The sequence below is a fragment of the Polychytrium aggregatum genome, assembly GCF_025602895.1.
Source record: "Polychytrium aggregatum strain JEL109 chromosome Unknown BJ171scaffold_147, whole genome shotgun sequence".
Classification (NCBI taxonomy): Eukaryota; Fungi; Chytridiomycota; class Chytridiomycetes; order Polychytriales; genus Polychytrium; species Polychytrium aggregatum.
This window is the reverse complement of record NW_026516349.1, coordinates 25719-95810: the sequence shown is the minus strand read 5'-3', so window position 1 is coordinate 95810 and position 70092 is coordinate 25719. Positions and strand designations below refer to the sequence as shown.

At 56.0% G+C, this 70092-nt stretch overlaps 2 protein-coding genes across 2 annotated transcripts; both read right to left on the bottom strand.

Annotated features, from left to right (window-relative positions):
- Window positions 1–36266: 36266 nt before the first annotated feature.
- Window positions 36267–37858, bottom strand: BJ171DRAFT_574719 (kinase-like domain-containing protein; the record flags this gene model as incomplete). Its single annotated transcript, XM_053113723.1, has 3 exons — window positions 36267–36596; window positions 36705–36762; window positions 37201–37858. 3 exons carry the CDS (start codon window positions 37856–37858, stop codon window positions 36452–36454), a joined length of 861 nt encoding a protein of 286 aa, XP_052961646.1. The 3' UTR covers window positions 36267–36451.
- Window positions 37859–38378: 520 nt separating this feature from the next.
- BJ171DRAFT_68891 (uncharacterized protein) lies at window positions 38379–39391 on the bottom strand. Its single transcript, XM_053115819.1, has 2 exons — window positions 39207–39391; window positions 38379–38690 (listed from the first exon to the last, which is right to left on the bottom strand). The coding sequence occupies exons 1-2, from the start codon at window positions 39358–39360 to the stop codon at window positions 38593–38595; spliced, it is 252 nt and encodes an 83-aa protein (XP_052961645.1). The 5' UTR covers window positions 39361–39391; the 3' UTR covers window positions 38379–38592.
- Between the last annotated feature and the right edge of the window lie 30701 nt (window positions 39392–70092).

Sequence of the window (70092 nt, the reverse complement as noted above, 5' to 3'; positions counted from 1 at the left end):
CTCGACTCCAAGACCCTCAACAAGCGCCAACAGCGAGCCATCGACACGATGCTGGACTTTGACCTCAAGATCCAGTGGATCCCCGGCTCGTGGAACAAGGTCGCCGACGTGCTCTCGCGCACACCGACAGCCATCTCCAAGGCCGTCCAAGTCTCGATCATCAACGCGATTGTCAACCTCGGACCCTCGCCCGACGATCTCTTGGACACCATCCGCACTCAGTACAGCTCCGACCCGATCCTGTCAGCACTGATCTCGGCCCTCCGCGACAACTCGACCGACGGACTCAAGCCGTGGATGAAGGCACAGCTGCACCGCTTCTCACTTCGACACGGGATTCTCTACTTCGACTCGACCCGCATCTGCATCCCCGGCAAGGACCTCCGCATCTCGATCATCAAGGACCACCACGACTCTGTCTGTGTGTTAGGGATAGCTCCTGCTTGTTCTCCACTTTGACTGCCCACTTGGCTGTTCTTTTGCCTTTCTGTTTGTTTGTGTGTAGCTTTGCAGTTCCCCTCCGATTTTGCGCCCTTTGCCTGTCTTTTCCGCTCCTTCCGCACTTCCGTTGTCCCGCGCTGCTCCGCTTCCTTTGTCTTCTTCGCACGCGCCGGTTTGTTTGTGCACGCGCCTTGCTGCGATTGGTTGCAATTCGGCTGCCGGTCATGTTTCCCCCACCGGTGACTCATGACCTGCCTGACCGCCCCGATCTCTTGTTCATCTCGCATGCATTTGCCCCCAACCTTATACTTGACCAATCCGCTTCTTGGACGTTGAGTCACATTGCTTCGCCCTTGCACGTTTCTCCTGCCAGGTGCTTCGCTTTTGCTTGCGCCTCCCTCGCTTTGGTTCTCTGCCTCGTCTCGGTGGTCCTTCTCGGCCCTCGTTCGTGCATCGCCCCCTTCGCCCTGCTCGATCGCCCACTTTTCCCTCCCTTGGCCGCCCTTCGCTGCCAAGTCCGGACTTGTCTATAAATAGCCTGACCCCCGCGATGTGTAGTCGAACCTCAGCGTTCAAAATAGGACTAAATAAAGTGCCTTCTACTTTATTCTCTGAGTGTTCCTCACGTCTCATTTCGAGACAAGTCTTATCTTGAACGGATCTTTGCTTCCCTCGCTCCCTCTCCGAGTCCACTTCGGACTTTACCCTTGCTTTCCCTGAGCTCACTTCGAGCTCGCTTTCTCTTTTGCCGTTGAGTCCCCTTCGGACTCTAACATCATTTTGAACGCTCCCTCTTGGCTTTCCGGCCTTTCTTCTTCTTTCGCCTCTCTTTCCCTCGTCGATCCGATGGCTGAGCCTGCTACACCCCCTGCAGATCTCAATGCGTATCTGGCGCGCATGGAGGAGCGTATGAACGCCCTCATGACCCAGAACGCTGCTCTCCATCGTCAGATCCAGGACCTGCAAGCTCCCGCCGCCGCTCCCCGCCAGGTCTACCAGGTCAACAAGCCCAAGGAGTTCCTAGGTTCCCGCGACGAGACGACGGCATTCCTGGCCCAATGCCACCTCGTCTTCCTCGCCGATCCCGCCTTCTTCGCGCCCGAGCGCCAGAAGGTCCTCTACGCCACCTCCTTCCTCCGCGGCGAGGCCTTCAAGTGGTACGAGGCCGCATTCTACATGGCCAACCGCTTTCCCTGCCTCCTTCGCCGATTTCGAAGTTGCCCTCAAGTCGACCTTCGGTGAGGACACGGCCTCCTCGCAAGATAAGGCCCTCAACGACCTCAAGCGCCTGGTCCAGCTCAAGTCCTGCCAAGCCTTCGCCACCCGCTTCGTCCAGCTTGCCGCCCGAGTCCAGACCGATGAACCCACGAAGATGCACTTCTTCAAGGAGGGTTTGAAGTCTGAGGTCAAGTTCCACCTCATCGGTCTCCGCCCCGCTCCCGCTTCCTTGCCTGAGTTGATCAAGGCAGCGGTCGAGTACGACGATGCCCTCCATCGTCTCAAGGTCTCCTCCCGTTCCCAACCTCCTCCTCCTTCTTCTCGCTCTGCTCCCCATCACCACCATTCTCCCGCGCATGTTTCTTCTTCCTCCTCTTCTGCACCCACTCCCATGGACCTTGACTCTGTCTCGGTCCGCCCTGCTAAGCTCTCCGACGTCGAGAAAAAGCGACGTCGTGAGCAGGGTCTCTGTTTGTACTGCGGGGAAAAGTCTTGTCCCGGCAGTCGCGATGTTCAGCAGTGCCCGGTTCTGGTCAAACGGAACTCGGGAAATGCCCACAGCCGAGCAGCACCTCGCAAGTAAGCGAGGTGGTCTGTTCGGCGATACGAACATCTTCCCCCCTTGACTCGTCACTTATCGGACGATAAGCTTCTTCTTCCGGCCACTCTTATCGTCATGAGTCTTTCTGGCCCGGTCTCCATCTCCCTTTCTGTTTTCATTGATGATGGATGTTCCGCTCTTGCCCTCATTGATCCTGCCTTTGCGGATCTCATAAACTCTCTCTTATCCCTCTTTCTACTCCTTACTCCGTTTCCCTTGCTGATGGTTCTTCGGCCGGTTTCATTCGTTTCCAAACCGTGCCTTTGACTCTGACCATTGGTTCCCACACCGAGTCGATTTCTTTTCTTGTGACTCGACTCTCCACCACTCCCATCACTCTTGGTCTTCCCTGGATGCGCTTGCACAATCCAGTTGTCAATTGGAAGTCCCTCTCCCTTTCGTTCTCCGATCCCTCTTGCCTTGCTGATGGACACATCCTCGCGGATGTCTCTGCTTCTTCCTTGGACACTTCGTCCACTTCCGGCTCTTCGCCTCCCCCTTCGGGCACTTCGCCTTTGACTCTTCCTCCCTCCGGTCCTTCCCTTACACCGGTTCCCTCCTTTGGCACTTCGCCTTCCCTTTCTTCCCGCCTTGACTCTGCTTCGCTTTCTGAAGAGCCAACGGCTTTATCTTCGCCCGACATTGAGCTCGTTAATGCGGCGAGTCTTCTCCGTCTTGCACGGGAAGACAAGCTCGACATTTTCGCTGCCCAAATGGATATCCGTCCTCCTTCGCCGGAGACGTATCCTACGGTGTCGATAAGGTCCGTGCTCACGACGAAGGTGTATGCCGAGTCTGGCACCCCCTGTTGACTCTCGAGGTGTCCCACTCAAATACAATGAGTTTGGCGACGTTTTCAGCCTCAAGTCTGACCCTCCTTCTTCCTTGCCTCCTCATCGTCCGTATGACTTGTCTATTGAGTTTGTACGGACCGAGGATGGAAAGGAACCTCGTTTGCCAAAGCCGGGGAAAGTCTATCCTTTGTCCCCGGCCGAGGAATCTGCTCTTTCGGAGTATCTGACCAACGCCCTCGCACGTGGTTGGATCTCCAAATCCTCTTCTCCCGTTGGTGCTCCCTGCTTCTTCGTGAAGAAGCCCAATGGTGGTCTTCGCCTTTGCGTCGACTACCGGGGCCTCAATGCCATCACGAAGAAGAACCGCTACCCTCTTCCCCTCTTCCAGGATCTTCTGGATAAACTTTCTTCTGCCCGCGTCTTCTCACACCTTGACCTTCCTGATGCTTACCACTTGGTTCGTGTCAAGAAGGGCGATGAGTGGAAGACTGCTTTTGTTTGCAAATCTGGCTCATTTGAGTACAATGTTATCCCCTTTGGTCTTTCGAATGCCCCCGCTGCTTTCCAGTTTTTTATGAACGACATCTTCTCGGACCTCCTTGGTGTCTGTGTTGTCATTTATCTTGACGACATCCTGATCTTCTCAAAAGATCCCCAGGAGCATGAGGAGCATGTTAAGCTTGTTCTTTCTCGCCTTCGTGAACACTCCCTTAAGGTCAATCCGGCCAAGTGTTCTTTTGACCTCTCTGAAGTTGATTTTCTCGGCATGATCATTTCTGCCGATGGCATCAAAATGGACCCTGCCAAGGTCGAGGCCGTTTCTCTTTGGCCTGTTCCCTCTTCTGCTCGCGATATCCAAGTCTTTATTGGGTTCGCAAACTTTTATCGCCGCTTCGTCAAGGACTTTTCTGCACTTGCTCGTCCTTTGACTTCACTCACCACCAAATCCTCCACCTTCTCTTGGTCTCCCGAGGCCCAAGAGGCTTTTGCATTCTCTCAAACGTTCTTTCACTTCTGCCCCGATTCTTCGCTACTTCGACTTTCTCCAAACCCGCTGTCATCGAGCCCGATGCTTCTGACTTTGCTTTGGGTGCCGTCCTTTCCCAGTTTGACCCTGACGGCGCTCTTCACCCCGTTGCTTTTCACTCTCGGCAATTCCGTCCCGCCGAGGTGAATTATGACACTCACGACAAAGAGCTCCTTGCCATTGTCGATTCCTTTACTGCCTGGCGTCATTACTTGATGGCTGCCGACCCCGATCATCCCACTCTTGTCTTCTCTGATCACCAGAACCTTACCCGGTTCACTTCCGCTTCCCAACTTTCTCGCCGCCAGTTCCGGTGGGCCCAATTCCTTTCTGACTTTGCTTTTCGCATTTACCACCGCCCTGGTCGCCTCAACACCAAAGCCGATGCTCTCAGTCGCCGTTCTGACTTTGAGATAAAGCCTGGTGACTCCCTCCACTCCACCAACTTCCTTCAGCTGTTCGAGTCTATTTCTCTCGACAGCATCACCGTCATCGGCTCGAATCCCGACTTTCTTTCCGAGATTCGAGCTGCCACCCTTTCTTGTTCCCTCCTTTCTGATTTTAACGCCAAACGTCTTGATGGCGATTACTCCTTCCCGTGACGGTCTTCCTTTACTTTAAAGACCTGATCGTTGTCCCTTCCCCCGAGCTCCAGCTCAAAGTGTTTGAGCAACGTCACTGCTCCGCTGCCGCTGGTCACTTTGGTCTTGCCAAGACCGTTGAGCTCATCTCCCGGGACTTTTCACTGGCCCCGGCTTCGTAAGTCTGTGCGTCGCTTCATTGCTAATTGTGAAGCGTGCCAGCGAGCCAAGCCGTCCCGTCACTCCCCTTATGGTTTACTTCACCCTCTCCCCGTTCCTTCCGAACGTTGGTGGGACCTGTCGATGGACTTCATCACGGATCTCCCACCTTCGAACGGCTTTGACTCCATCTTCGTGGTTAAGGACCGCCTGTCCAAACAAGCACACTTTGTGCCCACCACGAAGACGGTTACAGGCGAGCAAACCGCCGAACTCTTCCTCTCCCACATCTTCCGCTTGCATGGTTGTCCCCGGTCTATTGTTTCGGACCGAGGAACTCAGTTTACTTCGGCCTTCTGGAGGCGCTTCAATGAGCTTCTGAAGACGAAGATTTCCCTTTCTTCTGCCTTCCACCCCGAGACCGACGGTTCGACCGAGGTTCTCAACCAGGTCATCGAGCAGTATTTGCGTATCCATTGCAATTACCTGCAAGACGACTGGACCCTTCACCTTCCCCTTGCCGAGTTCACTTACAACAACTCGGAAAACACTTCCACTGGCATGACTCCCCTCTTTGCAGTCCATGGCCATCACCCCATTTTTGATCCCTCCATCATCCGTGATCCCTCTGTTGTGCCCTCTGCCGAAGAACGTGTCGACCGACTTCAGACCGTTCTCGAGGATCTCAAGGCCAACCTCCGGGTTGCCCAAGAGTCCTACACTTTGCAGGCCAACAAATCCCGTCTCCCCACTCCCGACATCTCCGTTGGCGACCTCGTTTTTCTTGATCGTCGCCACATCCGCACCCTTCGTCCCTCCAACAAGCTTGACCAGAAAAAGCTTGGCCCCTTTAAAGTTCTTCGCCGCATCAACCCCGTTGCCTTTGAACTTAAACTCCCTTCCACACTTAAAGTCCACCCCGTCTTTCATGTATCCCTCCTTGAACCCCGAACGAAGGACATTGTTCCCGAGTTCACCCAACCCGAACCTCCACCCATTCTTGTTGACTCCCAGGAAGAGTTTGAGGTCGAGACTGTTCTCGATTCTCGGCTCTTCCGTGGTCGCTTACAGTACTTGGTTCAGTGGAAGGGCTATTCCGAGACTGACCGGTCTTGGGAGCCCGCTGCCAATGTTTCCCACGCCACTGATCTTGTTGCTGACTTCCACCTTCGCTATCCCTCAAAGCCGAAGGCGACGCCCGGAGTTCGTCGCTAAGGAAGGGGATGATGTTAGGGATAGCTCCTGCCTGTTCTCCACTTTGACTGCACACTTGGCTGTTCTTTTGCCTTTCTGTTTGTTTGTGTGTAGCTTTGTAGTTCCCTCCAATTTTCCGCCTTTTGCCTGCCATTTCCGCCCATTCCGCACTTCCGTTTCCCCGCGCTGCTTCGCTTCCTTTGTCTTCTTCGCACGCGCCGGTTTGTTTGTGCACGCGCCTTGCTGCGATTGGTTGCAATTCGGCTGCCGGTCATGTGTCCCCCCACCGGTGACTCATGACCTGCCTGACCGCCCCGATCTCTTGTTCATCTCGCACGCATTTGCCCCAACCTTATACTTGACCAATCCGCTTCTTGGATGTTGAGTCACATTGCTTCGCCTTTGCACGTTTCTCCTGCCAGGTGCTTCGCTTTTGCTTGCGCCTCTCTCGCTTTGGTTCTCTGCCCGTCTCGGTGGTCCTTCTCGGCCCTCGTTCGTGCATCGCCCCCTTCGCCCTGCTCGATCGCCCACTTTTCCCTCCCTTGGCCGCCCTTCGCTGCCAAGTCCGGACTTGTCTATAAATAGCCTGACCCCCGCGATGTGTAGTCGAACCTCAGCGTTCAAAATAGGACTAAATAAAGTGCCTTCTACTTTATTCTCTGAGTGTTCCTCACGTCTCATTTCGAGACAAGTCTTATCTTGAACGGATCTTTGCTTCCCTCGCTCCCTCTCCGAGTCCACTTCGGACTTTACCCTTGCTTTCCCTGAGCTCACTTCGAGCTCACTTCTTCTTTTGCCGTTGAGTCCCCTTCGGACTCTAACAGGAAGTCCTGCTGCGTCTGCGAACCCATGGCCTGTTCGCGAAGCCTGAAAAGTGCATGTTCGACCAACAAGAGGTCGAGTTCCTGGGATTCGTGGTCACCACCGGCCATGTGAAGATGGACCCGTCGAAAGTCAAGGCCGTTGTCGAGTGGAACCCCCCGCACACTGTCAAGGGTGTACAGCGCTTCCTGGGCTTTGCCAACTTCTACCGTCAATTTATCAAGGACTACTCGTCGCTGGCAATTCCCTTGAACGCGTTCACGGGGAAGGACGTGCCGTTCAGCTGGACCCCTCAAGCACAAGCCGCGTTTGACAAGCTCAAGAGTCGATTCACCTCCGCCCCTGTCCTGGCCCATCCCAGTCTGGATGTGCCGTTCGTCGTAGAAACGGACGCATCCGACTATGCCATCGGAGCGGTCCTCTCGCAGCCTGACGACAGTGGTGTGCTACATCCAGTGGCATTCCACTCTCGGAAGCTGCAACAAGCAGAGAGCCGCTACGATGTGCACTACAAGGAGTTACTGGCGATCGTGGACGCTCTCAAGCGCTGGAGGCACTTCCTCATTGGGTCACCGCACAAGATCACAGTGTTCTCGGACCACCGCAACCTCCAGTATTTCATGGAGTCACGTGCCCTCAACGGGCGACAGGCCCGCTGGTCGATGCTCCTCTCGGACTTTGACTTTCTGGTCTCCTATCGGCCGGGTAAGACACATGCCAAGGCAGACGCACTGTCTCGCCGTGCCGAGCACGGATTTGAGGAGGGAGGGGGTCATGCACGGATCGAAGCTCCCCTCCTGCGACCTGAGCAGATCCTCGCAGCCATGACGCGTCGCGACAACTCCGACACGAACCGCGACAACTCCGACAACCCCGACAACTCCGACAAGCACCGCGACGACTCCGACGCAAACCCAGACGACATCGTGGAACCAACAACCACCGTGTCGGACCGCCACATCCCCGCCAATACCGGCACCACGCCCAAGGCAACGGTCACCAACAATGGGGAACAGCTCCGCCTGCTCCAGGAGTACCACGACAACCCCCTGGCCGGCCACTTTGGAATCAACAAGACGTTCAAGCTACTCTCCCGCGATTTCACCTGGCCAGGTATGAGGCAGATGGTCGCCGACTATGTTCGGTCGTGCGACACCTGCGCTCGAGCCAAGACCCCACGACATGCTCCAAGCGGTCTGCTGATGCCCCTCCCGATCCCGGAACGACCGTGGGGTCCATCTCCATGGACTTTGTGACGGACCTCCCACCGGTCCAAGGATTCGACTCGATTCTGGTGGTTGTGTGCCGTCTGACAAAGATGGCACACTTCATCGCGTGTGCCAAGACGATCACCGCCCAGCACACAGCCACGTTGGTGCTCCGCGAGGTTGTGCGACTGCACGGGTTGCCCGACTCAGTCGTATCTGATCGCGGCCCCCAGTTTGCCTCTCGTTTCTGGGACAGGTTCCTTGAACTGCTCGGAACAACAACCAACCTCTCGTCTGGGTTCCACCCCCCGTCCAACGGTCAAACGGAGCGTGTGAACCAGGTCCTTGAACAATACCTCCGATGCTACACCTCCTACCGACAGGATAATTGGGTGGACCTCCTTCCACTGGCCGAATTTGCATACAACAACGCAGTTCACGAGTCGACCGGGGTCGCACCATTCTACGCTAACTACGGTCTTCATCCTAGATTCTCTGTGCACCAGCCTTTCGGGTCAATCAATCCGGCTGCCGAGTCACACGCCATACTCATTGGCAATATCAGGGAGTACTTGACTGCGAATCTCCGCGACTCCCAGGAGCATTACAAGTACTACGCGGACCTGCGGCGAGCGGAGGAACCCGAGTACTCCCCTGGTGACCAAGTCTGGTTGCGCCGCCTCAACATCAAGACCACTCGCCCTTCTGACAAGTTGGACTACAAGCGCATTGGTCCGTATAAGATCAAGAGGAAGATCAACGACGTTGCCTACGAATTGGAACTCCCACCACGTTTCCGGATTCATCCGGTATTTCATGTGTCACTGCTCGACCCCCACGTGACCTCACTCATCCCCAATCGCTTCACCCCACCTCCGCCACCAGTCGAAGTTGAAGGCAATATCGAATATGAAGTCGAAGAGATACTGGATTCAAAGAAGCAAGGTCGTGGGATGCTGTACTTGGTATATTGGAAAGGATACCCAATGTCGGAATCCACCTGGGAACCGCCCGCAAATGTGAAGAACGCCCCGGAGCTGGTGGAGGAGTTCCACCGGCGATACCCGGACAAGCCAAAGCCGGTATCCAGGTCCCGCAATCGGTGAAGGGGGGAGTAATGTGACGATTTGGTCCAATCGCCACATGTCGAGAGGGCTGGGTCGTGCACGCGAGCGAGGAGACTCCCCACCACCACCACCCCCACTGCGACTTGCTGGGTTCCCACGGTATATAAAGGGCGATGCCCCAGCACCGGCAGGGCCCAGCAAGACGAGTCTTCTGTTCATCTCGCCTCCCTGCCTACTCTGCTGACCAGCCTGTCTGAATACACCTCCGTTCCCACGCTGCCTTGCCCGCTCCGCTCGCCCGTACTCGCCGTTGCCCAGTACTCGCCCGTCCCGTTTTCCGCTAGCCCTCCGTTCCTGTCACAGATCTCTCTGCCCGTCAGGCTGCATCGTCGCACTTGTGTCACTGTTTGCGTTGCACACTTTCTTTTTCCTTTGTCCTGCGACGCCTTTCCTTTCTCCTTGCTCTCATGTTGCACACGCCGCTCTGTGTTCCCTGCATTTGTCATCGACCATGCATTAGTCAGACGCCGTGTCACCCGCATTTGTCTGCCACCGAGCATTTGTCAGATTTTCACGTTTCTCCGGTTAGCCGCTGCTGCCTGGCTGCTGTCCCGCCGCCTCCGCTGCTTCGCCCCCGCTGCGGCAGGCTTCGCCTCCGGGACCGCCAGACAGATAAATAGCCCGCCTTCGCCCGCTCATGTTTCTGGTCATCACCTTCGACCCCAGACACACTTGACTCTAGATCATAGCCTCGCTAAGATCAATAAAACCCTTCTCTATCTTCTTCTTTTGACTTCCTCTTGATCCCGTGATCTGACATTGTAGCATCGGACGATCCCGCCGTCAATGCCTGCCTCCAGGCCCTTGAACAACTCTCGCTCGAGGACCGCGCCCTGGTCCTCTCCGCCCTGACCGCCCAGCCGAATCTCCCCACCGTCCCTCCCGGTTTCAAGCGTCCCAAGATCCCGCTCCCCGACGCCTTCACTGGCGAGCGTAAGGCTGCTGTCGTTGACGAGTTTGTCTTCTCAATGACCGAGTACATTGCCTTCCACAGTCTCGATGACGCCACCGCTGTCGCCACCGTCGCCATGAACCTCAAGGGCAAGGCCAAGACCTGGTGGCGCCTCTGGTCCCAGGGCAAGCAACTCGACAACCTGACCCCGGCCGCCGTCCTGTCCCTCGTCCGCGACACCTTCCTTCCGGCCACCTCGCTGCGCAGCACCGTGGATGAGTTCGAAGCACTGCACCACACCGGCTCCGTCGAGCAGTTCAACTCTCGCTTCCGCGATCTCCTCCTCGAGCTGCCCCACTTCAGCAACAACCGCCAGAACCTGCAGCGCTACCTCACCAAGCTCAAGCAAAGGGTGCGCATCGAAGTCGAATGGAAGCTTGACTCCAACACAGCCACCCTCGAAGATGCCATGGCCCTCGCCGAGCGATACGAGTCCATCATGGGTCAATCGCAATTCCTGATGCAGCAGCCCGCTCGCACTCCGTTCCGTGACCAACCCTTCCGCGAGCTCCCGTTCCAGCGTCCTCCTCTCTTCCGCGCTCCGCCTGGCCAGCCGCAGTTCCGCCCCATGGTCCGTCCTCCTCGTCCCGCCTTCCAGCCAACCCAGCCTCCCGCACGTGACCCCAACGCCATGGACCTCGACAACGTCGACATGCGCCCGATCAAGAAGCTCACCGACCGCGAGAAGGAGTACCTCCGCCGTAACGGAGGCTGCTTCCGCTGCCGCAAGTTCGGCCACATCGCCTCGCAGTGTCCCTTGAACCAGCCCCGCATCAACGCCATCGTCGAGACCGCCGACCAGGCCACCTTCTACGAAGATCAGGGAAACGACGAGGCGGCAACCCCTGGATCCTACGACCTCTGAAGGACCCGGCGAGTTGCCGCCATCCGACTCCAACCCCCGACGCTGACATATTGACTCTCGCCACCGGACCCCACCTGATCAACTCTCTCATCGACGAACCCCACCGCATTGCCGCCAACCACGGCAAGGGACTGCTTGTGATCGACGCCACCCTCAACGGCTCCCCGATCACTGTAACAGGACTGGGGACTGGACGAGAGCGGACGGACTGGAGGGAGCGGGTAACGACTGGTTTACTAGGCGAAGGACGGTGTTGTCGTCTCGCCGGTTTATTTTCGGCGGGCGACGCCTTGCATTTACATCCCTGGGGGGTAGCGGACCGGCTTGCCTGCGCTCCTTGGCGCGGGCTAAGCCCCCTCGGGATGCCTTCCGGGTCGTCCCGGAGCTCCCTGTCCGCGTGCCCATTACATCACCCTCTTCCTAAGCCCCCTTCCTATGTCTGGGGTGTCTTGCGGACTTGGTCTTGGTCGGCGTTCGAGGCTTCAAGGGGTACCGTTGATGGAATTCTTGGACTACTTGAGGTGCGCTCCTGCAATTCTCTTCGGATTCCCACGAGTCTTCGTCTGGTCCGTAGCCCCTCCATCGGATCAGGTATTCCAACTTATTACCCCTTACCCTCGAGTCCAGTATCTCCTGCACCTCATATTCTTCGTGGCCGTCAATTTCGATCGGCGGTGGAGGAGGTGCCTGTCGTCCTGGGAGCTCATTGGGCTTGACCGGTTCCAGCAGAGACGCATGGAACACCGGATGGATCCGGGCCATCGACTTCGGCAGCTTGAGTTCGAAGGCCACCTCGTTGATCGCCCTAACGACTTCGAAGGGTCCAAGGCGCTTCCAATCCAGCTTGTCGCTTGGGCGCTGCGTCCTTATGTTGCGACGAGACAACCAGACCTTGGATCCGACGGCAATGTCAAAAGACTTACGGTGCCTGTCGGCGTTGGCCTTCTGTCTGGACTGTGCGTCCGCGAGGTGAGTCTTGAGTTGTTCGAGGTGCTGCTTGATTTTTTCGATGCGCTCCTCGGCTGCAGGCACCTCGGACTGGGTCGACAGCTTGAAGTCACAGGCAGGGTGGAATCCGTAGTTCGCATAGAACGGTGTGCTCTTGGTGCTCGAGTGGGCCGAGTTATTGTATGCGAACTCAGCTAACGGCAAAAGCGAGACCCAATCGTCCTGTTGGTAATCGCAGTAACATCGGATGAAGGTTTCGAGGACGCTGTTGACTCTTTCCGACTGCCCATCCGACTCGGGGTGGTAGGCGCTGGACAGGTCAGTCGAAGTGCCCAGAAGCTCATGGAATCGTCGCCAGAAGGTGGACTTGAACTGCGGACCCCTGTCCGTCACGATGGACTTGGGAGCCCCGTGGATCCTGAAGATGCTGTCCATGAACAGCGTTGCCGTTTCTTCGGCCGTGATGGAGGTACTGCAAGCCCGGAAGTGGGCCATCTTCGTGAGCCTGTCGACGAACACGGCAATTGCGTCGAAGCCTTCGGACTTGGGAAGTTCGACCACAAAGTCCATGGATACGGCCGACCAGGGTGACTCCGGGATCGGGAGTGGCTTAAGCAGTCCGTATGGTGCGTGGCGTGCTGGCTTGGCTCTGCAGCACGTCTCGCAGGACTGCACGTACTTGCGCACCGTGGCGGCCATCTTGGGAAACCAGTAGTTCCTGCTCAGGAGCTCCAGTGTTTTCTCCCTCCCAAAATGGCCCGCCGTCCTCGAGTCGTGGCTGTCCCACAGCACTTCAAGCTGCAGCTCGGTGGTCGGGACATACAGCAACCCGTCTCGGAAGAGGAGTCCATCTCGGAGGCGGAAGGCATGGAATCGCGGGTTGGTCAGGTTTGCGATTACTTCCTGGGCATAGGGGTCAGTCTGTTGAACTGCCTTGACCTTCTCCTCGAATGCCGACAGTGCTATCACCTGAAGGGCAGCGATTCTGAGGCGACTTGCATCCAGCAGCACTTGGTGCTGCTGTGTGTAAGCCGGCTCGTCCGGCTTGATCTCCAGCTGGGGCTTCCTGGAGAGGGCGTCGGGCACGACCATCTCCCTTCCAGGCTTGTACACGATCTCGTAGTCAAACTCGGACAGGAACATCGCCCATCGCGCTTGGCGACGGTTGAGCATGCGACTGGTGGTGAAGTACACCAGGTTCTTGTGGTCACTGTGGACCACCACCTTGTGCTTGGATCCGGAGAGGAAGTGCCTCCACTCCTTGAGTGCCGTGACAATGGCAAGCATCTCCTTGTCGTACACTTCGTACTTGATCTCTGGTGCCGTCAGCTTGCGTGACATGTACGAGATCGGATGCATCGACTCGTCGGGTCCAAGCTGGCAGAGCACGGCTCCCAAAGCATAGTCGCTGGCGTCTGTCTCAACAACGAATGGCTTATCCGGGTCTGGGTGTGCGAGCACAGGTGCCGTCGTGAAGGCTTGCTTCAGCAGATCGAATGCTTCCTGAGCCGTGGGAGACCACTCGAAACTCCCCGAGTTGCCCGTCAGGGCGTGCAGTGGGGTAGCTATCTTGCTGAAGTCGTGGATGAATGTCCTGTAGTAATTGGCAAGACCCAGGAACATCTGCAATTGCTTCACAGACTGGGGCGGGACCCAGTCGAGGACACCTTGCACCTTGCGGGGATCCATCTTGATGCCCTCGGTGTTGACAATGTGTCCCAGGAACTCGACTTCGTCCGTGTCGAAATGGCACTTCTCGAGCTTGCAGTACAGTCCATTGCGGCGGAGCTGTTCCAGGACAGCACGCACATGGTCTTCGTGTTGCTCGGGGTCCTCGGAGTAAATGAGAATGTCATCCAAGTACACAGCCACACAGTGTCCCAGATCCTTCATGACATGATCCATGAACGCCTGGAATGTGGCCGGCGCACCTTGCAGCCCGAATGGCATCACCAAGTATTCGAACTGCCCCAAAGGGCAAGTGAAACTGGTGAGCCACTCGTGGCCCTCGGCGATCCTCACGAGGTTGTACGCCCCTCGGAGGTCCAGCTTGGTGAAGACTCGGGCGCTTCGGATCTTCCTGAACAGGTCTCGAATGTTTGGGAGTGGGTAGAACTGCTTCTTGCATGCTTGGTTCAAACGGCGGTAGTCGACGCACAGCCGTAGCTCGCCGGATTTCTTCTTCACGAACAGAATTGGAGCGGCAACCGGGGAGGTGCTCCGGCGAATGAATTCCTTGTCAAGGTTCTCCTTGACATAGTCTTGCAGTGCCTGCATCTCCAACTCTGTGAGGGGGTACACCGGGCCACGGACCGGGTGCTTGTCCGGGTCGACCAGCTCGACGCGGTGGTCCCACGGTCGGTGGTCGGGCAAGTGGTCAGCCTGTTGCTTGCTGAACACATCGTTGTAGTCTTCGTATTTGTCTGGGAGCGGGAGGTCTGTTTCCGGAGTTGCGGTGCTCAAGGCTCCAATCAGGACTGGCTGGCCCCGCTTGAGCATTCTCTTGAGGCCCGCGGCGCTGACGAACGACACATGAGGCAAGGTGGGCACGCTCGGAGCGTCTTGTGCGCTCTCGGTATCTGGCTCGGAGGGTGCAGAGTCCGGAGGCAACGACTGACTTGGCTCCGTTGGGAGCGATACGGTTTCGGACCGACACACCTCTTGGCAATGACTGGATGTGAATCGGATGATCTTCTTGCCCCAACGTATCCAAGGCTCGTGGGATTGCAGCCACGGGTAGCCCAGGATAACTTGGTGGTATGGGGACTTGATGATCTTGAAGGTGATGACTTCCTTGTGGCTATCGATGTCCATCACAAGGGGCAAGGTCTCGTGCGAGATGCCCCCGGATGTGAGTGGTTGGCCATCGATGGCCCGTCCATCAATGGGGCTGTCCAAGCATCGGAGTGGAACTTGGTGGCGTTGGGCAAAGTCAGCATCCATGCAGTTCAGCTGGGCCCCAGAGTCGATGAAGGCCTTGGCGGTAAACTGGGACTCTTGGGATTGGCAAGATACGGGAATCTCAAAGCACATTGGTGAAGTACCACTCGAGAGGCTGCTGATGAGTGCACGCTCTGCATGGGTAGGGTCAGGAGGTTTGTTGTTGGAGTCCGGCGGGGCTCCTGATGCAGCCGCCGGACTCAGCGAAAACCCTGCTGTTGCTTCTCAGGGCAGTGCTTTGCGATATGGCCTTTGCCTCCACAATAGAGGCAGAGGCCCAAGCGACGACGTCGGTCGCGCTCGTCGATGGCCAGCTTACCCTTCGCTGCGGGCTGCGGGCCAAGAGGTGCCTTTAAGGCGTCCACTTCCATTGGAGTGGGTTCGGCCGAGGCGTAGGCGTTGGTCGGGAATCTTGAGCTTGCGCGGGGGGCGGGCTGGTAGCGGCGCTCTGCACGTTGTTCTTGACGGCGCTCGTACAGGCGGTTGTCGATCGATATTATGTGTTCGACAAAATCGTCGAGGTCGAACGGCTCTCGGGATTTGGCGAGCTCGTCCTTGACCTCTGGGTGGAGGCCACGGCGGAGGGCAAAGCGGAGGGCCGCGTCGTTCCAGTCCGTGTCGACTGCGAGGCGACGGAACTCGGCGATGTAGCTGGCGGCCGATCGGGTTCCTTGGGTGAGCGTGTCTAGGGCTCTCTCGGCTGACTTGGTTCGATCGGGGTCACCGAACGAGGCGTCGAGGCGGCGGACAAACTCCTCGAAGTTGTCCAGCACCATGGCGTCGTTGCGCTCCAGCACCGGAGCGAACCATGCTGCTGCAGTTTCGCGAAGGAAACTGGCAGCGAACATGACCTTGAGGCGCTCGGTGCTGTAGCGGCGAGGTTGGACCGAGTAAATCAAGCGCAGGTGGTTCAAGAACGAACGAGTCTCCGAACGGCGACCCGAGAACATGGGTGGGTCAGCCATCCGTGGCTCGTTGGGAGCCTGGGGAAGTTGGGCGAGGAAGTTGCCCAGCGCGGCGTGCTGCTGGGCATTGGGAACTTGGGCTTGCTGGAGGGCAGCGTATGCGTGCTGCAACTGACCGAACTGCTCGTGCAGTTGCTGATAGGCAGCGAACAGTTGGTTGGCATCGGGGGGAGGAGGAGCTTCAGCCTCCATCGGCGGGACGTCGGGATTGTACATGGTTAACAGAGAGACAGGGCACAGGGCACAGGGCAAGGCAAGGCAAGGCAAGGCAAGGCAAGGCAAGGCAAGGCAAGGCAAGGCAAGGCAAGGCAAGGCAAGGCAAGGCAAAAGGAGGGGAGACGACAAACTGTAACAGGACTGGGGACTGGACGAGAGCGGACGGACTGGAGTGAGCGGGTAACGACTGGTTTACTAGGCGAAGGACGGTGTTGTCGTCTCGCCGGTTTATTTTCGGCGGGCGACGCCTTGCATTTACATCCCTGGGGGGTAGCGGACCGGCTTGCCTGCGCTCCTTGGCGCGGGCTAAGCCCCCTCGGGATGCCTTCCGGGTCGTCCCGGAGCTCCCTGTCCGCGTGCCCATTACAATCACCGTCCTCATCGACTTTCAGATCACGGGATCAAGAGGAAGTCAAAAGAAGAAGATAGAGAAGGGTTTTATTGATCTTAGCGAGGCTAGGATCTAGAGTCAAGTGTGTCTGGGGTCGATGGTGATGACCAGAAACATGAGCGGGCGAAGGCGGGCTATTTATCTGTCTGGCGGTCTCGGAGGCGAAGCCTGCCGCAGCGGGGGCGAAGCAGCGGAGGCGGCGGGACAGCAGCCAGGCAGCAGCGGCTAACCGGAGAAACGTGAAAATCTGACAAATGCTCGGTGGCAGACAAATGCGGGTGACACGGCGTCTGACTAATGCATGGTCGATGACAAATGCAGGGAACACAGAGCGGCGTGTGCAACATGAGAGCAAGGAAAAAGGAAAGGCGTCACAGGACAAAGGAAAAAGAAAGTGTGCAACGCAAACAGTGACACAAGTGCGACGGTGCAGCCAAGCGGGCAGAGGGATCTGTGACACAAGGTGTTCATCGAGGTATTCGCGGAGTGCCTTGAGTTCGGGGTCTGAGAGGGAGTAGAGCGGACCGAACTTAGGGGACTTCCCGGGCTCCAAGTCGATAGGGCAGTCGTAAGGCCGGTGTGGAGGAAGTGCATCGGCCTCCTGCTTGGAGAAGACAGGGAGGATGTCCGCATTGGCGGCGGGCAACTCGACTGACGCAGAAGAAGGGTCGTCGGCGATCAAGGCATGGACTTGGAACAAAAGGGTGGGTTCCAAGTCCGGCTGGGCCAAAGACTTTTGGATCGAGCGGGCCGTGATGCTCTGGATCCGGATAGCCGCAGCTGGGGTCGGTGCAGGAGTGGGAACAGCATCAGAATGAAGTGGAACGGTTACTTTATTCTGAATACTGCCGGGGTGTACATCCAAAGAAGAAGGAAAAGAAGAAGGAGGTACAACAGAGGGGACACTCGCAGGAGGCGAGGAAGGAGCAAGGGGCACCGAGGGCAAAGACGAAGAAGACTGCGAAGAAGGTGCGGGGTCAACGGGAGCGGGAGAACAAGAGAGATGAAGAATCCCGCGAGACCAAATGATCTTGGGCTCGGTATCCCGGAGCCAGGGATAGCCGAGTGTTAGGAACCGTGTCAGGAACGAGGCGTGGGAAACAGGTGTCAGCAGACCGAGTGGGTTCTTGACGGTGCAGACAAGGCGTGGGAATCGGAACGAGGGCAAGAACGAGGAGCAGGGCAGGGAGCAAGGGCAAGGTACGAGAGAGTGATGATCTTATATTCAGAAAGGTGATAAGATAATTCACTGGGTGTGATTTCCTTCTGGCCCCTGAGCTCCTCTATTTATACCTCGACCATCTAATCTATCATGTCATCGAGCTCAGCCACAGGATAAGCCACTCTGTGATCAAATAAAGTAAATGAATGAACTAATCTAATGCATGGTGCAGGAAGGTTCTAGACCGTCGCCAGTCCCGGATGCTCATGAGTGCCATGACAATGCGCTGCGCCACAACGCCAATCATGGTACGCGTTCATAACATCATCTCCCCCTTCTAGGTCTGCCCTGAACCTTCTGGGGGTACTTCAGTCTAAACTCATGAAGCAAGTCCGGACTATTCTGCAAGTTCGCCTCCGGCTCCCACGAATTCTCAACGTCCGAATACCCCTTCCACTTGACTAAGTACTTTAAGGTACGCCCAAACCATTTTGCATCAAGAATGCCTTCTACCTCGTACTCCTCCTCACCATCTATCTCTACAGGAGGGGGAGGTGGCGCAGTCTGTCCCGCAATGGTGCTCGCATGGTACGCGTCCAACATGCTAACATGAAACACAGGGTGGATGGACATCGAGTCTGGGAGTTCGAGTCGGTAGGTGACCGGATTGATCTGCTCGATGACTTTGAAGGGTCCAAGCTTCACGTGGTCGAGCTTGCTGCTGGGGCGTTGTGATGATCATGCACGTTGGGAACACGTGTGGACTGCTGCGCGTGATGCACCATGAGTCATGCTTGTTTGTCTTGGCGTGTATTCCCTGATTGGCTGGCGCCGATGACTCTGACTTCGCCTCCGACTGCGCTGTGCTTCGCCCCTCTCGCTGGATGCTCCGCCTCCCTCGCACCCCCATCTCGTCCCTCGTTTGTCGCTCCACCCTTCTCGCCCACTTTCGCCCTTCGGTTTCCCTCTTGGCTATAAAGCCCCTCCTTTCTTGCACCCATTTTGTATCTTCAGTTCGAACAACACTTGTTGTTATCTGATAAGTCGTAATATAGCTTATCGTTGTTCGCCAAGCACCTGGTCGTCCAGTGTCGTTGCTTGTCGTGGTCCTCACATATTGTTCGAACTCCCTCTCTCTGTCTGACCACCTGCTTGGCTGAGGCTTCGTTGCTGCCCTCATCCTTCTATTCTCTGTTGTCTTCTCTGCACTCTCCCCCCCGCCCCCATATCCCACATGGACCAACTCCAGGCCCAAATTGTTGCCCTCCAGGAGGAACTGGTCCTCCTCCGGACCACACACTCTTCCGCCGCCCCGCAGCTCCCCCACATGCCGACCCCGGACAAGTTCGACGGCACCAGGTCAAAGTTCCGCCCCTTCGTCAACCAGTGCCGCCTGCTCATGATGCTTCAGGCATCCAGGTTCCCGTCCGAGCAAGTCAAGGTGGGTTACGTCTTGAGTTTGCTCACTGGTCCGGCCCTCCAGTGGGCGACTCCCTTGATCGAGTCGAACGATCAAATCCTGCACTCGTTCGACTCGTTCATGGAACGGTTCCGCCAAGCGTTTGACGATCCCGACCGCACCCATACTGCCGAGCTGCTCCTTTCCTCCATGGCACAGGACAACCGCTCGTGCATGGATTATGCCTCAGAGTTCCTCCGCGTTGCCGCCGACCTTCCCTGGAACGACGAAGCCAAGATATCCGCCTTCCGCCGTGGCCTGTCGAGGGAGATCAAGCAGCGTCTCTCCTTCATCGACCCTCTCCCTCTCCGCTTGGTCCCGTTCGTCGAGCGTTGCCTCAAGATCGACGCACGCATCATCGAGCTCAACAACGAGCTCCGAAACACCGGCCCTGTTTCCTTCGGCACCCAGGCCTTCCACTCCCGCACCCCGTCCTTCCAGCCGCCCGCCCAGGAGCCTCCGGTCCTCTACTCCGAGCCGATGCAGATCGACGCCGCCGTCGTCAGCCGCCTGACCCCCGAGGAGAAGAATCGCCGCTTCCAGGAGCGCCTCTGCTTCCGTTGTGGCAAGCCCGGCCACGTCGCCAAGTCCTGCCCCCTCAAGTCCGGCTCCCGTGCTCCCGCCTCTGGTTCCCGCTTCCCCGGCTCCCGTCCTCAGGCTCCCGGCTCCCGTCCCCGTTCGAAGGTTGTCCGAACCATCGTCTACGATGATGGTGAGGAGGAACACTTCGAGTCGGGAAACGACCAGGCCCAGATCTAAGTGGAGGCTTAGATCTGGAGCCGTCCCCCCTTCCTCCAGAAGCAAGCGTCGATGGTAAGGAGCATGAGGTAAGTGTCGAGCGCATGGCTATGTGTGGAATGATCAATGTAGTCGGTGGTGGATCGCACTCTGTCAAACCCGCCTCTTCTAAGGGCACATCTGGCTCCCAGATGTCTTTGACAGAGCTCCCGATCTCCACACCACCTGCGAACTTGGTCATCTGCTCGAACCATGCTGCCGACACTGATCTCTGCTCCGAGCCTTCTTCGTGCGTCTCGTCGATTTCTTCGTCTTCTCCCGTTTTCTCCGCTTCTCTTGTTCTCCCTTCTGGTCGCTCCCTCTCTTGCCAACTTCTCGTCGATTCTGGTGCCTCCGGCAACTTCATCGACGAGAGCTTTGTTGACCGCTTCTCGGTCCCCCTCGTTTCCAAATCCACTCCCCTCCCTGTCCAAGGTGTCGATGGCCAGCCACTTTCTTCCGGCCCCATCACTTTTGAGACGGAACCCCTCAAGATTGTTCTTGGGGACTACACTCAACACCTTTCCTTTGATGTCATTAAGTCTCCCCACCAACCTGTTATCCTTGGCTATCCCTGGCTGCAGTCCATCGAACCCAGGTTCCACTGGGCTCGTGGACTCCTTTGCCTTCCCCGTCCTGCAAACCACATCCTCAAGGTTGTGGATGCCTCTTCCCTCCCTTCCGTTTCTTCCGTTTCTCCTTCTCCCCTTCCTCTTGTTGGCGACACACCCAATGTTTTCCCTCGTGCCTCTACCGACACCACTGTGGTGCTCGCTTCTTCGCCTCGCACCGTTTGTACTCGCGAAGATGATCAGAATAAAGTGATCGCTCAACGTTATTCTGATTGTGTTCCGAGTGAGGTGCCCTGTTCCTGTGCTGCTCGTCCTGGTCCCTCCGGTCTCGTCTCCGTCCGTCCTGGTCTCCCCGGTCCCGTTGCTCCCAGCCCCGCTCCTGTCCGTGTCCAAGCGATCAGGTACAAGTCGTTGGAGCAGTCCGTCCTCGACAGACAGTCTAGCCCCGAACCCCTGACTGTGTTCCAAGTCCTCGTCCTTCCTGCCACCGATCCGGATCCGACGCCCCTCTCGACGTCGATCCCCGAGGAGTACAAGTCGTTTGGCTCAGTCTTCTCGAAGCAGGAAGCCGACTCGTTGCCCCCGCACCGGACGTACGACTGCCCGATCGACCTGGAGCCCGGCAAGACCCCCAAGTTCGGACCACTCTACTCCCTGTCAGAGCCCGAACTCAAGGCCCTTCGTGAATACCTCGACGACAACCTCGTCAAAGGGTTCATCCGTCCTTCGTCCTCTCCCGCCGGTTCCCCGATCCTTTTCGTCAAGAAGAAGGACGGCTCTCTGCGTCTCTGCGTGGACTATCGCGCATTGAACACGATCACGGTCAAGAATCGTTATCCCTTACCGTTGATCAACGAGATGCTGGACCGAGTTCGGGACGCGAAGGTGTTCACGAAGCTGGACCTCCGCGGGGCCTACAACCTGCTGCGTATCCGCGCAGGCGACGAGTGGAAGACGGCCTTTCGCACTCGTTACGGCCAGTTCGAGTACTTGGTGATGCCCTTTGGACTCACCAATGCTCCGGCCACCTTCCAGCACTTCATCAACGATGTCCTTCGTGAGGAGCTGGACAACTTTGCGATTGCCTACCTTGACGACATTTTGATTTACAGCGCTGACCCCACTCAGCATGCAAATCACGTCAAGCAGGTCCTGGCCAAGCTCCAGGCTGCAAAGTTGTACTGCAAGCTGGAGAAGTGCGAGTTCTCCAAGGACAAGGTCTCGTTCCTCGGCTACGTCATCTCGCCCAAGGGTATCGAGATGGAACGAGCAAAGCTCTCCGCCATTGTCGACTGGCCCGTCCCCCGCAATGTCTCCGACCTTCGCTCCTTCATTGGGTTCTCGAACTTTTACCGTCGCTTCATCGACGGATATGCCAAGATCGCCGGTCCGCTCACGCTCCTGTTCAAGAAGTCCCAGGTCTTCCGCTGGTCCCCCGACGCCCACAAGGCCTTCCAGTCCCTCAAGGAAGCCTTCGTCTCCGAGCCCGTCCTTGCGCACCCCGACCCATCCAAGCCCTTTGTCGTGGAGTCTGATGCCTCAGACTTTGCGATCGGATGCGTCCTGTCCCAGCGCGGCTCCGATGGCCACTTGCACCCTTGCTCCTTCCACTCCCGCACGCTCATGGATGCTGAACGCAACTACAGCATCTATGAGAAGGAGCTCTTGGCCATCAAGGAGGCATTCGAGGTCTGGCGACACTACCTCGAAGGTGCCCAACACCCAGTCCAAGTCCTTACCGACCACAAGAACTTGGAATACCTGGCGTCGGCCCGCATCCTCAACCAGCGACACGCCCGGTGGTCGCAGTTCCTGTCTCGGTTCGACCTCCGGATTCAATACCTCCCCGGTCCAAAGAACGGCAAGGCCGACGCTCTCTCCCGCCGCCCGGACTATGTCCCTCCGTCCGCACCTGTGTCCAAGGAGCCTCCCCCGTTGCTGCCACCTTCGTCGTTCGCCTGTGCCGTCCGTCGCTCCTCGGATGCAAGTTCCACTCGCCCTGTGGACTTGCTCAAGCTCATTGCCGAGGAGCAACCAAAGGACCCGTCCCTGGACCAGCTCCGCAACGATCCCAAGTATGTCCTGAAGGATGGTCTCCTCACCTTCATGGACAAGATCGTTGTGCCCGAGTCGTGTCGAGTCCCCGTCCTCAAGTCATGCCACGATCCTGTCGCTGTTGGACACCCTGGCATTCGGCGGACTCGGGCACTGATCTCGAGGCAGTTCTGGTGGCCCTCGATCCGCAAGGATGTCCAGGCTTATGTCTCGACGTGCGACACTTGTGCACGCTCGAAAGTCCCTCGACATAAGCCGTTCGGATACTTGCAACCGCTCCCGACGGCATCGCGACCCTGGTCTCTGGTGACGATGGACTTTATCACCGACCTCCCCGAGTCCAACGGCAAGACTTGCATCTTTGTCGTCGTCGATAGCCTGACCAAGATGGCCCACTTCCTTCCCTGTCGGTCCCTCCCAAGTGCCGAGGAAACAGCGTCGCTGTTCCTCGACAACATCTTCCGTCTCCACGGTCTCCCGGACAACATCGTCTCGGACCGAGGAAGCCAGTTCACCTCGCGGTTCTGGCAGGCCCTGTGCTCGGAACTCGGCATCAAGACCAGTCTGTCCACGGCGTTCCATCCCCAAACCGATGGACAGACTGAGCGGGTCAACCAAGTCATCAACCAGCATCTCCGCTGCTACACCTCGTACCAGCAGGATGACTGGGCGATGCTGCTCCCGCTCGCCGAGTTCTCATACAACAACCTCGAGCACACCTCGACCAAGGCCTCCCCGTTCCTGGCGACTTACGGCTTCAACCCTCGATTCGAGTCTCCGGTCCTTCCTTCCAGCCTCGATGTCCCCTCCGCGACCGACCGAGTCGAACACCTTCAGCACAACTTGGCGTTGCTGAAGGAGAACCTCGAGAAGGCCAAGGCGGACTACAAGCGCTTTGCGGATGCCCACAAGTCCGACGCTCCCAAGTTCGCTCCTGGCGATCAAGTCTGGGTCCTAACACGCAACATCAAGACCACCCGTCCAAGCAAGAAGTTGGACTACCAGCGCATCGGACCCTACAAGATCGTCGAAGCCATCGGTTCCCTCGCCTTCCGCCTCGACCTTCCCAAGGATCTCAAGATCCATCCGGTGTTCCATGTCTCCCTCCTCGAGCCCCACAAGTCGAACACCCTCCCCGGCCGCATCCAAGACCCTCCTCCGCCAGTCCGCGTCGACGACCACTTGGAGTATGAAGTTCAGGAGATCCTCGACTCCAAGCTGGTCCGCGGTAAGTTGAGCTATTTCGTTGATTGGAAGGGCTACTCGACTGATCATCGCAGCTGGGAGCCCGCCAACTACGTTAACGCTCCCGACAAGATAGCCGACTTCCACCGCCGGTACCCCGACAAGCCTGGACTTATTGTTCGCAGGAGTGGCCGTAGTTTGGGGAGGGGATGATGTGATGATCATGCACGTTGGGAACACGTGTGGACTGCTGCGCGTGATGCACCGTGAGTCATGCTTGTTTGTCTTGGCGTGTATTCCCTGATTGGCTGGCGCCGATGACTCTGACTTCGCCTCCGACTGCGCTGTGCTTCGCCCCTCTCGCTGGATGCTCCGCCTCCCTCGCACCCCCATCTCGTCCCTCGTTTGTCGCTCCACCCTTCTCGCCCACTTTCGCCCTTCGGTTTCCCTCTTGGCTATAAAGCCCCTCCTTTCTTGCACCCATTTTGTATCTTCAGTTCGAACAACACTTGTTGTTATCTGATAAGTCGTAATATAGCTTATCGTTGTTCGCCAAGCACCTGGTCGTCCAGTGTCGTTGCTTGTCGTGGTCCTCACAGGCGTCGTGTCTTGATGTTTCTTCGCAACAGCCACACCTTCTGGCCAACCTTGAAGGAGTGGTCCTGTCGGTGCTTGTTGGCGAACCGGCGCGCATCTTCCTGCGCTTGCTTCAGGGTTCGGTCGAGGAAGGTGTTGACATCTTGTAGTCGATCCAGGTGCGTCTTGACCGAGGGGAGGTTACTGTCGTCCCGGACGGGTAGCTCGAAGTCTCCTCTTGGGTTGAAACCGTAGTTGCTGAAAAAGGGGCTCAACTGGGTACTACTGTTAGTAGCATTGTTGTGTGCAAACTCGGCGAGCGGCAGCAACTCAAACCAGTTGTCTTGCTGATAGGAAACGAAACACCGCAAGTACTGTTCGAGCGTTTGATTGGTCCGCTCGGTTTGCCCATCCGTTTGCGGATGGTACGCGGTCGACAATTTGAGCTTGATTCCCAGGGAAGTAGTAACCGCCTTCCAGAACGAGGAACGGAATTGCGGACCTCGATCCGACACGATGTCGGTTGGGAGACCATGGAGTCGGAACACATGATGCAGGAAGAGGTTAGCAGTACCTTGTGCGTCGATAGTTTCATTGCATGGGACAAAGTGCGCCTGTTTGGTGCGACGGCAAACGAAGACCAGGATCGAGTCGTGACCGTGTGAGGGGGGTAGTTTGACGATGAAATCCATCCCCACCGACGTCCATGGTGTCAGTGAAATGGGTAGTGGCTCGAGCAGTCCCAGTGGCTTGTGCCTTGCTGCCTTGTTGCGTTGACATGTTTCACACGCCTTGACATACTCCTTGACGTAGCGCCTCATCCCCGGCCAGTAAAAGTCCCTTTGGACGAGCTCCAATGTTCTGGCCTGGCCGGGGTGTCCTGCCGTTGGTGAGTCGTGTCGAGCCCGGAGTATCTCGAGCTTTCGATCGTCGCTCTCGACAAGTACTTGGTGTGAAAGCTTGGTCGTGAGGCTTCGCATCCAGCGTTCGTCCGGTAAGAGGGTGATCGTTGTCGGGTCGTTGTCGAAACCATCTCCCCCCTCCGGAGCGAGGTCCAGGCGCCTCGACAGTGCGTCTGCCACGGTGTTGAGGTGCCCGGGGGTGTAGGTGAGCTTGAAGTCGTACTCGGAAAGTAGTTCGGCCCATCGGGCGTGTCGTTGCTTGAGCGTGCGACGGGTGCGGAAGAAGGTGAGATTCTTGTGGTCGGACCTGACAGAGATGTCTCGAGCACCGACAAGGTAGTGACGCCAGAAACGGAAAGCCTCCACGATCGCTAGGAGCTCCTTGTCATGCACCGAGTAGTTGCGCTCGGCGTCATTGAGCTTCCTAGAGAAGAATGCGACTGGGTGGTAAGCTGACGCGGTGTCGTGTGACATGGGCTGTGAAAGCACAGCACCCAGCGCAAAGTCAGAAGCATCTGTCTCGAGCAGGAAAGGGAGGCTCGAGTCGACATGCTTGAGCACCGGAGCTGAGGTAACGGCATTCTTGAGAGCCGTGAAGGCTTGTTGTTAGAGTCCGAAGGGGACTCAACGGCAAAAGAAGAAGTGAGCTCGAAGTGAGCTCAGGGAAGGCAAGGGTAAAGTCCGAAGTGGACTCGGAGAGGGAGCGAGGGAAGCAAAGATCCGTTCAAGATAAGACTAGTCTCGAAATGAGACGTGAGGAACACTCAGAGAATAAAGTAGAAGGCACTTTATTTAGTCCTATTTTGAACGCTGAGGTTCGACTACACATCGCGGGGGTCAGGCTATTTATAGACAAGTCCGGACTTGGCAGCGAAGGGCGGCCAAGGGAGGGAAAAGTGGGCGATCGAGCAGGGCGAAGGGGGCGATGCACGAACGAGGGCCGAGAAGGACCACCGAGACAGGCAGAGAACCAAAGCGAGGGAGGCGCAAGCAAAAGCGAAGCACCTGGCAGGAGAAACGTGCAAAGGCGAAGCAATGTGACTCAACGTCCAAGAAGCGGATTGGTCAAGTATAAGGTTGGGGCAAATGCATGCGAGATGAACAAGAGATCGGGGCGGTCAGGCAGGTCATGAGTCACCGGTGGTGGGACACATGACCGGCAGCCGAATTGCAACCAATCGCAGCAAGGCGCGTGCACAAACAAACCGGCGCGTGCGAAGAAGACAAAGGAAGCGGAGCAGCGCGGGGAAACGGAAGTGCGGAAGGAGCGGAAATGGCAGGCAAAAGGCGGAAAATTGGAGGGGAACTGCAAAGCTACACACAAACAAACAGAAAGGCAAAAGAACAGCCAAGTGTGCAGTCAAAGTGGAGAACAAGCAGAAGCTATCCCTAACATCATCCCCTTCCTTAGCGACGAACTCCGGGCGTCGCCTTCGGCTTTGAGGGATAGCGAAGGTGGAAGTCAGCAACAAGATCAGTGGCGTGGGAAACATTGGCAGCGGGCTCCCAAGACCGGTCAGTCTCGGAATAGCCCTTCCACTGAACCAAGTACTGTAAGCGACCACGGAAGAGCCGAGAATCGAGAACAGTCTCGACCTCAAACTCTTCCTGGGAGTCAACAAGAATGGGTGGAGGTTCGGGTTGGGTGAACTCGGGAACAATGTCCTTCGTTCGGGGTTCAAGGAGGGATACATGAAAGACGGGGTGGACTTTGAGTGTGGAAGGGAGTTTAAGTTCAAAGGCAACGGGGTTGATGCGGCGAAGAACTTTAAAGGGGCCAAGCTTTTTCTGATCAAGCTTGTTGGAGGGACGAAGGGTGCGGATGTGGCGACGATCAAGAAAAACGAGGTCGCCAACGGAGATGTCGGGAGTGGGGAGACGGGATTTGTTGGCCTGCAAAGTGTAGGACTCTTGGGCAACCCGGAGGTTGGCCTTGAGATCCTCGAGAACGGTCTGAAGTCGGTCGACACGTTCTTCGGCAGAGGGCACAACAGAAGGATCACGGATGATGGAGGGATCAAAAATGGGGTGATGGCCATGGACTGCAAAGAAGGGAGTCATGCCAGTGGAGGTGTTTTCCGAGTTGTTGTAAGTGAACTCGGCAAGGGGAAGGTGAAGGGTCCAGTCGTCTTGCAGGTAATTGCAATGGATACGCAAATACTGCTCGATGACCTGGTTGAGAACCTCGGTCGAACCGTCGGTCTCGGGGTGGAAGGCAGAAGAAAGGGAAATCTTCGTCTTCAGAAGCTCATTGAAGCGCCTCCAGAAGGCCGAAGTAAACTGAGTTCCTCGGTCCGAAACAATAGACCGGGGACAACCATGCAAGCGGAAGATGTGGGAGAGGAAGAGTTCGGCGGTTTGCTCGCCTGTAACCGTCTTCGTGGTGGGCACAAAGTGTGCTTGTTTGGACAGGCGGTCCTTAACCACGAAGATGGAGTCAAAGCCGTTCGAAGGTGGGAGATCCGTGATGAAGTCCATCGACAGGTCCCACCAACGTTCGGAAGGAACGGGGAGAGGGTGAAGTAAACCATAAGGGGAGTGACGGGACGGCTTGGCTCGCTGGCACGCTTCACAATTAGCAATGAAGCGACGCACAGACTTACGAAGCCGGGGCCAGTGAAAGTCCCGGGAGATGAGCTCAACGGTCTTGGCAAGACCAAAGTGACCAGCGGCAGCGGAGCAGTGACGTTGCTCAAACACTTTGAGCTGGAGCTCGGGGGAAGGGACAACGATCAGGTCTTTAAAGTAAAGGAGACCGTCACGGAAGGAGTAATCGCCATCAAGACGTTTGGCGTTGAAGTCAGAAAGAAGGGAACAAGAAAGGGTGGCAGCTCGAATCTCGGAAAGAAAATCGGGGTTCGAGCCGATAACGGTGATGCTGTCGAGAGAAATAGACTCGAACAGCTGAAGGAAGTTGGTGGAGTGGAGGGAGTCACCAGGCTTTATCTCAAAGTCAGAACGGCGACTGAGAGCATCGGCTTTGGTGTTGAGGCGACCAGGGCGGTGGTAAATGCGAAAAGCAAAATCAGAAAGGAATTGGGCCCACCGGAACTGGCGGCGAGAAAGTTGGGAAGCGGAAGTGAACCGGGTGAGGTTCTGGTGATCAGAGAAAACAAGAGTGGGATGATCGGGGTCGGCAGCCATCAAGTAATGACGCCAGGCAGTAAAGGAATCGACAATAGCAAGGAGCTCTTTGTCGTGGGTGTCATAATTCACCTCGGCGGGACGGAATTGCCGAGAGTGAAAAGCAACGGGGTGAAGAGCGCCGTCAGGGTCAAACTGGGAAAGGACGGCACCCAGAGCAAAGTCAGAAGCATCGGGCTCGATGACAGCGGGTTTGGAGAAATCAAAGTAACGAAGAATAGGTGCGGAAGTGAATGAACGTTTAAGAGAATCAAAAGCCTCTTGGGCCTCGGGAGACCAAGAGAAGGTGGAGGATTTGGTGGTGAGTGAAGTCAAAGGACGAGCAAGTGCGGAAAAGTCCTTGACGAAGCGGCGGTAAAAGTTTGCGAAACCAATAAAAACTTGGATGTCGCGAGCAGAAGAGGGAACAGGCCAAAGGGAAACGGCCTCGACCTTGGCAGGGTCCATTTTAATGCCATCGGCAGAAATGATCATGCCGAGAAAGTCAACTTCAGAAAGGTCAAAAGAACACTTGGCCGGATTGACCTTAAGAGAGTGTTCACGAAGGCGAGAAAGAACAAGCTTAACATGCTCCTCATGCTCCAGGGGATCTTTTGAGAAGATCAGGATGTCGTCAAGATAAATGACAACACAGACACCAAGGAGGTCCGAGAAGATGTCGTTCATAAAAAACTGAAAAGCAGCGGGGGCATTCGAAAGACCAAAGGGGATAACATTGTACTCGTAAGAGCCAGATTTGCAAACAAAAGCAGTCTTCCACTCATCGCCCTTCTTGACACGAACCAAGTGGTAAGCATCAGGAAGGTCAAGGTGTGAGAAGACGCGGGCAGAAGAAAGTTTATCCAGAAGATCCTGGAAGAGGGGAAGAGGGTAGCGGTTCTTCTTCGTGATGGCATTGAGGCCCCGGTAGTCGACGCAAAGGCGAAGACCACCATTGGGCTTCTTCACGAAGAAGCAGGGAGCACCAACGGGAGAAGAGGATTTGGAGATCCAACCACGTGCGAGGGCGTTGGTCAGATACTCCGAAAGAGCAGATTCCTCGGCCGGGGACAAAGGATAGACTTTCCCCGGCTTTGGCAAACGAGGTTCCTTTCCATCCTCGGTCCGTACAAACTCAATAGACAAGTCATACGGACGGTGAGGAGGCAAGGAAGAAGGAGGGTCAGACTTGAGGCTGAAAACGTCGCCAAACTCATTGTATTTGAGCGGGACACCTCGAGAGTCAACAGGGGTGCCAGACTCGGCATACACCTTCGTCGTGAGCACGGACCTTATCGACACCGTAGGATACGTCTCCGGCGAAGGAGGACGGATATCCATTTGGGCAGCGAAAATGTCGAGCTTGTCTTCCCGTGCAAGACGGAGAAGACTCGCCGCATTAACGAGCTCAATGTCGGGCGAAGATAAAGCCGTTGGCTCTTCAGAAAGCGAAGCAGAGTCAAGGCGGGAAGAAAGGGAAGGCGAAGTGCCAAAGGAGGGAACCGGTGTAAGGGAAGGACCGGAGGGAGGAGTCAAAGGCGAAGTGCCCGAAGGGGGAGGCGAATAGCCGGAAGGGGACGAAGTGTCCAAGGAGGAAGCAGAGACATCCGCGAGGATGTGTCCATCAGCAAGGCAAGAGGGATCGGAGAACGAAAGGGAGAGGGACTTCCAATTGACAACTGGATTATGCAAGCGCATCCAGGGAAGACCAAGAGTGATGGGAGTGGTGGAGAGTCGAGTCACAAGAAAAGAAATCGACTCGGTGTGGGAACCAATGGTCAACGTCACAGGAACGGTTTGGAAACGAATGAAACCGGCCGAAGAACCATCAGCAAGGGAAACGGAGTAGGGAGTAGAAAGAGGGATAAGAGAGAGTTTATGGAGATCCGCAAAGGCAGGATCAATGAGGGCAAGAGCGGTGCATCCATCATCAATAAAGACAGAAAGGGAGATGGAGACCGGGCCAGAAAGACTCATGACGACAAGGGTGGCCGGAAGAAGAAGCTTATCGTCCGATAATGACGAGTCAGAGGGGGAAGATGTTCGTATCGCCGAACAGACCACCTCGCTTACTTGCGAGGTGCTGCTCGGCTGTGGGCATTTCCCGAGTTCCGTTTGACCAGAACCGGGCACTGCTGAACATCGCGACTGCCGGGACAAGACTTTTCCCCGCAGTACAGGCAGAGACCCTGCTCACGACGTCGCTTTTTCTCGACGTCGGAGAGCTTAGCAGGGCGGACCGAGACAGAGTCAAGGTCCATGGGAGTGGGTGCAGAAGAGGAGGAAGAAGAAACATGCGCGGGAGAATGGTGGTGATGGGGAGCAGAGCGAGAAGAAGGAGGAGGAGGTTGGGAACGGGAGGAGATCTTGAGACGATGGAGGGCATCGTCGTACTCGACCGCTGCCTTGATCAACTCAGGCAGGGAAGCGGGAGCGGGGCGGAGACCGATGAGGTGGAACTTGACCTCAGACTTCAAACCCTCCTTGAAGAAGTGCATCTTGGTGGGTTCATCAGTCTGGACGCGGGCGGCGAGCTGGACGAAGCGGGTGGCGAAGGCTTGGCAGGACTTGAGCTGGACCAAGCGCTTGAGGTCGTTCAAGGCCTTATCTTGCGAGGAGGCCGTGTCCTCACCGAAGGTCGACTTGAGGGCAACTTCAAAATCCGCGAAGGAAGCCGGGAAGCGGTTGGCCATGTAGAAGGCGGCCTCGTACCACTTGAAGGCTTCACCGCGGAGGAAGGAGGTGGCGTACAGGACCTTCTGGCGCTCGGGCGCGAAGAAGGCAGGATCGGCGAGGAAAACCAGGTGGCACTGGGCGAGGAAGGCCGTCGTTTCATCGCGGGAACCTAGGAACTCCTTGGGCTTGTTGACCTGGTAGACCTGGCGGGGAGCGGCGGCGGGAGCTTGCAGATCTTGGATCTGACGATGGAGAGCAGCGTTCTGGGTCATGAGGGCGTTCATACGCTCCTCCATGCGCGCCAGATACGCGTTGAGGTCTGCAGGGGGTGCAGCAGGCTCAGCCATCGGATCGACGAGGGAAAGAGAGGCGAAAGAAGAAGAAAGGCCGGGAAGCCAAGAGGGAGCGTTCAAAATGATGTTAGAGTCCGAAGGGGACTCAACGGCAAAAGAAGAAGTGAGCTCGAAGTGAGCTCAGGGAAGGCAAGGGTAAAGTCCGAAGTGGACTCGGAGAGGGAGCGAGGGAAGCAAAGATCCGTTCAAGATAAGACTAGTCTCGAAATGAGACGTGAGGAACACTCAGAGAATAAAGTAGAAGGCACTTTATTTAGTCCTATTTTGAACGCTGAGGTTCGACTACACATCGCGGGGGTCAGGCTATTTATAGACAAGTCCGGACTTGGCAGCGAAGGGCGGCCAAGGGAGGGAAAAGTGGGCGATCGAGCAGGGCGAAGGGGGCGATGCACGAACGAGGGCCGAGAAGGACCACCGAGACAGGCAGAGAACCAAAGCGAGGGAGGCGCAAGCAAAAGCGAAGCACCTGGCAGGAGAAACGTGCAAAGGCGAAGCAATGTGACTCAACGTCCAAGAAGCGGATTGGTCAAGTATAAGGTTGGGGCAAATGCATGCGAGATGAACAAGAGATCGGGGCGGTCAGGCAGGTCATGAGTCACCGGTGGTGGGACACATGACCGGCAGCCGAATTGCAACCAATCGCAGCAAGGCGCGTGCACAAACAAACCGGCGCGTGCGAAGAAGACAAAGGAAGCGGAGCAGCGCGGGGAAACGGAAGTGCGGAAGGAGCGGAAATGGCAGGCAAAAGGCGGAAAATTGGAGGGGAACTGCAAAGCTACACACAAACAAACAGAAAGGCAAAAGAACAGCCAAGTGTGCAGTCAAAGTGGAGAACAAGCAGAAGCTATCCCTAACACTTGTTCGGCTTCTGGGGTCCACTGGAAGCTGGTGGTCTTCTTGGTGAGGTCGGACATGGGCTTGGCGTGCTCGGAGTAGTGCTCGATAAACTTGCGGTAGAAGTTGCAGAAACCCAGGAAGCTTTGTACACCCTTGAGGGATGTTGGGGACTTCCACTCCATGATGGTTTGAACCTTGTCGGGCGCCATGGCGACGCCCTTGGTCGACACTATGAAACCCAGGAACTCGATTGAGTGCTTGTGGAACTCGCACTTCTCGAGCTTGGCATACAGCTTGTTGTCCCTGAGGCGCTGCAGGACTGTCCTGACATGGGCGGTGTGGGACTCCGGATCGGGTGAGAATACTAAAATGTCATCAAGGTACACTACCACGAACTGGTCTAGAACGTCTCGGAAGATGTCGTTCATCATCGATTGGAAGATTGCGGGAGCATTGGTAAGCCCAAAGGGCATTACCAAGTACTCGAAGTGACCGAACTTACAGCGGAACGCAGTCTTCCACTGGTCACTCGGCTTCATCCTGACCAAGTTGTACGCGCCCCTCAGATCAATTTTCGAAAAGATCTTGGCGCTGCCCAGTCGGTCCATGAGCTCCGAGATGAGTGGGAGCGGGTACCTGTTCTTCACGGTCATTTCGTTGAGGTCGCGGTAGTCAACACAAGGCCTCAAACCACCGTCCTTCTTCTTCACAAAGAAGATGGGTGCGCCGGCGGGGGATTTCGAGGGCTGTATAAAGCCCTTGGCCAGCATGTCGTTGATGTAGTCCTCTAGCGCCTTGGACTCGGATGGGGACAGGTTGTACAGCTGCTTGAAAGGTGGCGCAGCGCCTTCATCCTTCAATGGGATGTCGCAGTCGAAGCGGCGCTGAGCGGGCAGCAACTCCGCTTCGATTTTCGAGAAGACATCTGCGAAGTCATGGTAGGTGCTCGGAAGCATCTCAGGTATCTCCTCGCTCGGGGTAGTGCCCGTGGGAATCGAAGGCGTGCCCAATCCCATGGGGTTTCCATCTACTGACGCGTCGCGCACCGAGTTGACCCCGTGGGAAACTATGGAACCAAGCTGCCAATCCACGGCAGGGTTACACTCCTGAAGCCATGGGAAACCCAAAATAATGGCAAAGTGGGGGGAGTTACAAGGGAAAATATCAAAGACCATAGCGTGGGAACGGGGGAGAGGATGGACGTCAAGATCACAGGGGTACGTCTCGTCTGTGATCAGTTGGGTAGAGGAATTGTCTGCGAGGTAGACTCTAAGGGGCTTTGGTTTCTTTCTAATAGGAATGTGGCGATGCTGAACAAGGTTGGAATCGAGGAGGTTACACGAAGAGCCCGAGTCAATAAGGGCGTTACACAAGATTGTGCTACCATGCAAGTGAAGTGTAACAGGGACAATGAGGCTCCTTGGAGCCTTTCGAGAAGTAACAGTTGCATTAAAGAGAGTGGGGGCCGCAGAGGTATCGTCCAGGGTTAGGCCCCTTACTGTGCCTGGACGCTGAAGTTTGGGTGGCTCTTGTTGGGGCAGGTCTTGGCATGGTGACCCGGTTCACCACAGTAGAGGCAGAGGTTCTCTTTTAATCTCCTCTCCTTCTCCTCACGCGAGAGTGGGCCCTTGGGTAGGGTGTGAACGGCATCCACCTGCATGGGCTCATAGCGCGTATCATGGAGGGTGACAGGTGGCCGCCCGTGTGGTCTGGGTCCGTGCCCACCTGCCGCCTTCTCCATGCGCCGAGAGAACTGTCTATTATCAAGCTGGATACACAGGATCATGAAGCGATCCAACTGCTGCGGAAACATCGAGGGTCTGGGCCAGTGCATCCTTGATGGGATCACTGAGCCCATCGTAGAAGTGCTGGTAGAGGGCTTCCTCGTTGTAGCCCGACTCGAGGGCGAGCTGCTTGAAGCGCGTCGTGTACGCGACACAAGGTTGCCTGCCTTGGTTCAGGGTCTTGAGCTTGGACCTTGCACTCCAGACGGAGTGGGGATCCCCGAAGGTGTTATTCAGTTGAAGCCAGAAATCTTGGAGGGTCACCGGCACGTCTTCAAGGGTCCGGAACCACGATAGAGCTTGGTCCGAGAGGAGCGTTCCCGTGTAGAGGATCTTGACGCGCTCGTCCGGGAAACGCGTGGGTTGAAGCGCGATGACGTTGTTGACGTTCGCGATAAAGTTCTTGATGTCCTTGGCGGCACCAGAGAATTTGTCCGGGCAGGGGACCTTGGGCTCTCTGAAGACCACGTTGTGCTCCTGGGGCGGGGGAAGCTGAGGCACTTGGACTTGTTGAAGCATCTGGAATTGGTGATGCTGGTGCTGCAGTTGGCGTTGAAGCTCAAGGATAGTCTCTTGCTGCTGCTGGTTCTGAGTAGTCAGAGCAGCCAGCTGTTCAAGGACGGCCTGGATGGGGTCAGCCATGGTAGTAGGACAAGGCAAGGGGGGTGGAGTGAATTATGATGTCAGGAACGAGGCGTGGGAAACAGGTGTCAGCAGACCGAGTGGGTTCTTGACGGTGCAGACAAGGCGTGGGAATCGGAACGAGGGCAAGAACGAGGAGCAGGGCAGGGAGCAAGGGCAAGGTACGAGAGAGTGATGATCTTATATTCAGAAAGGTGATAAGATAATTCACTGGGTGTGATTTCCTTCTGGCCCCTGAGCTCCTCTATTTATACCTCGACCATCTAATCTATCATGTCATCGAGCTCAGCCACAGGATAAGCCACTCTGTGATCAAATAAAGTAAATGAATGAACTAATCTAATGCATGGTGCAGGAAGGTTCTAGACCGTCGCCAGTCCCGGATGCTCATGAGTGCCATGACAATGCGCTGCGCCACAACGCCAATCATGGTACGCGTTCATAACAAACCGGGAGCAAGGTCGAGACTGCGACGGGGCAAGGTACTGAAGAGTGATGATCTTGTATTAAGAAGAATAAGGAGATTATTCACTGGAGGTGGTGTATCGTCTGCTCGGCTATCCCTCTATTTATAGTTTCTCTAGTCTATGTTGTCTCCGGATTCCCGCCAAACTCTACGCCACATCTGTGATCAGATTCGAGTAATTAAAAGATAATATGAAAGTAGCTACGAAATTCTTCCCACGCCCCTGCTTCCCTCCACCCGATGATCTTGCGCCATGAAACTACTGCGCACGGATCACCACGCCGTGATCCAGTGGCCGTGTCCTAACACCGAGGATGACGGGCTGGTGCGGCGACTTGATGACGTCGAACTTGAGTCGCTGAGAGCTGTCCCCAAGGAGGAGCTGGAGGGAGACAGTCTCTTGTGTGATGGGGCCAGAGGACAAGGGCCGGCCATCAACGGCCTCGACAGCCAAGGGAGTGGACTTGGCGACAGTCGGAACAGAGAAACGGAAAACAAAGTCCTGGTCGACAAAGTTGCCGGCTGTTAGAGTCCGAGGGGGACTCAACGGCAAAAGAAGAAGTGAGCTCGAAGTGAGCTCAGGGAAGGCAAGGGTAAAGTCCGAAGTGGACTCGGAGAGGGAGCGAGGGAAGCAAAGATCCGTTCAAGATAAGACTTGTCTCGAAATGAGACGTGAGGAACACTCAGAGAATAAAGTAGAAGGCACTTTATTTAGTCCTATTTTGAACGCTGAGGTTCGACTACACATCGCGGGGGTCAGGCTATTTATAGACAAGTCCGGACTTGGCAGCGAAGGGCGGCCAAGGGAGGGAAAAGTGGGCGATCGAGCAGGGTGAAGGGGGCGATGCACGAACGAGGGCCGAGAAGGACCACCGAGACAGGCAGAGAACCAAAGCGAGAGAGGCGCAAGCAAAAGCGAAGCACCTGGCAGGAGAAACGTGCAAAGGCGAAGCAATGTGACTCAACGTCCAAGAAGCGGATTGGTCAAGTATAAGGTTGGGGCAAATGCATGCGAGATGAACAAGAGATCGGGGCGGTCAGGCAGGTCATGAGTCAGCGGTGGGGGGACACATGACCGGCAGCCGAATTGCAACCAATCGCAGCAAGGCGCGTGCACAAACAAACCGGCGCGTGCGAAGAAGACAAGGGAAGTGGAGCAGCGAGGGACAATGGAAGAGCGGAATGGGCGGAAAAGACAGGCAAAGGGCGGAAAATCGGAGGGGAACTGCAGAGCTACAACAAATCAAACAGGAAGGCAAAGGAACAGCCAAGTGGGCAGTCAAAGTGGAGAACAAGCAGGAGCTATCCCTAACACCAGGTCGTCAAAAAGATGGATGCTTGTTTGTATTCTTGAGGAGTTGTCACCTTCCTCCAGCATGCGAGTGCTTCACGGTCGTTCTGCTGGACACCCTTACCAAGGAAGTACATCCATCCTAGAACGAATCGACGCTCGTCTTGACTGCATTGCAGATGCCCTGGTGTTTCGGAGTTGAAGATTTCGAACTCTTCGCTCCATTCCAAATTGGAAAAGTACTCGAAACCATCGAATCTTTGTCGAACGCTTCGTATTTGGGGAGTCTGTGAGTCCGCGGCTGTCAAGAGTGTTAATATGTTTGTCCAGTGACCCATCCAGCATACACACATCAATCGACCCGTTCCATCCGGCGATTGCAGTTGAAGACCTACCTGGCTCCTCGTCCACTCTCCTTGAAAGCATGACTTCGTTTGATTGAACAGAGATAATCTGGCGTTGAGAGTACACATCCGAGATCAAACAGCCTTGGTAACATGAGGAGGGCGGCAGATACGACACCTAGAAGAAATATGAAAATACCCGTTGCAATTGGATTCGTCGAATCTCATAGAACATATCGTTCGGGTTTTCCACCCAGTGCCAACATAAAAAACGTTACCCGTCGATTTAGATCCACCGGTTTGGGGGATACACCTAGATCAAAGGGTTCCACACTTGAAGTAGAACTCGCAGCGGTGATCGTATTGATGATATCTTGAAGGGAAGTCTGGATGTCGTCGAAAGTTGTGCGTAGTTCCGGGCGCTGGTTCCAACATCTTTCGAGTAGCTGCCAAACATCATCCGGTATGGATTGAAGGCGTTGAGGCCGTTCCCCGCGAACGATAGCATTTGACACTGTGTTGGACTTTGGCGGTTTTCCATTCTTACCGAGCCATGCGTTGTCCTCGACCAGGACTTCATACGTGGTGATGGCGAACGCAAAAACATCGCCCTCCTTTGAGGTTTCCACTGGGTCGACGTCGCGGAGTATTTCTGGAGCTGCGTAATCGTACGTCCCGGTGAATCCTTCATACTGTCTGACCGAGACAGCAGTGCTGACCTTGACACGAGCGAGCCCGAAATCCGCAACGACGGCACAGGGTGAGTCGTTGATGAGAATGTTTGTCGGCTGCAAATCTCCATGAATGACGTTCCTTCGGTGCAGATAGCTCATCCCACAGGCGACTTGAAACATGAACCGGAGCTTCTGAACCAGAGGGCACGGCGAGTGATGGCATACGTAGTCCCATATATGCCCGTTCTTCATGCAGGGCGAGACCATGAGCATTCTGTGCATGTCCAGATGCGCACCGAGAAACTGGAGGACGTTGGGGTGGCTCAACTTGTGCCAGATACCGATTTCATACTCCATTTCAGCGAACCTTTGTTGGTGAGACCCATTGAGATATTTGACGGCGACAGGGGCACCATGATAAGTGGCCCTGTAGACGTTTCCGAAACCACCGCTGGCAAAGGGTTTGATTGATCTATCCTTTATGGCATCCGAGGGGATGCTCCAGTCGGAGGGCTCAGACGTCCAGGACATGATGGATGTCGGGGGAGATGTGGGAAAAAGGTGGTTCTGGCAAAAGAAGGCTCACGCTGCGGCTATATCCTTGCTCGACGGAGACTCGGTGGCTGGCAGATCAAGCTGTAAGGACCTCAACTGGTAAACGGCTAACAACAGGAAATGAAGCGAACCCCAAGCCAGACTTGAGATCCACACGCAAGTCCTCACGGCACACAGCAAGAGGCACAAGCGTAATGACTAACCAATGTATTAGAGTGCCAAGTGCACTCCTAACTACAATACAGGAGGTGAGACGAAGATCTAAACCTGTAGGCCGAAGGCGGGTTTATATCTTCGTCTGTGGGGTGGATGAACGAAGGAAGAGAAGAAAAGCGTAGTCGCTGCGGCACGGCGCAGTGATCGTGGCGCAGTGATCGTGGCGCAGTGAGGGACCTGTATGAACCAGGAGGGCTAGGGCCCGGCCGGTTCATGACAGTACCTCCCCCTCTAAGGGCCGAACCCCGAGAGGCCAAGTCAAAACGGCAATCAAGCAAGAAGGAAAATAAACAAGTTGGAAATCAAGCAGAACAGAAATACGAACATCAGAGGTCATGTGCGCATAAAAGAATAACAGAAGAATAGAAGGCAATACTCAAGGCCAGTGTACATAACGTTTGTACTTAGGCGTGAGGGGGGAAAGGACTTGTGAAAAAAATGCAAAAGGTTCGGAGGCGCATCCCCAATAGCTGCCAGTATAACCATGTATACCCTCAGAGACTACTACTATTTTTAAAGCTGACACAACGGTGCCGACCCACTATCGCAAGACCTGGACTAAAGTCCCAAACTAAAGTTCCCGAACGAGCGACTGTAAGGTACGGTGTGTTGTATCAGGCGGAGTCGTAAAGCCATAGGATCGCTACTCCAACGTTATGCTCGCTGACCCTTCTTAGAACACTTCCCCCACGGTTAATGGAAGAAGTGCCCCCACTCAATTACTCACGGGTCAACGCGCCCGCTTGAGCGCTACCCGAGACGTCAACCTGAAGAAACCTCGTACTCCTGACATAGGCAGAGCCTGTAACATCCATCATTCTGGATGCAACCCCTCCAGTAACCGACCCGACCCCCAGGGGCCCTCCTCCAGCCGCCATTGCTGACGACCAAATTTGGACCCCAGGGAGTCGAACTGGCGACCTTTGGGGTGTGCACAGCGGGGGTTAGCCACTGTACTACAGACTCTACCTGGCAGGGCGTGGTCGTGTCGCGTTTTTGTTGTGGTACTCCGCGACCGCGTCACGTGCATGGTCGAAGCCGTCCGCCGGCTCCCATGTGGAGTCCGATGGCGTCCAACCCTTCCAATGCACGAGATACTGCAGCTCACCGCGGTGGATCCGGGAGTCGAGAATGGCTTCGATCTCCCACTCCTCGTGGTCGTCGACTTGGATGGGAGGCAGCGGGACAGGTGGCCTTCCAGGAATCTTGTCGTCTTTAGCGGGCTCGAGGAGGGACACATGGAACACTGGATGGATTTTCATACTTGCGGGCAGTTTCAACTTGTAGGCCCGTGAGCCAATCTTGGCCAGGATCGGGAAGGGGCCGAGCTTGCGATGGTCGAGCTTCCGGGTGGGCCTGGCCGTTTTGATGTTCCTCGACGATAGCCACACTCGGTCGCCGATCTTGAAGTCCGGTCCCGTCGTGCGGTGGGCGTCGTAGTGTCGAGCTTGAGTCTCTTGAGCAAGTTTGATGTTGAAGCCGAGCTCGTCGTGGAGGTCTTGGAGCGACTTGGCGTGGTCTTGGCCGGCGGACAGGGAGCGGGAGGTGCGGGGCAGGACAACGGAGAACCTTGGGTTGTGACCGGTGTAGGCGTAAAACGGCGAGCAGCCCAGGGTAGCTTGCGAGGCATTGTTGTAGGCGAATTCGGCATGAGGGAGCAGGTCGGCCCAGTTGTCCTGTTGATAGTTGACATAGCAGCGCAAGTACTGCTCGAGTGTCGAGTTGGTACGTTCGGTCTGCCCATCCGTCTGCGGATGGAAGGCGGTCGACATCTTCTGTTTGACTCCGAGGCACTCGAATAGGGACTTGAGGAACTTTGAGGCGAAGGTCGGTCCTCGGTCCGAAACGACATCCTCCGGGAGTCCATGTTGAGAGAATACTCGCTCGGCAAACATTCGGGCGGTGTCCTCGGCAGTGGCTTCATTCGTCGTTGGGCAAAAGTGAGCCATCTTGGTGAACCGGTCGACGAACACACAGATGGCCGTATGTCCTGTGGAGGCGGGGAGCTGAGTGATGAAGTCGACAGAGACCGACGACCAGGGGCGATCCGGGACGGGGAGTGGGGCCAGGAGACCGAACTGTTTGTGAGTCGAGGATTTGTTCCGTTGACAAGTGTCGCAGTGTCAAGACTGGACAACGGGGCAAACAGGGAAGTGCGCAAGAGTCCTAATGCAAGACTCGAACGTAGGGAGAGGAGCGGGGACTGGACTGGGACACAGAGTGTCAAGTGTAAAGCCAAAGTTTTATTCTAGATCCAAGGCTTAGGATACTAAAAATACAAAGTGGCAAGACGAAGGCAAAAGACAGAGGCTGGTCGGAGGGCTATTTATGCGAGCGCCAAGGATCGACGCTGCAGAGCGAGGGGGTAGGAGCGAAGCAGCGGCGGGGAGGGCGAAGCAGCGAGCGAAGCAGGTGTTAGGGATAGCTTCTGCTTGTTCTCCACTTTGACTGCACACTTGGCTGTTCTTTTGCCTTTCTGTTTGTTTGTGTGTAGCTTTGTAGTTCCCCTCCGATTTTCCGCCCTTTGCCTGTCTTTTCCGCTCCTTCCGCACTTCCGTTTTCCCGCGCTGCTCCGCTTCCTTTGTCTTCTTCGCACGCGCCGGTTTGTTTGTGCACGCGCCTTGCTGCGATTGGTTGCAATTCGGCTGCCGGTCATGTGTCCCCCCACCGGTGACTCATGACCTGCCTGACCGCCCCGATCTCTTGTTCATCTCGCATGCATTTGCCCCAACCTTATACTTGACCAATCCGCTTCTTGGATGTTGAGTCACATTGCTTCCCTTTCGCATGTTTCTCCTGCCAGGTGCTTCGCTTTTGCTTGCGCCTCTCTCGCTTTGGTTCTCTGCCTGTCTCGGTGGTCCTTCTCGGCCCTCGTTCGTGCATCGCCCCCTTCGCCACGCTCGATCGCCCACTTTTCCCTCCCTTGGCCGCCCTTCGCTGCCAAGTCCGGACTTGTCTATAAATAGCCTGACCCCCGCGATGTGTAGTCGAACCTCAGCGTTCAAAATAGGACTAAATAAAGTGCCTTCTACTTTATTCTCTGAGTGTTCCTCACGTCTCATTTCGAGACAAGTCTTATCTTGAACGGATCTTTGCTTCCCTCGCTCCCTCTCCGAGTCCACTTCGGACTTTACCCTTGCCTTCCCTGAGCTCACTTCGAGCTCACTTCTACTTTTGCCGTTGAGTCCCCTTCGGACTCTAACATCATTTTGAACGCTGCCTCTTGGCTTCCCGGCCTTTCTTCTTCTTTCGCCTCTCTTTCCCTACTCGATCCGATGGCTGAGCCTGCTGCACCCCCTGCAGATCTCAATGCGTATCTGGCGCGCATGGAGGAGCCTATGAACGCCCTCATGACACAGAACGCTGCTCTCCATCGTCAGATCCAAGATCTGCAAGCTCCCGCCGTCGCGCCCCGCCAGGTCTACCAGGTGAACAAGCCCAAGGAGTTCCTCGGTTCCCGCGACGAGACGACGGCCTTCCTGGCCCAATGCCACCTCGTTTTCCTCGCCGATCCCGCCTTCTTCGCGCCCGAGCGCCAGAAGGTCCTTTATGCCACCTCCTTCCTCCGCGGCGAAGCTTTCAAATGGTACGAGGCCGCCTTTTATATGGCCAACCGCTTCCCGGCTTCCTTCGCGGATTTTGAAGTTGCCCTCAAGTCGACCTTCGGTGAGGACACGGCCTCCTCGCAAGATAAGGCCTTGAACGACCTCAAACGCTTGGTCCAGCTCAAGTCCTGCCAAGCCTTCGCCACCCGCTTCGTCCAGCTCGCCGCCCGCGTCCAGACTGACGAACCCACCAAGATGCACTTCTTCAAGGAGGGTTTGAAGTCTGAGGTCAAGTTCCACCTCATCGGTCTCCGCCCCGCTCCCGCTTCCTTGCCCGAGTTGATCAAGGCAGCGGTCGAGTACGACGATGCCCTCCATCGTCTCAAGGTCTCCTCCCGTTCCCAACCTCCTCCTCCTTCTTCTCGCTCTGCTCCCCATCACCACCATTCTCCCGCGCATGTTTCTTCTTCCTCCTCTTCTGCACCCACTCCCATGGACCTTGACTCTGTCTCGGTCCGCCCTGCTAAGCTCTCCGACGTCGAGAAAAAGCGACGTCGTGAGCAGGGTCTCTGCTTGTACTGCGGGGAAAAGTCTTGTCCCGGCAGTCGCGATGTTCAGCAGTGCCCGGTTCTGGTCAAACGGAACTCGGGAAATGCCCACAGCCGAGCAGCACCTCGCAAGTAAGCGAGGTGGTCTGTTCGGCGATACGAACATCTTCCCCCTCTGACTCGTCATTATCGGACGATAAGCTTCTTCTTCCGGCCACTCTTGTCGTCATGAGTCTTTCTGGCCCGGTCTCCATCTCCCTTTCTGTTTTCATTGATGATGGATGTACCGCTCTTGCCCTCATTGATCCTGCCTTTGCCGATCTTCATAAACTCTCTCTTATCCCTCTTTCTACTCCTTACTCCGTTTCCCTTGCTGATGGTTCTTCGGCCGGTTTCATTCGTTTCCAAACCGTGCCTTTGACTTTGACCATTGGTTCCCACACCGAGTCGATTTCGTTTCTTGTGACTCGACTCTCCACCACTCCCATCACTCTTGGTCTTCCCTGGATGCGCTTGCACAATCCAGTTGTCAATTGGAAGTCCCTCTCCCTTTCTTTCTCCGATCCCTCTTGCCTTGCTGATGGACACATCCTCGCGGATGTCTCTGCTTCTTCCTTGGACACTTCGTCCACTTCCGGCACTTCGCCTCCCCCTTCGGGCACTTCGCCTTTGACTCTTCCTCCCTCCGGTCCTTTCATTACACCGGTTCCCTCCTTTGGCACTTCGCCTTCCCTTTCTTCCCGCCTTGACTCTGCTTCGCTTTCTGAAGAGCCAACGGCTTTATCTTCGCCCGACATTGAGCTCGTTAATGCGGCGAGTCTTCTCCGTCTTGCACGGGAAGACAAGCTCGACATTTTCGCTGCCCAAATGGATATCCGTCCTCCTTCGCCGGAGACGTATCCTACGGTGTCGATAAGGTCCGTGCTCACGACGAAGGTGTATGCCGAGTCTGGCACCCCTGTTGACTCTCGAGGTGTCCCACTCAAATACAATGAGTTTGGCGACGTTTTCAGCCTCAAGTCTGACCCTCCTTCTTCCTTGCCTCCTCACCGTCCGTATGACTTGTCTATTGAGTTTGTACGAACCGAGGATGGAAAGGAACCTCGTTTGCCAAAGCCGGGGAAAGTCTATCCTTTGTCCCCGGCCGAGGAATCTGCTCTTTCGGAGTATCTGACCAACGCCCTCGCACGTGGTTGGATCTCCAAATCCTCTTCTCCCGTTGGTGCTCCCTGCTTCTTCGTGAAGAAGCCCAATGGTGGTCTTCGCCTTTGCGTCGACTACCGGGGCCTCAATGCCATCACGAAGAAGAACCGCTACCCTCTTCCCCTCTTCCAGGATCTTCTTGATAAACTTTCCTCTGCCCGCGTCTTCTCACACCTTGACCTTCCTGATGCTTACCACTTGGTTCGTGTCAAGAAGGGCGATGAGTGGAAGACTGCTTTTGTTTGCAAATCTGGCTCATTTGAGTACAATGTTATCCCCTTTGGTCTTTCGAATGCCCCCGCTGCTTTCCAGTTTTTTATGAACGACATCTTCTCGGACCTCCTTGGTGTCTGTGTTGTCATTTATCTTGACGACATCCTGATCTTCTCAAAAGATCCCCAGGAGCATGAGGAGCATGTTAAGCTTGTTTTTTCTCGCCTTCGTGAACACTCCCTTAAGGTCAATCCGGCCAAGTGTTCTTTTGACCTTTCTGAAGTTGATTTTCTCGGCATGATCATTTCTGCCGATGGCATTAAAATGGACCCTGCCAAGGTCGAGGCCGTTTCCCTTTGGCCTGTTCCCTCTTCTGCTCGCGATATCCAAGTTTTTATTGGTTTCGCAAACTTTTATCGCCGCTTCGTCAAGGACTTTTCTGCACTTGCTCGTCCTTTGACTTCCCTCACTACCAAATCCTCCACCTTCTCTTGGTCTCCCGAGGCCCAAGAGGCTTTTGACTCTCTCAAACGTTCCTTCACTTCCGCACCTATTCTTCGATACTTTGATTTCTCCAAACCCGCTGTCATCGAGCCCGATGCTTCTGACTTTGCTTTGGGTGCCGTCCTTTCCCAGTTTGACCCTGACGGCGCTCTTCACCCCGTTGCTTTTCACTCTCGGCAATTCCGTCCCGCCGAGGTGAATTATGACACCCACGACAAAGAGCTCCTTGCCATTGTCGATTCCTTTACTGCCTGGCGTCATTACTTGATGGCTGCCGACCCCGATCATCCCACTCTTGTCTTCTCTGATCATCAGAACCTTACCCGGTTCACTTCCGCTTCCCAACTTTCTCGCCGCCAGTTCCGGTGGGCCCAATTCCTTTCTGACTTTGCTTTTCGCATTTACCACCGCCCTGGTCGTCTCAACACCAAAGCCGATGCTCTCAGTCGCCGTTCTGACTTTGAGATAAAGCCTGGTGACTCCCTCCACTCCACCAACTTCCTTCAGCTGTTCGAGTCTATTTCTCTCGACAGCATCACTGTTATCGGCTCGAATCCCGATTTTCTTTCCGAGATTCGAGCTGCCACCCTTTCTTGTTCCCTTCTTTCTGACTTTAACGCCAAACGTCTTGACGGCGATTACTCCTTCCGTGACGGTCTCCTTTACTTTAAAGACCTGATCGTTGTCCCTTCTCCCGAGCTCCAGCTCAAAGTGTTTGAGCAACGTCACTGCTCCGCTGCCGCTGGTCACTTTGGTCTTGCCAAGACCGTTGAGCTCATCTCCCGGGACTTTCACTGGCCCCGGCTTCGTAAGTCTGTGCGTCGCTTCATTGCTAATTGTGAAGCGTGCCAGCGAGCCAAGCCGTCCCGTCACTCCCCTTATGGTTTACTTCATCCTCTCCCCGTTCCTTCCGAACGTTGGTGGGACCTGTCGATGGACTTCATCACGGATCTCCCACCTTCGAACGGCTTTGACTCCATCTTCGTGGTTAAGGACCGCCTGTCCAAACAAGCACACTTTGTGCCCACCACGAAGACGGTTACAGGCGAGCAAACCGCCGAACTCTTCCTCTCCCACATCTTCCGCTTGCATGGTTGTCCCCGGTCTATTGTTTCGGACCGAGGAACTCAGTTTACTTCGGCCTTCTGGAGGCGCTTCAATGAGCTTCTGAAGACGAAGATTTCCCTTTCTTCTGCCTTCCACCCCGAGACCGACGGTTCGACCGAGGTTCTCAACCAGGTCATCGAGCAGTATTTGCGTATCCATTGCAATTACCTGCAAGACGACTGGACCCTTCACCTTCCCCTTGCCGAGTTCACTTACAACAACTCGGAAAACACCTCCACTGGCATGACTCCCTTCTTTGCAGTCCATGGCCATCACCCCATTTTCGATCCCTCCATCATCCGTGATCCCTCTGTTGTGCCCTCTGCCGAAGAACGTGTCGACCGACTTCAGACCGTTCTCGAGGATCTCAAGGCCAACCTCCGGGTTGCCCAAGAGTCCTACACTGTGCAGGCCAACAAATCCCGTCTCCCCACTCCCGACATCTCCGTTGGCGACCTCGTTTTTCTTGATCGTCGCCACATCCGCACCCTTCGTCCCTCCAACAAGCTTGATCAGAAAAAGCTTGGCCCCTTTAAAGTTCTTCGCCGCATCAACCCCGTTGCCTTTGAACTTAAACTCCCTTCCACACTTAAAGTTCACCCCGTTTTCCATGTATCCCTCCTTGAACCTCGAACGAAGGACATTGTTCCCGAGTTCACCCAACCCGAACCACCTCCCATTCTTGTTGACTCCCAGGAAGAGTTTGAGGTCGAGACTGTTCTCGATTCTCGGCTCTTCCGTGGTCGCTTACAGTACTTGGTTCAGTGGAAGGGCTATTCCGAGACTGACCGGTCTTGGGAGCCCGCTGCCAATGTTTCCCACGCCACTGATCTTGTTGCTGACTTCCACCTTCGCTATCCCTCAAAGCCGAAGGCGACGCCCGGAGTTCGTCGCTAAGGAAGGGGATGATGTTAGGGATAGCTTCTGCTTGTTCTCCACTTTGACTGCACACTTGGCTGTTCTTTTGCCTTTCTGTTTGTTTGTGTGTAGCTTTGTAGTTCCCCTCCGATTTTCCGCCCTTTGCCTGTCTTTTCCGCTCCTTCCGCACTTCCGTTTTCCCGCGCTGCTCCGCTTCCTTTGTCTTCTTCGCACGCGCCGGTTTGTTTGTGCACGCGCCTTGCTGCGATTGGTTGCAATTCGGCTGCCGGTCATGTGTCCCCCCACCGGTGACTCATGACCTGCCTGACCGCCCCGATCTCTTGTTCATCTCGCATGCATTTGCCCCAACCTTATACTTGACCAATCCGCTTCTTGGATGTTGAGTCACATTGCTTCCCTTTCGCATGTTTCTCCTGCCAGGTGCTTCGCTTTTGCTTGCGCCTCTCTCGCTTTGGTTCTCTGCCTGTCTCGGTGGTCCTTCTCGGCCCTCGTTCGTGCATCGCCCCCTTCGCCACGCTCGATCGCCCACTTTTCCCTCCCTTGGCCGCCCTTCGCTGCCAAGTCCGGACTTGTCTATAAATAGCCTGACCCCCGCGATGTGTAGTCGAACCTCAGCGTTCAAAATAGGACTAAATAAAGTGCCTTCTACTTTATTCTCTGGGTGTTCCTCACGTCTCATTTCGAGACAAGTCTTATCTTGAACGGATCTTTGCTTCCCTCGCTCCCTCTCCGAGTCCACTTCGGACTTTACCCTTGCCTTCCCTGAGCTCACTTCGAGCTCACTTCTACTTTTGCCGTTGAGTCCCCTTCGGACTCTAACAGCAGGTGGCGGCCGTGACTCGGGATCCGTGAGTCAGCGGGCGTCAGTGGCGGCGGCATGGCGGCGCCAAGGCGTCAGGCGGCGTCGTGGGCGTAACCCATGACCAACAGCAAGGAAGCGGGAACGGAACACAGACAGCGCGCGTGCTGGCGGGAAGACAACAAGGCAGCACAGCGCGGGAAACAAACAAACAGAAGGAAGGGAAAGCGCTAAGGCAGGCAAACAGAAAGGAAAGGGCAAAGGCAAAGGAAGGAAGAGGGCAAAGGCAGAGGGTGTTCATGACACTACCCCCCTCTCAAGGCCCGAGCTCCGAGAGGGCCAGGCTTCGAGGGATGAGAGGAGTGGTAGGCTGCGACAGGCTCCGGACAATGTGCAAGATTGCTGGCGGGCTCCCAGGTGCAATCCATCACCGTGTAGCCACGCCAGTGCACAAGATACTGGAGCTTACCTCGGAACAGCCTGGAGTCCAGGATCTGTTCGACCTCCCATTCGTCGTGGCCGTTGACTTGGATGGGTGGAGGGGGCGGGATCGTTCGACCTGGGATCTTGTCGTCGGCGGCGGGCTCGAGCAGGGAGACGTGGAAGACCGGGTGAATGCGCATGGACGAGGGCAAGTCCAACTTGAAAGCGCGGGAACCGACTTGAGCGACGATCTTGAACGGCCCAAGCTTGGTGTGGTCGAGCTTGGCCGTGGGTCGCTGGGTCTTGATGTTCTTGGCGGAGAGCCAGACTCGGTCTCCAACCTTGAACGGAGGGGAAGGGGAGTGGCCGGGGTCGTAGAACTTGGCTTGGGAGTCCTGGGCAAGGGCGATGTTGAACTTGAGTTCATCGTGGAGGGAGTGAATGGCTCGGGCTTGATCGTCGGCGACGGAGGCATTCTTGGTGGTGCGGGGAAGGGCGACGGAAAAACGAGGGTGGTAGCCGGTGTAGGCGAAGAAGGGAGAGCAGCCGAGGGTTGCTTGAGAGGTGTTGTTGTAGGTGAACTCGGCGTGGGGGAGAAGCTGGGCCCAGTCGTCTTGCTGGAAGTTGATGAAGCAGCGGAGGTACTGCTCGAGGATGGCGTTGACCCGCTCGGTCTGGCCGTCGGTCTGCGGATGGAAGGCAGTCGACATCTTGTGCTTGATCTTGAGGCGGGTCAGGACGGCTTGGAAGAACTTGGAGGCAAAGGTAGATCCTCGGTCTGAGACGATATCGTCTGGAAGACCGTGCTTGGTGAAGACGTGTTCGACAAACATCCGAGCAGTGTCCTCGGCGTTGGCCTCGTTGCTTGACGGGACGAAGTGGGCCATCTTGGTGAATCGGTCGACAAACACACAGATGGCTGTGTGTCCAGAGGACTCGGGGAGCTGGGTGATGAAGTCGACCGAGACTGAGGACCAAGGGCGATCGGGAACAGGGAGCGAGGCAAGGAGTCCGTAGGGCTTGTGACGGGAGTGCTTGTTCCGCTGGCAGGTGTCGCATCCGGAGACATACTCCTTGATGTAACGACGCATGGCCGGCCAGTGGAAGGTCCGGGAGACGAGCTCGAAGGTCTTGGCGACGCCGAAGTGGCCGGCAGTCGGCGAGTCGTGGCACTCGACGAGGATCTTGCGCTTGAGCTCGGGGACATCGGGGACGCAGACGAGACCTTCAAAGAGCAGAAGGTCGTTGTCGACGGAGTAGCCGGGACAGGAGGCAGGATTCTTGAGGACTTGGGACAGGATCGGACCAAAGGTAGAGTCCTTCTTGAGGTTTGACTTGATGAGGGCGGCGATATCCTCGGACTCGGGGGCAACGGGATGTTAGGGATAGCTCCTGCTTGTTCTCCACTTTGACTGCCCACTTGGCTGTTCTTTTGCCCTTCTGTTTGTTTGTGTGTAGCCTTGCAGTTCCCCTCCAATTTTCCGCCTTTTGCCTGTCTTTTCCGCCCATTCCGCACTTCCGTTTTCCCGCGCTGCTTCGCTTCCTTTGTCTTCTTCGCACGCGCCGGTTTGTTTGTGCACACGCCTTGCTGCGATTGGTTGCAATTCGGCTGCCGGTCATGTGTCCCCCCACCGGTGACTCATGACCTGCCTGACCGCCCCGATCTCTTGTTCATCTCGCATGCATTTGCCCCAACCTTATACTTGACCAATCCGCTTCTTGGACGTTGAGTCACATTGCTTCGCCTTTGCACGTTTCTCCTGCCAGGTGCTTCGCTTTTGCTTGCGCCTCTCTCGCTTTGGTTCTCTGCCTGTCTCGGTGGTCCTTCTCGGCCCTCGTTCGTGCATCGCCCCCTTCGCCCTGCTCGATCGCCCACTTTTCCCTCCCGGCCTTTCTTCTTCTTTCGCCTCTCTTTCCCTCGTCGATCCGATGGCTGAGCCTGCTGCACCCCCTGCAGATCTCAATGCGTATCTGGCGCGCATGGAGGAGCGTATGAACGCCCTCATGACCCAGAACGCTGCTCTCCATCGTCAGATCCAAGATCTGCAAGCTCCCGCCGCCGCTCCCCGCCAGGTCTACCAGGTGAACAAGCCCAAGGAGTTCCTAGGTTCCCGGGACGAGACGACGGCCTTCCTGGCCCAATGCCACCTCGTTTTCCTCGCCGATCCCGCCTTCTTCGCGCCCGAGCGCCAGAAGGTCCTCTACGCAACCTCCTTCCTCCGCGGCGAAGCCTTCAAGTGGTACGAGGCCGCCTTTTATATGGCCAACCGCTTCCCTGCCTCCTTCGCCGACTTTGAAGTTGCCCTCAAGTCGACCTTCGGTGAGGACACGGCCTCCTCGCAAGACAAGGCCCTCAACGACCTCAAGCGCTTGGTTCAACTTAAGTCCTGCCAAGCCTTCGCCACCCGCTTCGTCCAGCTCGCCGCCCGCGTCCAGACCGACGAACCCACGAAGATGCACTTCTTCAAGGAGGGTCTGAAGTCGGAAGTCAAGTTCCACCTGATCGGTCTCCGCCCCGCTCCCGCTTCCTTGCCTGAGTTGATCAAGGCAGCGGTCGAGTACGACGATGCCCTCCATCGTCTCAAGGTCTCCTCCCGTTCCCAACCTCCTCCTCCTTCTTCTCGCTCTGCCCCCCATCACCACCATTCTCCCGCGCATGTTTCTTCTTCCTCCTCTTCTGCACCCACTCCCATGGACCTTGACTCTGTCTCGGTCCGCCCTGCTAAGCTCTCCGACGTCGAGAAAAAGCGACGTCGTGAGCAGGGTCTCTGTTTGTACTGCGGGGAAAAGTCTTGTCCCGGCAGTCGCGATGTTCAGCAGTGCCCGGTTCTGGTCAAACGGAACTCGGGAAATGCCCACAGCCGAGCAGCACCTCGCAAGTAAGCGAGGTGGTCTGTTCGGCGATACGAACATCTTCCCCCCTTGACTCGTCACTATCGGACGATAAGCTTCTTCTTCCGGCCACCCTTGTCGTCATGAGTCTTTCTGGCCCGGTCTCCATCTCCCTTTCTGTTTTCATTGATGATGGATGTTCCGCTCTTGCCCTCATTGATCCTGCCTTTGCGGATCTCCATAAACTCTCTCTTATCCCTCTTTCTACTCCTTACTCCGTTTCTCTTGCTGATGGTTCTTCGGCCGGTTTCATTCGTTTCCAAACCGTTCCTGTGACTCTGACCATTGGTTCCCACACCGAGTCGATTTCTTTTCTTGTGACTCGACTCTCCACCACTCCCATCACTCTTGGTCTTCCCTGGATGCGCTTGCACAATCCAGTTGTTAATTGGAAGTACCTCTCCCTTTCGTTCTCCGACCCCTCTTGCCTTGCTGATGGACACATCCTCGCGGATGTCTCTGCTTCTTCCTTGGACACTTCGTCCACTTCCGGCTCTTCGCCTCCCCCTTCGGGCACTTCGCCTCTGACTCCTCCTCCCTCCGGTCCTTCCCTTACACCGGTTCCCTCCTTTGGCACTTCGCCTTCCCTTTCTTCCCGCCTTGACTCTGCTTCGCTTTCTGAAGAACCAACGGCTTTATCTTCACCCGACATTGAGCTCGTTAATGCGGCGAGTCTTCTCCGTCTTGCACGGGAAGACAAGCTCGACATTTTCGCTGCCCAAATGGATATCCGTCCTCCTTCGCCGGAGACGTATCCTACGGTGTCGATAAGGTCCGTGCTCACGACGAAGGTGTATGCCGAGTCTGGCACCCCTGTTGACTCTCGAGGTGTCCCACTCAAATACAATGAGTTTGGCGACGTTTTCAGCCTCAAGTCTGACCCTCCTTCTTCCTTGCCTCCTCACCGTCCGTATGACTTGTCCATTGAGTTTGTACGGACCGAGGATGGAAAGGAACCTCGTTTGCCAAAGCCGGGGAAAGTCTATCCTTTGTCCCCGGCCGAGGAATCTGCTCTTTCGGAGTATCTGACCAACGCCCTCGCACGTGGTTGGATCTCCAAATCCTCTTCTCCCGTTGGTGCTCCCTGCTTCTTCGTGAAGAAGCCCAATGGTGGTCTTCGCCTTTGCGTCGACTACCGGGGCCTCAATGCCATCACGAAGAAGAACCGCTACCCTCTTCCCCTTTTCCAGGATCTTCTGGATAAACTTTCTTCTGCCCGCGTCTTCTCACACCTCGACCTCCCTGATGCTTACCACTTGGTTCGTGTCAAGAAGGGCGATGAGTGGAAGACTGCTTTTGTTTGCAAATCTGGCTCATTTGAGTACAATGTTATCCCCTTTGGTCTTTCGAATGCCCCCCGCTGCTTTTCAATTCTTTATGAACGACATCTTCTCGGACCTCCTTGGTGTCTGTGTTGTCATTTATCTTGACGACATCCTGATCTTCTCAAAAGATCCCCAGGAGCATGAGGAGCATGTTAAGCTTGTTCTTTCTCGCCTTCGTGAACACTCCCTTAAGGTCAATCCGGCCAAGTGTTCTTTTGACCTCTCTGAAGTTGATTTTCTCGGCATGATCATTTCTGCCGATGGCATCAAAATGGACCCTGCCAAGGTCGAGGCCGTTTCTCTTTGGCCTGTTCCCTCTTCTGCTCGCGACATCCAAGTCTTTATTGGGTTCGCAAACTTTTATCGCCGCTTCGTCAAGGACTTTTCTGCACTTGCTCGTCCTTTGACTTCCCTCACCACCAAATCCTCCACCTTCTCTTGGTCTCCCGAGGCCCAAGCGGCTTTTGATTCTCTTAAACGTTCTTTCACTTCCGCACCTATTCTTCGTTACTTTGATTTCTCCAAACCCGCTGTCATCGAGCCCGATGCTTCTGACTTTGCTTTGGGTGCCGTCCTTTCCCAGTTTGACCCTGACGGCGCTCTTCACCCCGTTGCATTTCACTCTCGGCAATTCCGTCCCGCCGAGGTGAATTATGACACTCACGACAAAGAGCTCCTTGCCATTGTCGATTCTTTTACTGCCTGGCGTCATTACTTGATGGCTGCCGACCCCGATCATCCCACTCTTGTATTCTCTGATCACCAGAACCTCACCCGGTTCACTTCCGCTTCCCAACTTTCTCGCCGCCAGTTCCGGTGGGCCCAATTCCTTTCTGACTTTGCTTTTCGCATTTACCACCGCCCTGGTCGCCTCAACACCAAAGCCGATGCTCTCAGTCGCCGTTCTGACTTTGAGATAAAGCCTGGTGACTCCCTCCACTCCACCAACTTCCTTCAGCTGTTCGAGTCTATTTCTCTCGACAGCATCACTGTTATCGGCTCGAATCCCGACTTTCTTTCCGAGATTCGAGCTGCCACCCTTTCTTGTTCCCTTCTTTCTGATTTAACGCCAAACGTCTTGATGGCGATTACTCCTTCCGTGACGGTCTCCTTTACTTTAAAGACCTGATCGTTGTCCCTTCCCCCGAGCTCCAGCTCAAAGTGTTTGAGCAACGTCACTGCTCCGCTGCCGCTGGTCACTTTGGTCTTGCCAAGACCGTTGAGCTCATCTCCCGGGACTTTCACTGGCCCCGGCTTCGTAAGTCTGTGCGTCGCTTCATTGCTAATTGTGAAGCGTGCCAGCGAGCCAAGCCGTCCCGTCACTCCCCTTATGGTTTACTTCACCCTCTCCCCGTTCCTTCCGAACGTTGGTGGGACCTGTCGATGGACTTCATCACGGATCTCCCACCTTCGAACGGCTTTGACTCCATCTTCGTGGTTAAGGACCGCCTGTCCAAACAAGCACACTTTGTGCCCACCACGAAGACGGTTACAGGCGAGCAAACCGCCGAACTCTTCCTCTCCCACATCTTCCGCTTGCATGGTTGTCCCCGGTCTATTGTTTCGGACCGAGGAACTCAGTTTACTTCGGCCTTCTGGAGGCGCTTCAATGAGCTTCTGAAGACGAAGATTTCCCTTTCTTCTGCCTTCCACCCCGAGACCGACGGTTCGACCGAGGTTCTCAACCAGGTCATCGAGCAGTATTTGCGTATCCATTGCAATTACCTGCAAGACGACTGGACCCTTCACCTTCCCCTTGCCGAGTTCACTTACAACAACTCGGAAAACACCTCCACTGGCATGACTCCCTTCTTTGCAGTCCATGGCCACCATCCAATTTTTGATCCCTCCATCATCCGTGATCCCTCTGTTGTGCCCTCTGCCGAAGAACGTGTCGACCGACTTCAGACCGTTCTCGAGGATCTCAAGGCCAACCTCCGGGTTGCCCAAGAGTCCTACACTGTGCAGGCCAACAAATCCCGTCTCCCCACTCCCGACATCTCCGTTGGCGACCTCGTTTTTCTTGATCGTCGCCACATCCGCACCCTTCGTCCCTCCAACAAGCTTGATCAGAAAAAGCTTGGCCCCTTTAAAGTTCTTCGCCGCATCAACCCCGTTGCCTTTGAGCTTAAACTCCCTTCCACACTCAAAGTCCACCCCGTCTTTCATGTATCCCTCCTTGAACCCCGAACGAAGGACATTGTTCCCGAGTTCACCCAACCCGAACCTCCACCCATTCTTGTTGACTCCCAGGAAGAGTTTGAGGTCGAGACTGTTCTCGATTCTCGGCTCTTCCGTGGTCGCTTACAGTACTTGGTTCAGTGGAAGGGCTATTCCGAGACTGACCGGTCTTGGGAGCCCGCTGCCAATGTTTCCCACGCCACTGATCTTGTTGCTGACTTCCACCTTCGCTATCCCTCAAAGCCGAAGGCGACGCCCGGAGTTCGTCGCTAAGGAAGGGGATGATGTTAGGGATAGCTCCTGCTTGTTCTCCACTTTGACTGCCCACTTGGCTGTTCTTTTGCCCTTCTGTTTGTTTGTGTGTAGCCTTGCAGTTCCCCTCCAATTTTCCGCCTTTTGCCTGTCTTTTCCGCCCATTCCGCACTTCCGTTTTCCCGCGCTGCTTCGCTTCCTTTGTCTTCTTCGCACGCGCCGGTTTGTTTGTGCACACGCCTTGCTGCGATTGGTTGCAATTCGGCTGCCGGTCATGTGTCCCCCCACCGGTGACTCATGACCTGCCTGACCGCCCCGATCTCTTGTTCATCTCGCATGCATTTGCCCCAACCTTATACTTGACCAATCCGCTTCTTGGACGTTGAGTCACATTGCTTCGCCTTTGCACGTTTCTCCTGCCAGGTGCTTCGCTTTTGCTTGCGCCTCTCTCGCTTTGGTTCTCTGCCTGTCTCGGTGGTCCTTCTCGGCCCTCGTTCGTGCATCGCCCCCTTCGCCCTGCTCGATCGCCCACTTTTCCCTCCCTTGGCCGCCCTTCGCTGCCAAGTCCGGACTTGTCTATAAATAGCCTGACCCCCGCGATGTGTAGTCGAACCTCAGCGTTCAAAATAGGACTAAATAAAGTGCCTTCTACTTTATTCTCTGAGTGTTCCTCACGTCTCATTTCGAGACAAGTCTTATCTTGAACGGATCTTTGCTTCCCTCGCTCCCTCTCCGAGTCCACTTCGGACTTTACCCTTGCTTTCCCTGAGCTCACTTCGAGCTCACTTCTTCTTTGGCCGTTGAGTCCCCTTCGGACTCTAACACGGGAACGGCTCGGAGGGCGGAAACGAAGAGTTTTGGTGGCAGCAGGGTCTGGGTGTTCGGGGAGCTACGGGAGTCACCCCCCTCCTTAGGGAACTTGTCCTTGCGGGAGAGGGCGTCGGCGGCATTGTTGAGGGTTCCGGGTCGATACCTGATGACGAAGTTGTAATCGCCAAGGATCTCGGACCAACGGACTTGGCGACGGCTGAGGTTGCGGGAGGTCTGGAAGTATTCGAGGTTCTTGTGGTCGGTGACGACCTCGGTGGCTTGGGAGGAGAACTCGAGGTAGTGTCTCCATTGCTTGAAGGCTGCGACGATGGCGAGAAGTTCCTTATCATAGATTTGATAATTCATTTCTGCATCGAGCAGCTTCCGGGAGTCGAAGGCCACGGGGTGGAGGAGGCCTTCGTCGTCGCGCTGACTGAGAACAGCACCAAGAGCATAGTCAGATGCGTCGGCTTCGATGACGCACTGACGCTCGGGGTCGAAGTGGCGGAGGACAGGACCGGTGCTCAGGCATTCCTTGAGCTTCAGGAATGACGTTTGAGCCGAGGGAGACCAGGAGAACTTGATGTCCTTCTTCAGGAGGTCCGTCAGCGGGGTGGCGATCTTGGAGTAGTCCTTGACGAACCGACGGTAGAAGTTCGCCAGGCCGAGGAAGACTTGGATGTCGTGGGCAGATCGGGGGATCTCCCACTCCTGGATGGCCTTGACCTTGTCGGGATCCATGGAGATTCCATCGGGCGAGATGATGAACCCGAGGAAGGCGACGGAGGACTGGTCGAACTCACACTTTTCAAGCTTGAGTGAGAGTCCGGCGTCTTGGAGCTTGGTCAGGACTTTCTTGACATGAGCGTCGTGCTCGGCAGGATCGGAGGAGTAGATCAGGATGTCGTCCAGGTAGACGACCACGAACTGGTCAAGGTATTCACGGAGGACATCGTTGACGAAGGCTTGGAACGAGGCAGGAGCGTTGGTCAAGCCGAACGGCATGACGTTGTACTCGAAATGGCCGTAGCGGCAGCGGAAGGCCGTCTTCCACTCTTCACCTTCAGCGATGCGCAAAAGGTTGTATGCGCCTCGCATGTCGAGCTTGGTGAAGATCTTGGCCTTGCCGAGGTTGTCGAACGTCTCGGCAATCAGAGGAAGGGGACAGCGGTTCGGCACGGTGATCTTGTTCAGGGCCCGGTAGTCGACGCAGAGACGGAGGGAGCCATCCTTCTTCTTGACGAACAGGACCGGGGCACCGGCAGGGGACTCGGAACGGCGGATGAAACCCTTGGACAAGTTCTCTTGGATGTAGGTGTGGAGGGCGTCCATCTCCGGCTTGGAGAGGTTGTAGACGGGCCCAAACGACGGAGACGCACCTTCGACCAACGGGATCGTGTGGTCGTAAGGGCGGTGCTGGGGGAGCTTGTCGGCCTCGGACTTGGAAAACACCTTGGCAAAGGACGAGTACTTGGAGGGGACAGAAGGCTCGGCCTTGGGCTTGGCTCCAGCGTCGACGGAGCAGAGGGACAGGACTCGGGCAGCATCCAAGAGGAACACTTCCAGGCCTTCCTTCTGGACGGCGTGCTGGAAGGGGATGCTGCCGATCAGGCTGACGCTGGGCGGGGACTGGGTCTTGGTCTTGGGGACGGCAGGAGGCAAAGCAGGACTGGGCTTGGGCACGGCAGGAGGCAAGGCAGGGAAGATCTCGGGCTCGGCTGGGGACTCGGCTGGGGACTCGGCAGGAACAATCTTGGACTCGGGCAGGGACACGGCAGGCTCGGCGGGGACCTCAGCAGGAGACTCGGCAGGCGGCTCGGCAGGGCTGGACCTAGAGGACTGTGGCTCGGGAGAGAACGGGGAGGCCAAACTGTGGATAGAGGTGCAAGGCAAGAAAATAGAGTCATGGTGCCAGTCAAAGTAGGGTTTGTGTTTCTTGATCCAATCCATACCCAAGATGATCGGGTATGAAGCCAAGGGAATCAGCGCGAACGAGATTTGTTCATAGTGGCTGATGCCTGTGATCATAGAAACACAAACTCCAAGACTAGACTCCATCGAAGAACCATCGGCAAGAGTGATGACGAAAGAAGTTGCAAAGGTGGGGAGAGCGTGGGTTGCGGCGAATCCAGTGTCCATAAACGAAGTAACCGCGCCGGTATCGATCATGGCGGTTGCCCGTATGGACTCTGGACCGCACAGCAGAGTCACAGCGAGGGAGGGCTGACGTTGGATGTCAGGCTCGGGAGGCGAAGACGAAGAAGCAAGAGCAGTGGAAACGGTGGCAATGGTGACGGGGGCAAGATGGCAAAAGGCAGAAGAGTGATTTACCGTGGAGACATTTACAGGAGGAAGATTTATGACATGATTGACGCCTAGGAAAGCTCCTCCGACCTTTTCTAGGCAGAGAAGTTTTCCTGGTCGTCAAGTTTATTCACCTCAACAGCAGCCAAAGAAGCATCGATGGCAGCCAAGCGGGAGGATGCCTTATTGGGGCAGCGAAGGGCAATGTGCCCCTCCTGCTTGCAATAAAAGCAGCGGTTGGCAGCACGGAGGGCGGCCTTGTCCTCGGCGGTCAGCCTGCGAGCGGAGGCCTGGCTGAGGTCCATGGGCTGCGGAACGTTGAAGGCTTGAGCGGGGCGAGGAGGAGGAGCAGGAGCGAAGGGACGAGGAGCCGGACGGAAAGGGAGAGGAGCCGGACGAGCAGGAGCAGGAGCAGGAGCGGAGCGGTGGTTGGGACGGCGGGAGCGTTGGTCCTCCTGGCGGTTGTCGATGGCGATCGCCGCTTGCATGAGATCTTCGAGGTTGTCGAAGGAGCGGCGGGAGAGTTCGTCTTGGACCGAGGGCTTGAGTCCACTCTCGAAGTGGAACATGAGAGGGTCTTGGGACCAAGTAACGAGGTGGACGGCTTGGCGGCGGTACTCGGCGGCATAGGCGGCGGCGGAGGTGACTTGGTAAAGCCTGACCATCTCGCGAGCAGCGGCGATGGTGGGCTGAACCTGGCCAAAGGCAGCACGGAGCCACTCGGAGAAACCGGCAAAGTCACGGATGGCAGGGGGAGAGCACTCGGGGTCTCTCTCCAACTGATCGATGTACGGCTGCATGTAGTCTGCAGCAGTACCATCGAGATAGGATAAGGCGTAAAACACCTTATCCCTTTCAGTCTGGAAGAGGGGAGGGTTGGACACGAAGGCCAGTCTGCAATGCGAAAGGAAGGCATTGCAGCGGCTCGGGTCCTTACCAGAGAAGCGGTCGGGAGGACCTATCTGCCTGGTGGCAGAGTTGCGACCAGCAGAGTGATCCTCGGGGTCTTGGGCAGGATCATCAACGTCGTCAGGTACGCCGAAGTAGGGGCGACCTGCACGACGGATCGGGGCGGGAGCGGGAGCAGGAGGAGGTAGCTGGGCCTGGTAGCTGCGGAGGGCCTCCTGGACACTGGCGGCGACAACTTGGCGGACATCCTCTTCACGGCGAGCCAGGACCTGGTCCATACGATCGGTGATGCGGTTGAGCGCATCATCCTGATCGTGGAGGAACTTGGAAAAGTCCTGGAGAGAACGGGCGTTCTCGGCGGACTGGATAATGACCGCACGGATGGCCTGGAGCTCGGGCTCGGAAAGGCCAGAAGGGGAAGCCATTGGTAAAAGAGATAGCGAAGGGGACGGGGACAAAAGCTGGGCAAGTGGGGGGTTGTTGAAGGTCTTGCCAAGTGTCAAGACTGGACAACGGGGCAAACAGGGAAGTGCGCAAGAGTCCTAATGCAAGACTCGAACGTAGGGAGAGGAGCGGGGACTGGACTGGGACACAGAGTGTCAAGTGTAAAGCCAAAGTTTTATTCTAGATCCAAGGCTTAGGATACTAAAAATACAAAGTGGCAAGACGAAGGCAAAAGACAGAGGCTGGTCGGAGGGCTATTTATGCGAGCGCCAAGGATCGACGCTGCAGAGCGAGGGGGTAGGAGCGAAGCAGCGGCGGGGAGGGCGAAGCAGCGAGCGAAGCAGGTGGCGGCCGTGACTCGGGATCCGTGAGTCAGCGGGCGTCAGTGGCGGCGGCATGGCGGCGCCAAGGCGTCAGGCGGCGTCGTGGGCGTAACCCATGACCAACAGCAAGGAAGCGGGAACGGAACACAGACAGCGCGCGTGCTGGCGGGAAGACAACAAGGCAGCACAGCGCGGGAAACAAACAAACAGAAGGAAGGGAAAGCACTAAGACAGGCAAACAGAAAGGAAAGGGCAAAGGCAAAGGAAGGAAGAGGGCAAAGGCAGAGGGTGTTCATGACACGCAGCCGGAAGCATAGTCCTTGATGTACCGACGCATCGTTGGCCAGTAAAACGTCCGGGAGACCAGGTCGTGCGTCTTTGCGATGCCGAAGTGGCCGGCGGTCGGAGAGTCGTGACATTCCTCGAGGATGCGTCGCTGGAGTTTGGCGTCGTCAGGGATGCAGACAAAACCTTGGTGGAGGAGGAGGCCGTTGTCGAGGGTGTAGTCTGGGACAGACGTCGGGTCCTTGGACAACTTCTCGAGGATCGGGCCGAAGGTGGGATCCGACTTGAGTCCTGACTTGATGTGGGCGACGACGTCCTCGGGCTCGGTGGCGGCAGGGATGGCTCGGAGGGCGGAGACGAACAGTTCCGGTGGGAGCAGTGTGTTAGGGATAGCTCCTGCTTGTTCTCCACTTTGACTGCACACTTGGCTGTTCTTTTGCCTTTCTGTTTGTTTGTGTGTAGCTTTGCAGTTCCCCTCCAATTTTCCGCCCTTTGCCTGTCCTTTCCGCTCCTTCCGCACTTCCGTTTTCCCGCGCTGCTCCGCTTCCTTTGACTTCTTCGCACGCGCCGGTTTGTTTGTGCACGCGCCTTGCTGCGATTGGTTGCAATTCGGCTGCCGGTCATGTGTCCCCCACCGGTGACTCATGACCTGCCTGACCGCCCCGATCTCTTGTTCATCTCGCATGCATTTGCCCCAACCTTATACTCGACCAATCCGCTTCTTGGACGTTGAGTCACATTGCTTCGCCTTTGCACGTTTCTCCTGCCAGGTGCTTCGCTTTTGCTTGCGCCTCTCTCGCTTTGGTTCTCTGCCTGTCTCGGTGGTCCTTCTCGGCCCTCGTTCGTGCATCGCCCCCTTCACCCTGCTCGATCGCCCACTTTTCCCTCCCTTGGCCGCCCTGCGCTGCCAAGTCCGGACTTGTCTATAAATAGCCTGACCCCCGCGATGTGTAGTCGAACCTTAGCGTTCAAAATAGGACTAAATAAAGTGCCTTCTACTTTATTCTCTGAGTGTTCCTCACGTCTCATTTCGAGACAAGTCTTATCTTGAACGGATCTTGCTTCCCTCGCTCCCTCTCCGAGTCCACTTCGGACTTTACCCTTGCCTTCCCTGAGCTCACTTCGAGCTCACTTCTTCTTTTGCCGTTGAGTCCCCTCCGGACTCTAACATCATTTTGAACGCTCCCTCGTGGCTTCCCGGCCTTTCTTCTTCTTTCGCCTCTCTTTCCCTTGTCGATCCGATGGCTGAGCCTGCTGCACCCCCTGCAGATCTCAATGCGTATCTGGCGCGCATGGAGGAGCGTATGAACGCCCTCATGACCCAGAACGCTGCTCTCCATCGTCAGATCCAAGATCTGCAAGCTCCCGCCGCCGCTCCCCGCCAGGTCTACCAGGTGAACAAGCCCAAGGAGTTCCTCGGTTCCCGTGACGAGACGACGGCCTTCCTCGCCCAGTGCCACCTGGTCTTCCTCGCCGATCCCGCCTTCTTCGCGCCCGAGCGCCAGAAGGTCCTGTACGCAACCTCCTTCCTCCGCGGCGAGGCCTTCAAGTGGTACGAGGCCGCCTTCTACATGGCCAACCGTTTCCCGGCTTCCTTCGCGGATTTTGAAGTTGCCCTCAAGTCGACCTTCGGTGAGGACACGGCCTCCTCGCAAGATAAGGCCCTCAACGACCTCAAGCGCTTGGTCCAACTCAAGTCCTGCCAAGCCTTCGCCACCCGCTTCGTCCAACTTGCCGCCCGAGTCCAGACCGATGAACCCACGAAGATGCACTTCTTCAAGGAGGGTTTGAAGTCTGAGGTCAAGTTCCACCTCATCGGTCTCCGCCCCGCTCCCGCTTCATTGCCCGAGTTGATCAAGGCAGCGGTCGAGTACGACGATGCCCTCCATCGTCTCAAGGTCTCCTCCCGTTCCCAACCTCCTCCTCCTTCTTCTCGCTCTGCTCCCCATCACCACCATTCTCCCGCGCATGTTTCTTCTTCCTCCTCTTCTGCACCCACTCCCATGGACCTTGACTCTGTCTCGGTCCGCCCTGCTAAGCTCTCCGACGTCGAGAAAAAGCGACGTCGTGAGCAGGGTCTCTGTTTGTACTGCGGGGAAAAGTCTTGTCCCGGCAGTCGCGATGTTCAGCAGTGCCCGGTTCTGGTCAAACGGAACTCGGGAAATGCCCACAGCCGAGCAGCACCTCGCAAGTAAGCGAAGTGGTCTGTTCGGCGATACGAACATCTTTCCCCCTCTGACTCGTCACTATCGGACGATAAACTTCTTCTTCCGGCCACCCTTGTCGTCATGAGTCTTTCTGGCCCGGTCTCCATCTCCCTTTCTGTTTTCATTGATGATGGATGTTCCGCTCTTGCCCTCATTGATCCTGCCTTTGCGGATCTCCATAAACTCTCTCTTATCCCTCTTTCTACTCCTTACTCCGTTTCCCTTGCTGATGGTTCTTCGGCCGGTTTCATTCGTTTCCAAACCGTGCCTTTGACTCTAACCATTGGTTCCCACACCGAGTCGATTTCTTTTCTTGTGACTCGACTCTACACCACTCCCATCACTCTTGGTCTTCCCTGGATGCGCTTGCACAATCCAGTTGTTAATTGGAAGTCCCTCTCCCTTTCTTTCTCCGATCCCTCTTGCCTTGCTGATGGACACATCCTCGCGGATGTCTCTGCTTCTCCCTTGGACACTTCGTCCACTTCCGGCTCTTTGCCTCCCTCTTCGGGCACTTCGCCTTTGACTCTTCCTCCCTCCGGTCCTTCCCTTACACCGGTTCCCTCCTTTGGCACTTCGCCTTCCCTTTCTTCCCGCCTTGACTCTGCTTCGCTTTCTGAAGAGCCAACGGTTTTATCTTCGCCCGACATTGAGCTCGTTAATGCGGCGAGTCTTCTCCGTCTTGCACGGGAAGACAAGCTCGACATTTTCGCTGCCCAAATGGATATCCGTCCTCCTTCGCCGGAGACGTATCCTACGGTGTCGATAAGGTCCGTGCTCACGACGAAGGTGTATGCCGAGTCTGGCACCCCTGTTGACTCTCGAGGTGTCCCACTCAAATACAATGAGTTTGGCGACGTTTTCAGCCTCAAGTCTGACCCTCCTTCTTCCTTGCCTCCTCACCGTCCGTATGACTTGTCTATTGAGTTTGTACGGACCGAGGATGGAAAGGAACCTCGTTTGCCAAAGCCGGGGAAAGTCTATCCTTTGTCCCCGGCCGAGGAATCTGCTCTTTCGGAGTATCTGACCAACGCCCTCGCACGTGGTTGGATCTCCAAATCCTCTTCTCCCGTTGGTGCTCCCTGCTTCTTCGTGAAGAAGCCCAATGGTGGTCTTCGCCTTTGCGTCGACTACCGGGGCCTCAATGCCATCACGAAGAAGAACCGCTACCCTCTTCCCCTCTTCCAGGATCTTCTGGATAAACTTTCTTCTGCCCGCGTCTTCTCACACCTTGACCTCCCTGATGCTTACCACTTGGTTCGTGTCAAGAAGGGCGATGAGTGGAAGACTGCTTTTGTTTGCAAATCTGGCTCATTTGAGTACAATGTTATCCCCTTTGGTCTTTCGAATGCCCCCGCTGCTTTCCAGTTTTTTATGAACGACATCTTCTCGGACCTCCTTGGTGTCTGTGTTGTCATTTATCTTGACGACATCCTGATCTTCTCAAAAGATCCCCAGGAGCATGAGGAGCATGTTAAGCTTGTTCTTTCTCGCCTTCGTGAACACTCCCTTAAGGTCAATCCGGCCAAGTGTTCTTTTGACCTTTCTGAAGTTGATTTTCTCGGCATGATCATTTCTGCCGATGGCATCAAAATGGACCCTGCCAAGGTCGAGGCCGTTTCTCTTTGGCCTGTTCCCTCTTCTGCTCGCGATATCCAAGTCTTTATTGGTTTCGCAAACTTTTACCGCCGCTTCGTCAAGGACTTTTCTGCACTTGCTCGTCCTTTGACTTCACTCACCACCAAATCCTCCACCTTCTCTTGGTCTCCCGAGGCCCAAGAGGCTTTTGATTCTCTTAAACGTTATTTCACTTCCGCTCCTATTCTTCGATACTTTGATTTCTCTAAACCCGCTGTCATTGAGCCTGATGCTTCTGACTTTGCTCTGGGTGCCGTCCTTTCCCAGTTTGACTCTGACGGCGCTCTTCACCCCGTTGCTTTTCACTCTCGGCAATTCCGTTCCGCCGAGGTGAATTATGACACTCACGACAAAGAGCTCCTTGCCATTGTCGATTCTTTTACTGCCTGGCGTCATTACTTGATGGCTGCCGACCCTGATCATCCCACTCTTGTTTTCTCTGATCACCAGAACCTTACCCGGTTCACTGCCGCTTCCCAACTTTCTCGCCGCCAGTTCCGGTGGGCCCAATTCCTTTCTGACTTTGCTTTTCGCATTTACCACCGCCCTGGTCGCCTCAACACCAAAGCCGATGCTCTCAGTCGCCGTTCTGACTTTGAGATAAAGCCTGGTGACTCCCTCCACTCCACCAACTTCCTTCAGCTGTTCGAGTCTATTTCTCTCGACAGCATCACCGTTATCGGCTCGAACCCCGATTTTCTTTCCGAGATTCGAGCTGCCACCCTTTCTTGTTCCCTTCTTTCTGACTTTAATGCCAAACGTCTTGATGGCGATTACTCCTTCCGTGACGGTCTCCTTTACTTTAAAGACCTGATCGTTGTCCCTTCCCCCGAGCTCCAGCTCAAAGTGTTTGAGCAACGTCACTGCTCCGCTGCCGCTGGTCACTTTGGTCTTGCCAAGACCGTTGAGCTCATCTCCCGGGACTTTCACTGGCCCCGGCTTCGTAAGTCTGTGCGTCGCTTCATTGCTAATTGTGAAGCGTGCCAGCGAGCCAAGCCGTCCCGTCACTCCCCTTATGGTTTACTTCACCCTCTCCCCGTTCCTTCCGAACGTTGGTGGGACCTGTCGATGGACTTCATCACGGATCTCCCACCTTCGAACGGCTTTGACTCCATCTTCGTGGTTAAGGACCGCCTGTCCAAACAAGCACACTTTGTGCCCACCACGAAGACGGTTACAGGCGAGCAAACCGCCGAACTCTTCCTCTCCCACATCTTCCGCTTGCATGGTTGTCCCCGGTCTATTGTTTCGGACCGAGGAACTCAGTTTACTTCGGCCTTCTGGAGGCGCTTCAATGAGCTTCTGAAGACGAAGATTTCCCTTTCTTCTGCCTTCCACCCCGAGACCGACGGTTCGACCGAGGTTCTCAACCAGGTCATCGAGCAGTATTTGCGTATCCATTGCAATTACCTGCAAGACGACTGGACCCTTCACCTTCCCCTTGCCGAGTTCACTTACAACAACTCGGAAAACACCTCCACTGGCATGACTCCCTTCTTTGCAGTCCATGGCCACCATCCAATTTTTGATCCCTCCATCATCCGTGATCCCTCTGTTGTGCCCTCTGCCGAAGAACGTGTCGACCGACTTCAGACCGTTCTCGAGGATCTCAAGGCCAACCTCCGGGTTGCCCAAGAGTCCTACACTGTGCAGGCCAACAAATCCCGTCTCCCCACTCCCGACATCTCCGTTGGCGACCTCGTTTTTCTTGATCGTCGCCACATCCGCACCCTTCGTCCCTCCAACAAGCTTGATCAGAAAAAGCTTGGCCCCTTTAAAGTTCTTCGCCGCATCAACCCCGTTGCCTTTGAGCTTAAACTCCCTTCCACACTCAAAGTCCACCCCGTCTTTCATGTATCCCTCCTTGAACCCCGAACGAAGGACATTGTTCCCGAGTTCACCCAACCCGAACCTCCACCCATTCTTGTTGACTCCCAGGAAGAGTTTGAGGTCGAGACTGTTCTCGATTCTCGGCTCTTCCGTGGTCGCTTACAGTACTTGGTTCAGTGGAAGGGCTATTCCGAGACTGACCGGTCTTGGGAGCCCGCTGCCAATGTTTCCCACGCCACTGATCTTGTTGCTGACTTCCACCTTCGCTATCCCTCAAAGCCGAAGGCGACGCCCGGAGTTCATCGCTAAGGAAGGGGATGATGTTAGGGATAGCTCCTGCTTGTTCTCCACTTTGACTGCACACTTGGCTGTTCTTTTGCCTTTCTGTTTGTTTGTGTGTAGCTTTGCAGTTCCCCTCCAATTTTCCGCCCTTTGCCTGTCCTTTCCGCTCCTTCCGCACTTCCGTTTTCCCGCGCTGCTTCGCTTCCTTTGTCTTCTTCGCACGCGCCGGTTTGTTTGTGCACACGCCTTGCTGCGATTGGTTGCAATTCGGCTGCCGGTCATGTGTCCCCCACCGGTGACTCATGACCTGCCTGACCGCCCCGATCTCTTGTTCATCTCGCATGCGCTCACCCCAATCTTTTCTTTGACCAATCCGCTTCTTCGATGTTGAGTCACATTGCTTCGCCTTTGCACGTTTCTCCTGCCAGGTGCTTCGCTTTTGCTTGCGCCTCTCTCGCTTTGGTTCTCTACCTGTCTCGGTGGTCCTTCTCGGCCCTCGCTTGTGCATCGCCCCCTTCGCCCTGCTCGATCGCCCACTTTTCCCTCCCTTGGCCGCCCTTCGCTGCCAAGTCCGGACTTGTCTATAAATAGCCTGACCCCCGCGATGTGTAGTCGAACCTCAGCGTTCAAAATAGGACTAAATAAAGTGCCTTCTACTTTATTCTCTGAGTGTTCCTCACGTCTCATTTCGAGACAAGTCTTATCTTGAACGGATCTTGCTTCCCTCGCTCCCTCTCCGAGTCCACTTCGGACTTTACCCTTGCCTTCCCTGAGCTCACTTCGAGCTCACTTCTTCTTTTGCCGTTGAGTCCCCTCCGGACTCTAACACAGTGTCTGTTCGTTGGCGACAGCTCGCGGGTCACCTCCGTCCTTTGAATATTTGTCCTTGCGGGAAAGGGCATCAGCAGCGGAATTCATTGTTCCTGGTCGGTACTTGATAACGAAGTTGTAGTCCCCGAGTGTTTCCATCCATCGGACTTGTCGACGACTCAGGTTGCGGGTCGAGTTGAAGTAGACCAAGTTCTTGTGGTCTGTGATGACTTCGACAGTTTGTGCCGAGAACTCCAGGTAGTGGCGCCAATGTTTGAGGGCCTCAACGATGGCCAAGAGCTCCTTGTCGTATACTTGATAATTCATCTCGGCGTCGATGAGTTTCCGGGAGTAATAGGCGATCGGATGGAGGACACCATCTTCGTCGGCCTGGGACAGTACGGCACCGAGGGCATAGTCAGAGGCGTCCGTCTCGACAACGCACTGCTTCTCGGAGTCGTAGTGCTTGAGGACCGGACCTTGACTGAGGCTGGCTTTGAGCGACTGAAATGCCTCCTCGGCTTGGGCCGACCAAACGAACTTGACTCCCTTCTTGAGCAGGCTGGTCATTGGCGTGGCGATCTTGGAGTAGTCCTTGACGAAGCGGCGGTAGAAATTGGCCAGTCCCAGGAATACTTGGATGTCGTGGGCAGACCGCGGGGTCTCCCAGTCTTGGATGGCCTGGACCTTCTCGGGGTCCATCGAGATTCCTTCCGGGGAAACGACAAAGCCAAGGAATGCGACGGTGGTCTTGTCGAACTCGCATTTTTCCAGCTTGAGGGACAGCTTGGCTTCTTGGAGCTTGGATAGGACCTTGCGGACATGGTCTTCATGTTCCTCGGGGGAGCTCGAGTAGATCAGGATGTCGTCAAGATAGACGACGACAAACTGGTCGAGATACTCCCTGAGAACATCGTTGACGAAAGCCTGGAAACTTGCTGGGGCGTTCGTAAGTCCGAAGGGCATGACCTTGTATTCGAAGTGTCCGTATCGGCAACGGAAGGCAGTCTTCCACTCCTCCCCCTCGGCGATGCGCAGGAGGTTGTAGGCGCCGCGCATATCGAGCTTGGTGAACACCTTGGCCTTGGCAAGGCTGTCGAACGTCTCGGAGATGAGCGGGAGTGGGCAGCGGTTCGGGATGGTGATTTTGTTGAGTGCCCGATAGTCGACACAGAGACGCAACGAACCGTCCTTTTTCTTGACAAACAGCACAGGAGCGCCTGCGGGAGACTCGGACCGGCGGATGAACCCCTTGGTTAGGTTCTCTTGGATGTAGTCGTAGAGCGCTTCGAGCTCCGGCTTGGACAAGTTGTAGACTGGTCCGAACGACGGTGATGCTCCTTCGGTCAACGGAATCTTGTGGTCGTAGGGTCGATGTGGAGGCAGCTTATCTGCCTCGGCCTTGGAGAAGACATCGGCAAAGGCAGAGTACTTTGCCGGGACGGTTGGTGATGGCTTCTCGACAGGTGCAGCATGTCCAGCGATCCCGACCGAGCAGAGCGACACCACCTGGGCAACATCCAGCAAGAACACTTCAAGTCCTTCGTTCTGGATAGCGTGTCGAAACGGTATACTCCCAATCAAACGTACGTTGGGAGTAGGTACCGGCTTGGGGGTGGCGGTCGTCGGGGCGGGGTCAAGCTCCTGGGTTGCGGCTTCAGTGCCGACGAGGGGCTCCGGGTCTTCTGGGGTATCCTCCGGGACAACAGTGTCTGTGGGAGGAACGGCAGGAGGCTCGGACGATGGGTGAGCAGGCAGACAGTGGACGTCGGAGCATGGTAGTGTTACAGTGTCGCGATCCCAATCAAAATACGGCTTGTGCTTCTTGATCCAGTCCATGCCCAAAATGATGGGGTGGGACGCAAGGCTAATCAGAGTGAACGAATGTTGTTCATAGTGATCGCCGGTGATCATCGAAACACAAGCCGCATTATTGGACATCAGCGATGTGCCATCAGCCAAAGAAATAACGAGGGAGAGTGGTGAAGTAGGGATATGGTGTCGGGAGGCGAACTCAGAGTCCATGAACGAGGTGACCGCGCCGGTATCGATCATTGCGGTCGTCGCTATGGCCTCAGAGTTGCAAAGGAGGGTGACGGGGATGCAGGGTTGCTTCTGGATAAGCAATTCGGAAGATGCACTGAGAAGAGCGGCAGTGCAGGTGGTGGTAACGGGGGCAAGGAAACAGGGTGGTGTGGACTGGACTGGAGGAGAATGTAGTGAAGAAACGCCTAGGAAAGCTCCTCTATCCTTTTCTAGGCAGAGAAGTTTTCCTGGTCGGCGGCTTTATTGTCGTCCAACTCGGCATCGACAAAAGCGAGGGAAGCACGAGGGGTCAAAGGGTTGTGGGGACAATTGCGAATAACATGGCCAGGCTCCTTGCACAAGTAACACACCATAGCCCCTCCTGTCCTGTCTACCTGGCTTAACCTTTCGGGCCGACGCTTGGCCCAATTCCATAGGGTGCGGGACAACTTGAGGCGGTGCGGGGCGAGGTGGAGCCGGGAGTGCAGCTTGGGGACGGAAGACTTGGCGAGGCACCGTGGCCACGGGACGTTGGGCCGACAGGTCTGGACGGCTTGATCGGTGGCGGTCGCGTTGAGACTGCTGGCGACTGTCGATAGAGACGGCCAGGCGCATCATCTCTTCGAGGGAGGCGGGGTCTTCACGGGAGAGTTCTTCTTGGACGGATGCCTTGAGGCCGTTATCATAGTGGAACATGAGCGAAGCTTGACCCCAAGCGGTGAGGTGGACGGCCAGCCGACGGAACTCGGCGGAGTAGGCGGCGGCTGTCTGGGTGAGCTTGACGATGTCCCGGGCGGAGGCGGAGGTGGGTTGAAGTTGGCCGAAGACGGAGCGGAGGGTTTCGGCAAAGACATCGAAATCCGTAAGGATGTCGGGACGAGTGTCCCAAGGCTCCTCCAGCTGGCACATGTACGGCTCCATGTAGTCGGCCGCCGTGCCGTCGAGGTACGAGAGGGCGTAAAGCACCCTGTCGGTCCCAGTCGGAAAGAGTGGAGGGTTGGAGGCGAACGCCAGTCGGCAGTGGGAGAGGAAGGAGTTGCAGCGACTGGGGTCCTTCCCGGTGAAGCGTTCGGGAGGTCCCATCTTGTCGGCCACCGGGCGGGCAGGGCGGCGTCTCCAGGGCTGGTCGTCTTGCGGGAGAGCCGGGTCGACAGGCGCTTCAATCGGCCTTTGATCGGCAGGTGGGGCCGGCCTTGGGGGCGGAGCGGCACGGAGATCCTGGAGAGCAGCCTGGATCCCGAGGGCGACAGTGCGTTGAAGCATTTCGTTTTGTGCCGCACGGTCCTGGGCGGCCTGGTCTTGGATTCGGGTGAGAGCTTCCTCTTGGCGAGCGACGAATCCGGTAAGATCGGTCAGGCGGTTGGCTTGATCTCGGACGGTGTCGAGGAGGCGACGCAGCGCCTCGACATCAACCTCGGAGAGGGTGGACATTGAAGAGAAAGAATAGGTAGTAACGAAAGGGCAGGGGGTAGTTGAAGGTCTCACCTAATGTAAGGACCTCAACTGGTAAACGGCTAACAACAGGAAATAAAGCGAACCCCAAGCCAGACTTGAAATCCACACGCAAGTCCTCTGTTAGGGATAGCTCCTGCTTGTTCTCCACTTTGACTGCACACTTGGCTGTTCTTTTGCCTTTCTGTTTGTTTGTGTGTAGCTTTGCAGTTCCCCTCCGATTTTCCGCCTTTTGCCTGTCTTTTCCGCTCCTTCCGCACTTCCGTTTTCCCGCGCTGCTCCGCTTCCTTTGACTTCTTCGCACGCGCCGGTTTGTTTGTGCACGCGCCTTGCTGCGATTGGTTGCAATTCGGCTGCCGGTCATGTGTCCCCCACCGGTGACTCATGACCTGCCTGACCGCCCCGATCTCTTGTTCATCTCGCATGCGCTCACCCCAATCTTTTCTTTGACCAATCCGCTTCTTGGATGTTGAGTCACATTGCTTCGCCTTTGCACGTTTCTCCTGCCAGGTGCTTCGCTTTTGCTTGCGCCTCTCTCGCTTTGGTTCTCTGCCTGTCTCGGTGGTCCTTCTCGGCCCTCGCTTGTGCATCGCCCCCTTCGCCCTGCTCGATCGCCCACTTTTCCCTCCCTTGGCCGCCCTGCGCTGCCAAGTCCGGACTTGTCTATAAATAGCCTGACCCCCGCGATGTGTAGTCGAACCTTAGCGTTCAAAATAGGACTAAATAAAGTGCCTTCTACTTTATTCTCTGAGTGTTCCTCACGTCTCATTTCGAGACAAGTCTTATCTTGAACGGATCTTTGCT

Bases quoted from the DNA above. Each gene is read 5' to 3' on its own strand.
- BJ171DRAFT_68891 (XM_053115819.1), bottom strand. From the start codon at position 39,360: ATGAAAATCCATCCAGTGTTCCATGTGTCCCTCCTCGAGCCCGCTAAA. The intron at 38,691-39,206 runs GTGAGCTGCAGT...CGTACCTTACAG, and splicing joins CGACTCCCGGATCCACCGCG to TCGCTCGTTCGGGAACTTTA.